The following is a 72,089-nucleotide window of genomic DNA, read 5'->3' as shown; positions in this document are numbered from 1 at the left end:
AGGCCACAAGACAAATACTAATAAGTTTAAAGGAACAAAAAAAGTTTCAAGGGCTGGTATTGTAACTCAGTGGTAGAGCACTTGCCTAGCACATGTGAGGCACTGGGTTCAATCCTCAGCACCACATAAAAAAATAAATAAAATAAAGTTATTTTTTTAAAATGTTTCAATTATGTCCTCTGACCAAAATGGAATAAAATTTTAGGAATCAATTACTAACTGTAGGAAATTTGAGAAACTCACACATTAATGGAAACAAAACATTACAGGATAATCACTGAATCAAAGAAAAATAAAATAAAATAAAATAAAAATTAGAAAACACTTTCAGATTAGTGAAAATGGAGAGACAACACACCAAAACTACAGAGATGCAAATGAAGGAGCACTTAGAGGGAAATGTATAACTGTAATACCTATGTTAAAAAGAAATAAAGAGGGTTGGGGTTGTGGCTCAAGGGCAGAGCACTCACCTAGCACATATAAGGCCCTGGGTTCGATCCTCAGCACCACATAAAAATAAATAAACAAAAATAAAGGTTTTGTGTCCAACTACAACTAAAAAATAAATATTTTTTAAAAAGAAAAAAAATAAAGATCTCAAGTGAATAATCTAATTTTCCATTAAGAAGAAGAAAAAGAATACCATTGATGACCCGCACCTGCAATCCCAGCAGCTTGGGAGGCTGAGGCAGGAGGATTGCAAGTTTAAAGCCAGTCTCAGCAAAAAGTGAGGCACCAAGCAACTCAGTGAGACCTTGTCTCTAAATAAAATACAAAACAGGGCTGGGGATGTGACTTAGTGATCTGAGTGCCCCTGGGTCCAAAAGAAGGAAAAAAGAGCAAAGTAACCAAGCATACTGGTGGTTAATTCAGCAAATTAACAACTTGGAAAGCAGAGATAGGAGGAGGCCAAGTTCAAGGCCAGTCTCAACAATCTAGCCAGACACTATCTCAAAATAAAAAAAATGAAAAGGGCTGGGGGTATAGCTCCTGGGTTCAAGTCAGAAGAAGAGAGAGATGCAAAAAAAGGAAGCAAGCAAACTAAATGAGGAGGGGTGTTGCCGTGAAAGTAAGTGAAATAGAGAATAAAGAAGTGATTCAGAGCATCAATGAAACCCAATGATTCTTCAAAAAGATGAACCAAATGGGCAACTTATCAGAGGATTCATGAAAAAATTACAAAATAAAAAATTTAAAACTCCAATACTAGCATCACAAAATAAAAAGTAGGCATATTATTTACTGTACAATAATAAAGTGTTTAAAATGCATTCATTCACCACATAAAGATGTTTTATGTACCATGGTAGATCCCTCAGATTATAATGAAACTGAAAAATTCCTATGGCCTACTGACAGGAAGCCCTTGTAATGTCAGGCAACATTTTACTTTCAGGTTTGTGGTGATGCTGGTGTAAACAGACCCATAGTATAAGAATATAGCACATGCAGTTATGTACAGTACATGCTACTTGATAATGATAATAAACAACTGTTACTTGTTTATGTACTTACTATAATTTTTAGCCTTACTTTAGGGTATACTCCTTAAGCTTATTTAAAAAAAAAAAAACTATAAAAATACCCTCTGATTGGTCCTTCAGAAAAGATTCCAGAAGAAGGCACTATTATAGGACATGACAGCTTTATGCCCCTGCAGATCTTCCAGTGGGACAAAATGTGGAGGCAGAAGACAACGATATTTATGATCCTCAGTGTTGACCCATGATAAATGTGTATGTTTGTGTCTTAGGTGTTTTTGTTGTTGGTGGTGGGTTTTTTAGTTTGTTTGTTTTGTTTTGTTACTGGGAATTGAACTAAGGGGCACTCAACCACTGAGCTACATCCCCAGCCCTATTTTGTATTTTATTTAGAGACAGGGTCTCACTCACTGAGTTGCTTAGTGCCTCGCTTAGTTGCTGAGGCTGGCTTTGAACTCTCAATACTCCTGTCTCAGCCTCCTGAGCCACTAGGATTACAGGCATGCACCACCATGGCAGGCTATGTCTTAGTTTTAACAACAAAACTTAATAAGTAGGCTGGGGATATAGCTCAGTTGGTAGAGTGCTTGCCTCCCATGCACAAGGCCCTGGGTTCAATCCCTAGCACTAATAAATAAATAAATAAACAAACAAACAAACAAGCTTAATAAGTAAAAAAAATATATATTTAAAATAGAAAAAAATATATTTTTGTATAGTTACAACACAATGTGTGTTTTAAGATAAACAAGCTTTTTTTTTTTTTAAAGTTGGTTCCTTTTTTTTTTTAAAGAGAGAATGAGAGAGGGAGAGACAGAGAGAGAGAGAATTTTTAATATTTATTTTTTTAGCTATCGGCGGACACAACATCTTTGTATGTGGTGCTGAGGATTGAACGTGGGCTGCACGCATGCCAGGCGAGCGCGCTATCACTTGAGCCACATCCCCAGCCCCGATAAACAAGCTTTTATTTCAAGAGGAAAAATTTTTTTTAATTAGAAAGTTTATAGAGAAAAAAGTATGCTAATGTTAATTTATTTTTATTTTTTTTAAAGAGAGAGAGAGAGAGTTTTTTAATGTTTTATTTTTTAGTTTTCGGCGGACACAACATCTTTGTTTGTACGTGGTGCTGAGGATCGAACCCAGGCCGCTGGCATGCCAGGCAAGCGCGCTACCTCTTGAGCCACATCCCCAGCCCCTAATGTTAATTTATAATTGAAGAAAATAATGTAAATGAATTTATTGTACCATAAGCATAGAGTATTCATGAAGTCTGCAGTGGTGTACATAAGGTCCTAGGGCTCCACATTCACTCATTGCTCACTCATTGACTCACTCAGAACAATTTCCAATTTTGTAAGTTCCATTCATCATAAGTACCCTATACAGGAATACCGGTTTTTTATTTTATTTAGATACATTTAGATATACAAATGATTACATTGTGTTACAATTGCCTACAATATTAAGTATAGTCACATGTTGCAAAGGTTTGTAGCCTAGGAGTAGATGGCTATGCCATCCAGCCAGGTATGTGGTAAGCCATACCACCTAGTCCTGCATAAGTACACTCTGTATTCACAGCCTGATGAAAATGCCTAAAAATACCTGTCTCAGAAGGGAAAAATGACTATAAATATATTACAGAAAATAGATGAAGCATAATTTAGAAGATATAAAAAGGAAATGGAAATAGTCACAATTATATTTGGTGATCAATACTTCTCTCTCATTAACAGAACAAGTAAAAATTAATAATAAATAACTATATAGAATATTGAAACCCCACTGTAGGCTGATTGGACTTGACATTTTTTTAAGTAACCACATACAAGATTAGCACAGACATTCTCTTAAGTGTATATGAAGCATTCTCCAAAACCAACCATTTCCTGACTTTAAGACAAGTCTCAGTAAATTTAAAGAAACTGAATTTATAGAGTATATTCTCTAAACACAGTTAAGAATCTATAACATTAAGATAGCTGGAAAATCCTCAAATATTTGGAAATCAATCAGTGTACTTCTAAAACATCCATGAGTTAAAGAAGAAATCACAAGAGAAATCAGAATTTTTAACTTAAAACGTAATCCAAGAGGCTAGGGTTGCAGCTCAGTGGTAGAGCACTTACCTAGCACATGTGAGGCACTGGGTTTAATCCTGAGCATCACATAAAAGTAAATAAATAAATAAGGGCTGGGGATGTGGCTCAAGCAGTAGCACGTTCCCCTGGCATGCGTGCGCCCAGGTTCCATCGGCAGCACCACATACAAACAAAGATGTTGTGTCCGCCGAGAACTAAAAAATAAATATTGAAAAATTATCTCTCTCAAAAAAAATTAAAAATAAATAAATAAAAGTATTGTGTCCAACTATAACTAAAAAATATTTTTTAAAAATGTAATCTAGGACTGGGGATGTGGCTCAAGCGGTAGCATGCTCGCCTGGCATGCTTGCCGCCGGGGTTGGACCCTCAGCACCACATAACAAAGATGTTGTGTCCGCCGAAAACTAAAAAATAAATATTTAAAAAATTCTCTCTCTCTCTCTCTTTAAAAAAAAAAAATGTAACCAAATGTGAGAGATGCAACTGAAGCAGTCTTTCGAGGGAAATTTATACAAATAATAATGAAACTACAATATACAAGTTACGCCAAGAAATCAATTTGATAGTGACACAAAATGAATAAATACTTTTAAAGGCACAACTGGACAAATTGAATCAAGACAAAATAAGAAATGTGAACCCATACATGTAAATTAAACAAATTCATAATTTCAAATATTCCAGGGGGCCAGGCACAATGGTGCACACTTGTAATCCCAGCTACTTGGGAGGCTAAGCCAGGAGGATTGTAAATTCAAGGCCAGCCTCAGCAACTTAGCATGGCCCTAAGTAACTTTGAGAGACCCTGTCTTCAAATAAAAAAAAGAACTGGGGATGTCGCTCAGTGGTTAAGTGGCCCTAGGTTCAATTCCCAGTACCAAATACATATAATATATATGTATATACATGTATATATTTATTTATATGTATATACATAAGGATATCTATAGTGTGTGTGTGTGACACATGCATCCATACCAGGGGCTAGGGACATAGCCCTGAGGTAGAATGCTTGCCTAGCATGTGAAAAGCCCTGAGTTTAGTCTCCAGCACACATACACATACATAAACAAACAACAAACAAAAAAACAAAAAAACATAATGTAAAAATATTCCACAAAGAAAATTCCAGGCTCAGATGGCTCACTGGTAAATTCAATCACTGCTCTAAGAATAAACACCAATCTTACACAAACTCCCCAAAAAAACAGAGGAGGAAAAAATAATTTCCAAATAATTTGATGAGGTTAATATCACCCTGATACAAGACCAGACAAATAGATCAAAAGGAAACTTCATCTGTGACACAAGGGGGCAAAATTGTGATGTATGCAGTCGAGGGGAGAAATAAAGAATGTTCACATGCTTCTGCTCCTTCCAAATTGCTTTATTCACTCAAATTACTCAATACAATTTCACTCTATAGGTTCTTAATCAAGAAAATGACAATCCTTAATGCTAGGCACTGCAATAGACATAATGAATTCACAGCAAACAATTCTAGATTAATTCTAAGCACTGCAAAGCACACTTAATCATGATAGGCTAATGACAGACATTTCCTCTGCATGCTAAGTTCAAAAGTCTTAAGCCTTAGGCTTTAAGTCCAGCAAATGCACTCTCATTCAGACCACGGTGACCAGATCTAGAACCAAGGCAGGCTTTTCCTGACGTGGAATGGATGACCAGTTGAGGAGGTGGTTGTAGGGAGGAGTTGCAACTCTCACCAAAGTCCAGACAAGGCCGCAGAGTTTGAGAGCTGTGAGGATCACACAGAGGCTCAGGAACAAGTGATGGTTGACAGGTCCTCATCAGGCTCTCCAGCTCAAGTGCATCCTTGTTTTGGCTGGCTGAATCTCTGTTCATTTGCTCTATCATTTATACTAAATTTGGCGGCTTTTGACCCCCCTTTCAATCCTTATCAGCTACCACCAGATTTCTCAGTGACATCATTTACCCTGGGGTCAGAAACATCTGGTCTGGTGGTCTCCAACCTGATCTTCTAGCCATTCCATCTTATCATCAGGTGAGCACAGCCTGCCAGAGGCTTCACTCTCTTTATCAAGGTGAGGGGAAGTAACTTGTTTGAGGCCATACTGGAGGGATCTGTGGGTGTTGCCTGGTGAGACTGCAGGTCAAACTGGAGTTTTTAAAATGGAGTTGTTTAGGCTCAGTCCTCAGACCATCCTAAAAGTCTGCCAATCTCTGGTACGAGTACAGATCCTCCAGTCAATATTCTACCAACGAATAAAAAGCTAAACAAACTGGAATCAACAACTCTTCCTAGACAAGAAAGGTCACAGGGGAAATGGTTATCCCCAGAATTAGAAAAACAGACAGGTAGACAGAATCACAACTTAGCAGCACAGAAAACAGAAGGAATCAGTGACAGGTATGGCTACAAAAACCTGAAACATAATTGACAAATAGGCGGAGGCTCCATTTAGAGAAATATGAGATATAAAGGCTACAAGGGAGGACTGGAGATGTAGCTCAGTGGTAGAGCATTTCTCTAAGGTTCATGAGGACCCAGATTCAATCCCCAGCACAGAAAAAATAAATAAAAACAAAAACTCAAGGGAGATCCCTGAAAGTTTTATCAATTTTACCTGCAGGAATTTTATTAGGTTCTCACAGTGAAGATGGGAAGAAAAATATCCTCCATCTTCCTTTTACTAAAGGAGAAAAACTATAGTTTTTTTTTTCCTGAGATATAATATTTGTACATCTTTAAGGCTACAATATAATAGTTTGATACATATGTACAATGTATAATGATTGCTACTGTTTAAATATTAGGTGTCCCCCCCAAAAGCTCATGCCTGAGACAATGCAAGAAAGTTCAGAAGTGAAATGATTGGGTTACGTGAACCTTAATCTAATCAGTAAATTAATCTCCTGACAGGGATTAACTGGGTGATAACTATAGACAAATAGAGTTTGGCTAGAGGAGATGGGTCACTGGGGGTTGAGACTTCGGGTATATATTTTGTATTTAACAAGTGGAGAGCCCTCTCTCTGCTTCCTGTTGCCATGTTCTCAGCTGCTTTCCCCTCCACATACTTCTACCAGGATGTTCTGTCACACTTTGGGCCCAGAGCAACAGAGTTAGCTATTTATGGACCGAGGCCTGTGAAACCACGAGGCCCCAAATAAACTTTTCCCCCTTTAATTGTTTTTGTCAGGATTTTTATCACAGCAGCAAAGAAAAAAAAAAAAAAACCTGACAAAAACAATGATAAAATCAGCACTTTCCTCAAACATTAGTCACTTCTATGTGTTGAGAACTTTTATACTCTTATAGTTATTTTGAAATATACTACAGTCATTATAATCAATAGTTAACCTACAGTACTATAGAAAATCAAGATGAAATCCTTATATTTAACCATGTTTTGGTGCCCCTATGTAAGGTTTTCCACTTTCCTTCCCCTCTGTCCATGGGATTTACATTTTAGTTTGCACAAATAAGTGAGAAAAAAATGAGTATTTTAAAATGTGACAGAATATTCTGTTCGCATTAATAAGGGCTGCTCTCAAGAGATGCCATTTACCAGAGTCTGGTGATGGTAACCAATCTGGAGGAACGATAAATACCCAGCTCCAGCCTGCCATAGCCTTCCATGAGCTAAAAAAATTGTTCAAGAGTAATCACCTTGGAGACCAAAGTGGATTTTAAAAAAAAAGAAGAAGAAAGAAAGAAAGAAAAGAAAAATCAAAGATTTGGTGGATGTCAAAGCCCAGGGGCACAGGCTCAATAAAAACTCAACACAAATCATAGGATTACAGAAGTTTCCCCTTCCCCAACTCTCTGCCATATCATAAAACCACATCACTAAAACCTATTTACCAGAGTTCAGACAAAGCACCAGAACAAGACTGAGATATGGCAAAGAGGATGAAATATCAGACTATAATAAAACAACTGTGACTAATATGCTAAGGCCTCTAATGGAAAATAGAGGCAGCATGCAAAAACAGATAATGTGAGCACAGAGATGGAGATTCTAGAAAATAATTTGTTAAATTCTACAGATAAAACACACTGTAATGGAAAAAAATGTCTTTGACAGGCTCATTACTAGACTAAACACATAGCTGAGGAAAGAATCTGTGAGCTTCTGGATAAGTTAATAGAATTGTCATAATCTGGAAAGAGAAAACTGACTGAAACAATGGAACTGAATATTCAAGAACTATGAGATAATTACAGCAACTGTAACATATCTGTAAGAGCAATACCAGAAAGAGAAGGAAGGGAATGAAGCAGAAGCAATATCTGTAGCAATGATGACTGAGAATACCACCCTCCAATTAATATCCAACCAAACCACAGAACCATGAAGCACACAGAACACCAGCAACATAAAGGCCTCCCAAAACTTATATGTAGGCATATCATATTCAAACTACAGAAAATCAAACATAAAGAAACAAGAGGAAGGGACTGGGATTGTGGCTCAGTGATAGAGCATTCGCCTAGCATGGGTGGGACCCGGGTTCAATCTCAGCACCACGTAAAAATAAAGGCATTGTATTGTGTCCATCTATACCTAAAAAATAAATATTTTTAAAAAAGAAGCAAGGAGGGGCTGGGGATGTGGCTCAAGTGGTAGCGCGCTCGCCTGGCATGCGTGCGGCCCGGGTTCGAGTCTCAGCACCACGTACAAACAAAGATGTTGTGTCCGCCGATAACTAAAAAATAAATATTAAAAAAATTCTTTAAAAAAAAAAAGAAGCAAGGGGAAGAACAAAACCTTGACGATAACAAAGATAAGAATTATAAATGACCCCTCTCTGGCATTATGTTCCAAATATCTTATTTACAAGAAATTATCTTTAAATACAAAGGCACATGTAGTTTAAAAGTATACAGATAGAGAAGGTTATACCACGATGACATTAATCAAAAGAAAGCTGAAATAGCTACGTTACTTTCAGACAGAAAATGCTTCAAAGCAATGAAATTTTCTGGGATTTAAAAAGGGGCAGTGCTTGATGTTAAAGGGATTAACTCTCCAAGAGATATAACAATCCTTGATAGATATGCACGTAAGTGCAGAGTATCTGTAATACACCAGGTAAAAACTGATAACAACCTCAAGGAGAAATCGCTGAAACATTATTGGAGGGTTCTGCAGAGGACAAATCCAGAAGGCAGAAAATCAGAGAGCACACAGTTGTGTTGGTACCATCCAACATGTTGATATAATTGACATGCATAAATTACTTTATGCAACAAGTGCAGAATATACATTCTTCTCAAGTTCCCATGGAACGTTCACCAAGACAGACCGGGGTGGGGGGGCATAAAGCAATTCAAGACTAATCATACATTTTCTCTCAGACCCATGAAATTAAACCAGAAATCAATAGCAGAAAATCAACCACAAAATCTCAAAATACTTTAGAGATTAAACAATGCACTTCTGAACAAAACACGGATCCGGGCTGCAGCAGGCAGGAGCTGAGTGCTCCGCTGCACAGGTGGAGAAGCAGCTGCACCAGTGTGGCAGCAGGAGACTGGAGGCTGTGCTGGACTTCCGCGGCCTCGGTCATCCCTGCAGCTCTCTTTCCTAAGCGACGGCCAGCTTGTGGGGTTGAGTAGCCTGGGCTGAGCTCCCGGAGAGATGAGGCAGCGAGAACCACCGGCTTTGATAGCCGTAGTAACCAGCGTTAGCAGATGCGGGAAGATGAAAAGTAATGGGATGGAGCTAGGGGATTGTACACCACGCCATTTTGAACAGCTGAAGAGATTGAACCAGGTCATCTTTCCAGTTAGCTACAATGACAAGTTCTACAAGGATGAGCTGGAGGTCGAGGAACTAGCAAAACTTGCCTGTTTCAATGATATTGCTGTAGGTGCAGTATGCTGCAGGGTGGATCATTCTCAGAATCAGAAGGGACTTAACATCATAACACTAGAATGTCTTGCACCTTATTAAAGACTGGGAATAGGAACTAAAATATTAAACCATGTCTTAAACATCTGTGGAAAAGAGGCATTTTTGACAACATCTATCTGCACATCCAGATGAGCAATGAGTCAGAAATTGACTTCCAGGGGGAAGTTTGGCTTTGAGATAATTGAGACAGAAGAAATTCTATAAGAGGATAGAACATGCAGATTCTCATGTGCTTCAGAAAAACTTCAAACCTTCTGGTCAGAAATCAGATGCACAAAAAAACTTAACAAATTACAAATGAACTTTTTTGCTGCCAAATAAAAGAGATCCATTGATGCCTTGCCCACACCCCCCTTCCTAAGCTTTCCTTTCTCCTTGTTCTTGTTTTTCCTTTCTTTTCTTTCCAACAGAAGTTTTAATACTTTCAGAGACCTTTAGGACTGAGGATATAGATCAGTTGGTAGAGTGCTTGCCCTGCATGCATAAGTTCCTGGGTTTAATCCCCAGCACCACAAAAGAAAAAAGGAAATAAATGTGTTGTGATTTTTTTCCTCCTATTCTTTTCCTTTGGTAAGCTTAATAATCTAAACTTAAAAATGGAGTTATTGTTCTTTTAAGTCAGTACCCCTAAAACAAACGTATAACAGGTGTTTTCTCTGAGAATATTTAAAAATATCTAAAAGAAAATTTAGATGGACTTATAGCACAATATATGCATTTAATGTCAACTAATGCAGTATGGCCACTGAATATTTCAGTGTACAGGAAAAAATATTTAGATAGTATATTCGAGAATAACATGACTATGTTATTGCTTATCTATTGCAGAACATCCCAAATTTTCTTATACTCTGTGCCTACAATATTAAGTGAGGATTTGGGATAAAAGGAATTTTTTTTAATTGATTTTATTATTTTAAATAAATGACAGCAGAATGTATTACAATTCTTATTACACATATAGAGCACAATTTTTCATATCTCTGTTTGTATATAAAGTAGGGTGACACCCAATTTGAAGGAGGAATGATTACAACAAATTTCTTCTAGGAAAGGTAGAAGCATAAAGTGTTAATTATGCAAATATCATCATGACTTCTACTAATAAGAATGATTTTTGTCTGATCATTTTCCAGCATGTAGGGAGTAGCTTAATAGGTTAAGAGACATCTAAAATACTCCTGTTTTCAAAATCAAGCTTAAAATGGATCAAGGACCTAGGTATTAGACCAGAAACCATGCACATACCAGAAGAAAAGGTAGTCATGACCCTCTAGCATTCCAGCTCAGGAACTGACTTCCTTAATAAGACTCCTAAAGCCCAATCAGAGGCTGGGTTGTAGCTTAGCAGTAGAGTGCTTGATCCTCAGCACCACATAAAAATAAATAAATAAAATAAAGATATTGTGTCCAACTACAACTAAAAAAAAAAGTCAATAAATGGGATGGCATCAAACTAAAAAACATCTTCACAGCAAAGAAAAAAGATCAACAGCATGAAGAAAGAGCCTATTGAACGGGAGAATGTCGGGAGCCATTCTCAAAAAATCACTTGGCTCTCAGAGGAGCCTATATGGATTTCTCAGTGGCCCATCTCAGGGGAAAAGCTTAAAATAATTCATAGGCTAGTTGAGGAACAACTTCAGGCTGGTCATATAGAACCAACACTTAGTCCTTGGAACACACCTATTTTTGTTATTAAGAAAAAGTTAGGAAATTGGAGATTGCTACAGGATTTAAGGGCAATAAATCATGCAATTCAGCCTATGGGATCCTTACAGCCAGGACTTCCCTCCCCCACAGCCATCCCTTTAGATTATAGCTTGATGGTAATAGATTTAAAAGACTGTTTTTTCTCTATAAGGTTACATCCTGGAGATTGTGAGAGATTTGCTTTCACTGTCCCAGCAATTAATTTTAAGGAACCTGTTAAAAGATATTGCTGGAAAGTACTCCCACAGGGAATGCGTAATAGTCCTACCCTGTGCCAAAAATACATTGACCAGGCGATAGATCCCATAAGAAATAGCTTTCCTGATGCATATATTATTCATTTTATGGATGATATATTGTTGGCTCATGCTAATCCAGAGGTACTTTCGGAAATCTTTACTCAGTTAGAGACTTCTCTTACAGCAATGGGTTTATGCATAGCTCCTCAAAAAATTCAAAAAGTGTCTCCTTTTCAATATCTAGGTCAGATAATTCAAGGACGTACAATCCGTCCTCAAAATCTTCAGATAAAAATTAAGGAGTTACATACCCTTAATGATTTTCAAAAGCTATTAGGAGATATTAATTGGCTGAGGCCCTCCTTAAAACTAACTACTTCTGAGTTAAGTCCTTTATTTCAGATATTACAAGGAAATCCCTCTCCAACCTCTCCACGTCAGCTAACTTTAGAAGCAAAACAGCTTTAGAGAAATTTGAAAATGCAATTAAAAATGCACAACTTACTAGAGTTGATCATAAAGAAATGGTGTATTTATTAATATTTCCAACTGAGCATACCCCAACAGGAGCCATATGACAAAGATTAGGAGTTATTGAGTGGATTTATTTATCCCACTCCCCTCAAAAAACATTAATTCCTTTTCATGATTCTATAGCTCAATTAGTAATTAAAGGTAGAACTAGGATATTACAATTAATTGGATCTGAGCCTGATATCATAATTATTCCATTTTCTATTCAACAGATTAATTGGCTTTTTCAAACTTCTAGCCCATGGCAGATAGCTTTTGCTGATTTTCCCGGCCAGATAGATAGTCATTATCCTCGTGATAAGATTATACAATTTACATCATTAACATCACTTATTTTTCCAAAAATTGTACGTGCACATCCTATAGATGAAGCCTTATCGGTGTTCACTGATGGATCAAGCTCAGGTAAAGCAGGTTTTTATAATCGTGTTCACACAGAGGTAATACAAACTTCTTATACTTCTGCCCAAAGAGCAGAGCTTCAAGCTCTGATTTGTGCCTTAAATTACTTTACAAATGAGCCTATTAATATTTATTCTGACAGCTTATTGCAGTCGGAGTTACTAAAAATATTGAAACTTCAGTTATTGGGTATACTTCATAAGAGTTATTTGAATTATTTCATAATTTACAAAAGGCAGTGCTAATGCGGAAATATCCATGTTTCATAGGACATATATGGGCTCATACTAATCTTCCAGGACCCTTAGTTTCAGGTAATGACAAAATTGATAGGTTAGTAGATTTTGTCAACAGATGTCTTCATATGACTGTGCACTAGCTTCCCATTCCTTACATCATCAAAATGCTTCTAGCTTACATAAAAAATTTAATATTACTAGAGAACAAGCTCGTCAGATTGTAAGCCAATGCCCCAAGTGTGTTATTCACACTCCATCTTTACCATCAGGGGTAAATCCCCGTGGATTAAAACCAAATCAAATATGGCAAATGGATGTAACTCATATTCCTCAATTTGGTAAACAATGTTATGTACATGTCATAGTGGATACTTATTCTAGATTTATTTTTGCCACAGCACATACTAAGGAAAATACTCAATATGTAATTTCTCATTGCCTAGCAGCTTTTTCTGTTTTAGGATGCCCTATACAGATTAAAACAGATAATGCTCCAGCTTACTTAAGCTCTTCTTTTCAACAATTTTGCCAAGAGTTTAAAATTAATCATAAAACAGGAATTCCTTATAACCCCCAAGGTCAAGCCATGTAGAACGAGCTCATTTATCTATTAAACTTCAATTACAAAAACTAAAAGGCGGGAATAGGGTTATGACTCCCTTAATCATGCCCTGTTTGTTTTAAATTTTTTAAACTGTGACACAGAAGGTCACACTGCTGCTGAGAGACAAATGTCTCCCTCAGTAACAGGCCCTTTAGGCAGAGTTTTGTGGAAAGATTTACAGACCGGTCAGTGGAAGGGCCCAGACCCGGTGATTATATGGGGCAGAGGGCATGCTTGTATTTTCCCAGAAAATTCTTCTCATCCTATTTGGGTGCCTGAACGTGCTATCAGACATGGAAGAGATAGAACCCAGATTCAAGTGACTGAGGATCGACCCAGAGGAGCCCCTACCCAGAAGGAGGAAATATCGGAAAAGGATGAAGAAAGACCAGATTGACCCAGCCGAAAAGCTAATTTCATGAAAAGACGTGAAGAAGCTAACAACACAGGCTTCCCGAATACTTCGAGACCTAGGAGAGAACAGAACCCCAGTGATGATGGTAGCAACAGTAATTGCCCTACTGGGCTGTCAGGTAAAGGGGGATCAAGTAGACACTTACTGGACATATTTCCCAGATCCACCCCTGGTACACCCAGCTGTGTGGACTGGAGAATCTATTCCAGTATTTACTAATGACTCATTCATGATGGGAGGATTTACAGATACTCATATTACTCCCAATCACGTGACTAGATTTAATTATTCTGGCTATAGTGCCCAATTACCCTTGTGTTGGTCACACGATAAACATGCTGGCTGTCTGAAAGTATCATTTGAAGAAAAGACAGTGATTGATAGACCTAGACTGACAAATAATTCTATTTATGGGAACTTAAAACCTAATACTAGATCAGTAATTAAGATGGGACTTTCCCATAATAAGCCAATCATTTCTGCAAAACCTCCACGGATACACCACTGTCCAAATAGTTCTACAATTGAGATTGGCACCTTTCCTAAATGGATGGATTGTATAAATCCCTTTCCTGTACAACATAAGGTGTCTAAAGATAGTGGGTATATTTTAGACTGGTCTCCAAAAATTGATAAGAGACAATTACGAAGAAATTCTGCTATGACACCTGCAGGATTTGTTAGTAATATTTTAACTTATAGTGAAGGTGGTGTTCAAAAAGATATCTGGCGTTTAATTGCTGCCTCAGAATTCTTACATTTTACAGACAAACCCTTACCAAGATTTATTGGCAAGAACTGTAAAGAGGGATCTTGCTATGGCTTACGAGCTTGTGTCCAATCTCCTTATGTTTTAATTATTGGAAATGTAAAAGTTAAATGGATAGATGACAGATATATTGTTACTTGTAAAAAATGTAACCTAACCAATTGTATTACTAGGTATAATGGAGGAAAAGGAGTGCTGATGCTTCATCAGCCCTCTTTCGTTTTATTACCTGCTAACATTTCAGAGCCATGGTATGCTGATGCTGGTTTACAAGTCTTGCAGCAAATTCATGCCCAACTAGCAAGACCTAAACATGCTATTGGAGTTATAATTGTTGGTGTTTTGGCGCTAGTCTCTTTTATTGCATCAACTGTCTCTGCGTCTCTGACATTGTCTCAGAATATTCAGCATGCAAAATTTCTTAATAATTTAGCTCAAAATACTTCCAAGGCTCTGCGTAATCAAGTAAATATTGATGAAAGGATTGAGACTAAATTAAACGCACTAGAGGCAACTGTTATAGACATAGGTAATGAACTTTCAGCCTTAAAATTTAAAGAAAGGCTTAAATGCCATGCTAATTATAAATATGTGTTTGTTACAGTTGCCAAGTACAATGCTTCTCTCTGGGATTGGGAGAAGGTTAAAAACCATTTGTTAGGTATTTGGCAAAATAGTAATAATAGCTTGGATATTCTGGAACTTCATCACCATATCCAAGACATTCAAAATAATAGACCTGATTTTTCAGATCCTTCTTCTTTGGCTAACCAAATATTAAAGGAGTTAAATGGATTCAACCCTGAAAATATTCGGCCTGGTACATTATTGGATTATTCTCTTTGATGTTAATTCTCTATTGTGTTGTGACCATAGGATGGCGAGTCTTCAGAACAAGAATACAGAAACTCCAGAGAGTGAACCATCGCCTCATTTTTAAGAAAAGAAAGGAGGGATATGTCGGGAGCCATTCTCACACGTGACTGGGTGACTCCCGGTTAGGGTCTGAGATGCTCTGGCTGTGTCGGAGCTTTCCCAGCCCTCTCCTATTGAGAGAACCCGTCCGTGTGGGGGTGTGACTGACCACTGACCCCGGGGGACCAATCACTGACCCTGACCTTGGAGTGCGCCCCCCCTTCAACCTTCATTGGATGGAATTCTCCCCTGAAATTTCTTGTTCCCCAATAAAAGGCTACTCCCTGGCGTGCTCACTCTCTCTCTCTCCTGCTAGCCCTGAGTAATCCTTGCTGCCCTGCCGGGCGGTTAGAGGTGGGAACCAAAGAGGGGAGCCGTCTCGGACCTGGTCATAGAAAAAGGTAACTGAGTCTGTGTGTTTATTTCGATCTCACTAGCTAACTTTTATGCCAAGAACCTCATTAATGAAACCATTGCTCTGGCCGCATGGTGGAGGAGAACATCATTGTCACCTGCATCTCAGATAAGCATTAATTTCCAGGATATATAAAGAAGTCAAAAAACATTAAAAAAAAATTCAATAAACAAATGGGCAAAGGAACTGAACAGACACTTCACAGAAGAAATATGAATGGTCAAAAAATATATGAAAAAAATGTTCAACTTCTCTAGCAATTAGAGAAATGCAAATTAAAATTACACTGAGAATCTACCTCACTCCAGTCAGAATGGCAACTATAAGGAATTCAAGTAATGATAAATGTTGGCAAGGATGTGGGGGGAAAGGTACACTCATGCATTGCTGGTGGGGACTGCAAGTTGATGCAACCACTCTGGAATTTTCTGAGATTCCTCAGAAAATTTGGAATGGAACCACAATTTACCCTGGTTATTCTACTCCTGTATATACCCAAAGGATTTAAAATCAGCATACTACAGTGATACAGCCACATCAATGTTTATAGCACCACTCACAATAACTAAGCTATTTATAGCTCAACTCACAATAGCTAAGCTATGAAGCAAACCTAGGTGGCCTTCAATAGATGAATGGATAATGTATATATACACAATATAGTATTACTCAGCCATAAGAATAATGATCTTATGACATTAGCCGGCAAGTGGATGGAACTGGAGACTCTCATGCTAAGTGAAGTAAGCCAGTCCCAAAAAACCAAAGGTCAAATGTTTTCTCTGATATGTGGAAGCTAACCCACAATAAGGAGGCTGGTGAGGGGAAGGGAAGAACAGACAACAACAACAACAAAAAAAAAAAAATATGGTGGAGCTCTAAACCAATAAGACAGGTGCTTTATAAGAGTAGGAAAAAAAAAGAGATCTTCCTCTCCTCGCTCCCTCCCCTTTATCCTCTCTCTTTCCCCCTCCCCTTCCATTGACACAAGACCAAACAAAAACATAATGAGAAGGTGGCCATCTACTGTTGAGGAAGAAAGCCCTGGCCAGAAAGCAAACCAGCCAGAACCTTGATCTTGGACTTTCCTTCTCCAGAACACTCTCTTTCTCTCTCTCTCTCTCTCTCTCTCTCTCTCTCTCTCTCTCTCAATATATATATATATATATATATATATATATACATTTTTTTTTTTTTTTTTTTTTTTTTTTTTTTAGCTACCCAGTCTGTGGTCTTTTGTTATAGCAGTCTAGGCAAACTAAGATGGATTTTGGAACCAGTGTGGAATGTTATTTTACCACATGCCAAAAATTGTAGATGAGACTTTGGAACTGGGTAGAGGCTGGAAGAATTTGCGGTACATGATTGGCTCGAAGGTGTTGTTGGTAGTAATATAGATGTTTAAGACAGTTCTGGTGAAGGCCCAAAAAGATAAGAGGAAAGCTATAGGCAAAGCCTCTATCATCATATGTAATCATGAGCAAAAGATCGATTTAAAAACGGACATCATAGACCATTGTGATAAGGTCTCAGATGAACATGTGGAATATTTTATTGTAACTGGAGCAGAAGGGATCCTTACAATAAATTCTGCAAGCCAAGAAAAAAGAGTATTACGGAGAAGCAAATCATCCTGCCCCTTGAACTAGGGCCATGAACTTCCAGAAGTGTGATAAAAAATAAAATAAAAATTAAAAAAAAAAAAGAATTTTGTTATCTAAACCATTCATTCTACTGAGTTTTGTTATGGCAACCTGGAGAAGTCAATCGGTTTCGCCACGGCTCCAGGTTACAAAGTCTCTAATGAGGCCATGAAGCCCGGAACCTTCTTCCTGCTGCCCTCGGGGATGCTGTTTCTGACCAGGACCTGGAGAGTTGAGTGCGGAGTCAGGAGGGAAATGATCTCTTCTCAGGAGGAATGAAGGGACCACTCTGCAGAGTAGGACAGAGTCTCAGCCACCTCCGGCCCAGTCCTCTCCTCTACTTCGTCAACTCCTGGTTCTGAGCCCAGCCCCGCCTCCTCTTCTTCAGTCTCAGAGTCTGGCCCTTCTGATCTCATTGCCCCTTTCGGTCTCACGAGCGCCCATGCTTCCTCCTGCTCTTCCATCAACCTGGGACTCGGGGTCCCGCTACCTACAGGAGGACGGAGGACCATCTGGAGGACCCAGGACCATGGTGACGGTCTCAGCCCCTCCCCGCCCCCAAGCTCCCGCCCGCTGAGGTATTTCTGCACTGCCATGACCCCACCTGGTCGCAGGGAGCCCGGTTTCAGGGCTTTTCGCTACTTGGATGACCCACAATGATTCGCGAGTCCCAGAGAGGTGCCCGCGGACCGAGCGGAAGGGCCAGAATATTGGGACCGGCAGATCCAATGCACAAATTTTGTGAGTGAATTTGCGGGCCTTTCTGAGCTACTGCGATCGGAATGAGGCCGGTGAGTGATCCCGGACCCAGATCATAAGTCACAACCTGTCCCCATCCTCCGTTAACTGGCCTGGACCTCCCCAATCTTAGGAACGACCCAAGTCTGTGAGATTTGTTCGGATTTCCAGTCGGTTTGGCGCGAAAGGCCCTAACCAGTCATGGCCCAGCTTTCTTCCAGGGGGCGGGGCTAAGTGTGAGGGACCCCCTAGACCAGTGCAGCTGATTGCTAGATCCTGGCTAGGGTTCCACATCATCCGGTCTATGCTTGGCTGCTACACCCCAGCGGTACTTACAAGACTGCCTACAATGGCACAGATTATATCTCCCTGAACAAGGACCTGCGCTTCTGGACTGCAGCAAACAATATGGCTCTGATCACCCAGCACAAAGATAAAGGGCCTATCTAGAAGTTACAGGCATGGAGGGTCTCTATCTGAACCACAGGAAGAAGATGCTATGTGTACAGGTACTAGGGGCAGCAGGTCACCTCCTGGATCTCTTTGCTGACCTCTCACAAGGAGTGGAAAAATGGAACCTATGCTACTATACCGCCCACCCTCTGGTTCACACTAGATGAGTTCGCCTGAGTTTCCGAATGCTGTATCAGAGAGCTACTCTGAGGGCCCAACTTTCTCTGAGAATTAACGGAGGCAGTCTCCCTTTTCAGGGTTGGAGGGGAAGACAATCCCTGAGATAACTGATCAGTAGTTCCCTTTAACTCTGGCAGCAAACGTGATCATGGGGTGGAGGCAATCCCAAATGCTTTTGTTTTGTTTTGTACTAGGGATTGAACTCAGGGGCACTCAACCACTGAGCCACATTCCCAGCCCTATTTTGTATTTTAATTAGAGACAGGGTCTCCACTGAGTTGCTTGGCGCCTCATAGTTGCTAAGGCTGGCTTTGAACTCCCAATCCTTCTGCCTCAGCCTCCCAAACCACTGGGATTACAGGTGTGTACCACCTCGCCCACTAACCCTGAATGTTTTTGGAACTCTGACTCCAGCTTTTCTGAGTCACTCCACCTTTATCCAAGTCACCAAAAGTCCCTCTCAAAGACCTAAAGCCTTTTTCCTTGGGTTGTCCCAACTCAAATGTTGAACTTTCCATGGAATAAAACATCCAAAATCCTTAAGTACAAACTGGTGACTGTTTTGTACTCCTTCTCCCACCCCAGGGTGGTCAGGCGAGTGCTGCTTCAGTAATCAATGGGAAGAAATGCAAAATGTCTGAATTTCTGGATTCTTCTCAGACCTCCCCTCAAAAGCATATATGACCCATCACTCAATTTCTGACCATGATGTCACCCTGAGATGCTGGGCTCTGACCTTCTACCCTATGGAAATTACCCTCACCTGGCTGAATAGGGAGAAGCAGACCAAGGACATGAAGATTGCAGAGACTGACCTGCAGGGGGATAGAAGTGGGTAGCTGGGGTGATGCCTTTTGGAGAGGAGCAGAGATACACCTGCCATGTGCAGCATGAGGGACTGCCCTAACTCCCACCCTGAGATGGAATTAGGAAGGGAACAGAATCTGTTGTCAGTGAAAGCAGGATCCATTCAGGGTCCTTCACCTTCCTTCTCTTCCATTCTCTTCCCAAAGACACCGCCTCAGTCCATCATCTCTATCATGGGAATTTTGTTGGCCTGGTTCGCCTAGAACCTGTGGTCACTGGAGCTGTGATTCCTGTTTTGATGTGGAGGAAGTTAACAGGTCAGAATGGGGTACAAGTAGTTGTCTAAATTTTTTTTGTCCCACTGGGGGATTCTAATCCCCAGATGGAAGTTTACCTTGCCTCATTAATGGGAAGAACCATCCACACACACATGCTTACCAGGCTTGGCGTTCTGTTTGCAGAACACTCTTTGTGAAAAATCAAGGACCAATTTATCACCGTGGTGACTGTGACCAAGGGAACCTGATGCCCAGCAGTTACAGATCAGAGGTGAAGGGCCTATAAGACAGACTTCCAAGAGTGCAGTTGGTCCTCCTTCTTTCATGTTTTTTTATCTAACCCTGCATCTGCAGACACAGTTCTACAAACTTCCCTGGGCCCAGAATTAGAGGGTTCCTCTGTGGCCTCATGGCCTTGCCTCTTCCTGGCCTCTCCCAGGATGTCTTCTCACAAGTAGAAGGAAAGGAAGCTACACACAACTGCCTTTAATTATGCAGGTGAGTGATCCCTGAGACCCTGTGACAGTATAGACAGGAATCCATGGAGGAGCTTACCCACCCCATAATTACTCCTTGAGTCATGTGTCCTGTGGGCTGTCAGTCATGTGTCACTGTCTCTGAAAGGGACAATGCTTAGGATTCTGATATATTTCTTAAGGTTTCTAATAGTGAAACACCAGAGGGCCTGAAATTGAAGAGAGGGTAGGCCAGAGGGAACAGTACTATGTATGGAACTCTGGATTTGAACATATTATGTATGGTGGGCAGTTCAGAATGTCATCAAGTACAGTGACTGATCTGAATTTGTTCATTATTTTCTTATACAGTATGAGACAGCTGCCTTGTGTGGGACTCAGGGATCCAAGATTGGTTCAACACATATATACCAATGTGACTTCAAGTGCTCCCGACTTCTTCTTCTGCAACTGGCATGTGCCTATGTCTATGGGGTCTTTGTTCTTATCAGCAAAATGTGAGAAAATAAGAAGACCCAAACCCTTTCCCCACACTGACTTGTGTTGTCTTTCCTGACCAACTTTTCTATTTCAGCAGAGAGAAGGCAAGATGTCCCATCCTGTCTTAATGTTTTGTAGCACTGAACTGCAATTTCTTACTTCCCTACTGAAAATAAGAATCTGGACATAAAATATGTCTTCAAAAACTTGGGGAAGGGAATAAAACCTGAAAACCTTCCAGAATCCACATTTATTGTACTAAGTATATTGCAGATAGATTTTAAAAAAAAAAAAAAAGCTGTGAGCAGCCCAGTATGGATGGGGCTGGTGCCCAGTTTGTGCTCAGCCCACAGTGGGTTTGGGTGTATTCACTTTTCAGCTGAGTCATCTTCACTTCTCGGTTGCCCTTGTCCATTCAGTAGAACTTGGTCACACAAGGATCTGATCACAGGTACAGTCCAGGTATTATCCTATATCTAAGACAACAGGTAGTGAGGGTTTTGTGTGGCCAGGTCAACTTAGGCTCAGATCTGAGTCTCTTAGGCCCAAACTTTTTTATGGTGCTTGTTTCTTAGTTTCTATAGATTATTCTTATTCTTGTGTACAAGTCCTGGCCTCATTTCCCCTGGGTGCCCCCAACCTTGACAGTACAAGGTGTTTTGTCTGTCACTATACACAGAAGTCTCTACAGTCTTAGGAAACCAATTTTCGGGCCTGTCCAGCTCTTCGCCCTCTTTCCAAGGCTGTTTTCCCCAATCTTTTTTAAAGAACCAGATTCTGGAACTACCAGAGATAGTTTCTTGTTAGATTCCTCTTGTAATTCTTCTGCTCTATTCTCCCATCCCTCTCCCTGCCCTTTGCTCTAATAATCCTAATGCTGGGCTGGGGATGTGGCTCAAACGGTAGCGCGCTCACCTGGCATGCATGAGGCCCGGGTTCGATCCTCAGCACCACATACAAACAAAGATGTTGTGTCCGCAGAAAACTAGAAAATAAATATTTAAAAAGTCTCTCTCTCTCTCTCTCTTTAAAAAAAAAAAAAAAAAAAGTCCTAATGCTGGCTCAAATACCAATACATGGATTTATAAAGCAGAATCTAATTTTGATTGGAAAACAGACCCATTAAGTCAAGGATTATCTTTTCTTAGAGAAATATACTTGTGTGCTGTAGAATGCAGAAGGTATGGTATGGGAGAAAGGGTGGGCAGCCCTGATGTCACTGAGAACATCATTATGAGAGAATGTTGTACTGCAGCTGTCATAGGATAACACTGGGTCTGAGGGGCAATTAATAAAGTTACTAGAAAATGGAGGTACTGTACAGTAATCACCAATACAATGTCTCACTTTATTGTGCTTTGCTCTGCCCTCTGCAAATATTGAGTATTTACAAACTGAAGGCTTGTCATAACCCTGTGTATAACAAGTCTACTGGGGACATTTTTTTAACAGTATGTGCTCATTTCATGTCTGTCACATTTTGGTAATTTGGCAATATTTCAACCTTTTTTTTATCCTATCTCTTCTTACAGTGACCTGTGATCAGTGATCATTGCTGTTATTATTTTGTTTGGGGGTACCACAAACCAGTACCACAAGATGGCAAACTTAATACATGTTTGTGTTCTGACTGCTCCACTGGCTCATCATTCCCCCCGTCTTCCTCTCTCAGGGCCTTCCCATTCCCTGGGATACAACAATATTGAAATTAAGCAAATTAATAATCCCTACAATACTTTCTAAGTGTTCAAGTGAAAGGAAGAGCTGCTAGGCCTCTCACTTTAAATCTAAAGCTAGAAATCATAAAACTTAATGAGGAACACACATGGAACAATGAGTGAAGCCAAAATCTGGGTTTTAGCTATGTTGTGAGTAAAAAAGAAAAGTTCTTGAAGGAAATTAAAAGTGCTACTCCACTGAACACAAACGGTAAGAGAAGTGAAACAGCCTTACTGCTGAGATGGAGAAAGTTTTCATGGTCCAGACAGAAGATCAAAATTAGCCAATACATTCCCTTGAGCCAAAGCCTAATGCAGAGCAAGGCCCTAATTCTCTTCAATTCTGAGTCTGAAGCAGGGCGTGGTGGCCTATGCCTGTAATCCCAGTGGTTCTGGAGACTGAAACAGAAAGAAAGATCTCAAATTTAAAGACAGCCTCAGCAACTCAGTGAGGCCCTAAGCAACTTAGAGACCCTGTCTTAAAAAATAAAATGGGCTGGTGATGTGGCCCAGAAGTTAAACACAACATGGGTTCAACCCCTGCTTTCTTTTTTTTAGAGAGAGAATTTTTTAATTTATTTTTTTAGTTTTCGGCAGACACAACATCTTTGTTTGTATGTGGTGCTGAGAATCCAACCCGGGCTGCACGCATGCCAGGCGAGCGTGCTACCGCTTGAGCCACATCCCCAGCCCTCAATCCCTGCTTTCAAAAAAAAAAAATCTGATGGCTGAGAGAGAACTGCAGAAATTTGAAGTTATCCAGAAGATCTAAGAGGATTAATGAAGGCAGCTACATTACAACAGATTTTCAGTGTAGACAAAACAGCCCTGAAAGATGCCATCTAGAACTTTTGATAGCTACAGAAGTCAATTCTAGCTTCAAAGAATAGGACAATTCTCTTGTTAAGGGCTAAAGCAGCTGGGGACTTTGAAGGCAATGTTTATTTGCCATTCTGGATATTGTAGGGCCCTTAAGAATTACACTAGTCTATTTTGCCTGTACTTTATAAATGGAAATAAGCCTGTTTACAACATGGTTTACTTAATATTTTGAGCTCACTGTTCAGACTTATTTGTTCAGGAAAGATTCCTTTCAAAATATTACTGCTCATTAGCAATGTACCTGGTCACCTTAGAACTCTGGTGGGAATGTACAGTGAGACTTGTTTTCAGGCCTACTAGCTCAATATCCATTCTGTAGCCCATGGATCAAGGACTCATTTTGTCTTTCAGTTGTATTATTTATTAAGAACATTTAATAAGGATATAGCTGCCAAAGACAGCAATTCCTCTGATGTATCTGAAAATTGAAAATTTTCTGGAAAGGATTCGCCATAACAGATGTCATTAAGAACAATGGTGAGTTATAGGGGAAGGTAGCAACAGGAGTTTGGAAGGGGTTTGGAAGAAGCTGATTCTGACCCTACTGGAAGATTTTGTGGGGTTAAAGACCTAAATGGAGGAAGTAACTGCAGATGTGGTAGAAATGGCAAGAATTAGAATTAGAAGCAGGGCCTGGAGATATTATTGAACTACTGAAATTTCATGATAAAATCTGAATAGATTAGGAGTTCCTTCTTCCCACCACACTCCTCCCCGAATACTGGAGAATGAACCCAGGGGTGCTCTGCCACTGAGCTATATCCCCAGCCCATTTTATTTCTTATTTCGAGACAGGGTCCCACTAAGTTGCTGAAGCTGACCTCAAACTTACAATTCTTCTGCCTCAGTCTCCCCACTCACTGGAATTATAGACATGTGCCACTGTGCCCAGATTATTTTTTGAGAGTATCACTAAGTTGTTGAGGCTTCTGTCCCAGTCCACTGTGTAGCTGGATTATAGGTGTGCATCACCACACTCAACTAGTTCTTTCTTTCTCATGAATAAGCAAAGAATGATTGCTAGATCTAGTCCCAATGAAGATATTGTGAATATTGTTGAAATGTCACAAAGAATTTAGAATACTGCAAAAACTGAGTTGATAAAGCAATGGCAAGGTTTGAGAGAACAGACTTCAATTTTGAAAGAAATTCTACTATAGGTAAATGCCATCAAACGGCATCACATGCTACAGGAAAATGTTTTATAAAAGAATCAACTGATACAGAAAACTTCATTGATTTTTTTAATGGCCCAAGATATCCCAATCTTTAGCAACCACCAACTCAGTCAGCAGCCATCAATATCAAGGCAAGACCCTCCACCAGGAAAAGATTACAACTCAACAAGGGCTCAGGTGATTGTTAGCCATTTTTAGTGTTGAAGTATTTTAAAAGTACATACCTTGTTTTTTTCAGATATAATGGTATTGCACACTTACTAGATCATAATGTAAACACAACTTTTAAATGTACTAAGAAACCAAAAAAAAATTGCTTTATTACAATATTCTCCTTACCACAATGGTCTGGAACAGAACCCACAGTATCTCCAAAGTATGACTATATTTGAGCATTGGCTACATGATACACTGTTTGCATCTAATGTATATCAGTGAATGAAAAATAGGCTAAAACTCCCACCTGATAAAATATATCTTCTAATAGGAAGAGGTAGCTGATACCCTCCAGGCAGAGCAATGAAGTACAATGTTCATATAGGAGGTGGTAAGTACTACAGGAAAGTGATCCAGAGTGTGGGTATGTAGGGACAGATACAATGACCATTTTACCAGATCAGTCGGTGTGGGCCTTATGGAAAAGAACTTTGGAAGATTTAAAAGATACGAAAGAATTTGTGATGAGGATGTCCAGAGTAAGTTTTTTAGGGATACTTTTAATGCAAATGTACTAGGGTAGGATCCTCTCTGTCTTGTGGGGATAGCAAGGAATCTGGGACATTCTGAGGAAAGTCATTGAGAGGGCAGAGATATGGCCAGATGCTACAGATCTGAGGGATGTCAGAATTCCTACTTTTGAATGAGGCAGTTTTGAGTAAAGATGAACAGGGTGCATCTTCTCTTTTCAAAAATTCACTCTGGAAGCTAAGCTGAGTATAGAATTGAAACAAATGCTAGCAAGGCTATAGGGAAAAATGTAGGAACTGGTGCTATGCTCCAGGATGGATATATGGGTCCCTTTACCTGGAGTGTGAACAATGGGAATAGTGACTGGATTCTGGATCCACCCTGGAGATGGACTTTACAGAATTTCCTAATGGATTAAATCTGGAGTAAGAGAAAAAGGGAGTCAAGGAGAATACCCACAATATCAGACTATATAAAGAGATGGAGCTGCCAATGATAAGAAGAGAAAGACTCTGGAAGTGACATATAAGAATAGGGGACATGGCAGACACTTAGTGCAGGGGATGTGACCTGAGATGTGCACAAGAAATCCAAGTGAGAGCCAGGCACAGTGGTGCATACCTGTAACTCCTGCTAAGGCAGTAAGATCCCAAGTTCAAAGCCAGCCTGGGCAATTTAGAAAGACCTTGTCTCAAAATAAAAATTAAAAGGACTTGAGATGTAGCTTATTGGCAAAGCACCCCTGGATTCAGTTTCCAGTACCATTAAAAAAAAAAAAAATACAGGTTGATAATGGGACAAATGAGTCTAGACACATTTAGGAGAACTGTATGGGCAGAAGAAATAGATTGGGAGATGATATCATAGAAATTATATGATGAGGTCACCAAGGGAATGATGGTTACTTGAGAGAAAGGGCACAAGGACTGAGACCTTGAGACCCAGTGTAAGTGATCTGATCAAACCACATTTCAAGAGCACAATGCAGTTCTGGCTCTGCATCTACAAGACACATAGACCAGGGAGTCCCAGATCTTCCTGTGCACAAGAATGACCTGGATGTTACCATAACCTGCAGAGAGTTTTAAGTCAAGCCTAAGATTCTATATGACAAGGCTGGTGCTGATGCTGCTGATCTGTTGATCACACTTTTAATAATAAGATCAGAGATGAGGCCAGGCACGGTGATGCATGCCTGTAACCCAGTGGCTCAGGAGGCTGAGGCAGGAGGATCACGAGTTCAAAGCCAGCCTCAGCAAAAAACTAGGTGCTAAGCAACTCAGTGAGACCCTGTCTCTAAATAAAATACAAATAGGGCTGGGGATGTGCCTCAGTGGTTGAATGCCCCTCTACCAAAAAAAAAAAAAATGGAGACAAGGATTCCCAGGATGTTTGTGAGCATCTCTGGTAAGACTTGCTAAATAAGCAATTCTTGGATTGAAATGCCTAACACGTATGAGTGCAGGTCTATGGAGATGCCTGAGTGTTTTTTAACCCACCAGCAATTCTGATGTTTTGATCACTGATCAGAACCACTAAGATCAGTAATCAAATAATGTCCAGGATGGGCAGGGTCTTAATCCACCTTTAAATGTATTTTCTGCCCCCTTAGAAACCCAAGCCAGGGTTCCATTTCACAAGCCCACTCTAATTAACAGTGATTGCTTAGAACACAGTATAATGAAAAAAATCTAAGGGTGAATCTGGATTCAACAGGAATGAATATAATGTGGTAATATTGGGCCTTCACCATGGCAAAGGAAGCAGCATCTCTTAAACTAAATGATGAAGGACCTTGATTTAAGCAGCAATTACAGAGTCTTATTTCTGAGTTAGTACTTTTTAAGCAATACAGAAGATGGAATAAGGGCTGGCAAGACTAAGGTAGGAAAATCAATTAGAATACAAAAAGCTAGTAATTAGTAAATGGGACAGTATACCTCCCTGATGACTCCCACATCCTGGAATCATTCATTGGCTAAAACAGGAAAGATACAAACTAAGTTGTCAAGGATAAATTAATCATATAAAGGACTGCAAATATTGAAGGCAGCTAATCATCAAACCCCTGATTTAACTGGGACCAATTTTGAGAACTGGGAACTGAGGCTTTTTTTTTTTTTTTGGTAAGTATGCTAAACCAGGTACAACCCATCTCTATTTTTTCCCACAACTATCTCACTGCCTCTGTCCCAGATCTCTGGCTCTGCAGTGCCTCTTCTCTCTAGAATAGTTTAAAGTACTGCCAATATTGCCCCAACCCACCACTGATTCTCGCCAAGGAATTCTTAGTGAATTCAACATAAAAACTCATGTTTCAAACATGATACCATAATCCCAGGGCTACTAAAAACTAAACCATACAACTTCTCAGCAATTTAGAGATCATACCACAACACTGATGTGGTAGAAAGAAAAGACTAGCTTGGAAATGTGTCTCAGTTGACTCTTTGGGATTACAAAACAAAATTTAGAGACAAGATGTCATTACAATGGTATAAGTAGCAACAGGCAGGCACATCTCTACCCAAGGTTTGGGAAAAGTTGGCAAACCATATCTGAAAATCCCTTCATCTGGAGACTGTCTAGTTCAGTTCAGCCACATGACTATTTAGGAATAAGAATTATCTAGCCAAAGACTACAGAATTTAGCAGTGAAAATGAGGCAAAGATCTTGCAAGAAATCTTAAAAGAACTGCCTGATCCAAGCAATATATGACTCATGAATAAAGTTTCAGGGTACATAAATAAAACTCATAATACATATCAGTCAAGAAAGCTGGCAGCACTGGGCACAGTGGCCCACACCTGTAATCCCGGCTACTCAGGAGGCTGAGCCAGAAGAATTGCACAATTGAGGCCAGCCTCAGCAACTTAGCAAGACCCTGTCTCAAAAAAATAAAAGGGATGGCAGTGTAGCTCAGTGGAACAGTGCCCCTGGGTTCAATCCAGGTACTACAAGGAATAATAAAAAAGAAGGCTGGTAGCATTATTAAAGAACTCTACACTGATACCATGTCTTGAATGTGAAGACACTTATCAAGCTCAGGAAATACCCATTTCTATGAAATTTAAGCCCTGTACTGAGAAACATCACAACTATCTATGATAGGACACCAAAACAAATTGGTTTTCATTTCTGGCTTCCACTGCAGATGTAGAAAGCTGGTAACACTGCTAACTGTCCTGATGACAATAAAAAGCCAAACAATTGAAAAAAATAATAATAATAATTTTTCTTAAAATCTCAGAAAGCTACCCAAGTAGCCTCAAATCTAAAAGAGACAGGATGTGAGTATCTACTCACAGGAGGCAGAGCACAATGGAAAATGGGGCCACCATACAAGTGGATCAGAAGTATTTAGGTAAAATTCTTTATGAACTACTAAAGGACAACATGAAAAAAAGAACTCCTAAGAGCAACAGGTAAAACGGTAGTTCATACCCACTTGCAGGTTTTCCTCCACAAACCTCCACAGGGTACTCAGGAGAAAGATGGGAGACATGAAAGGAGGTCACAGAAGATACAGAACTGAAGGAGGGGAAATGCTGTCGGAGCAAAAAAGGGAAAGTACCACATAGCTATTTCTCATCTAAGAAACAAAAGATAAAAGGCTTTCCAAGAATTCTAACATTTAAACAAAAAATAATACCAATTCTACACAATCTCTTCCAGAAAACAGAATGGGGATGAGGGCAAGGGAATATTTCCCAACTAATTTCATGAGGTCAGCATTATTCTGATGTAAGACATCACAAAAAAAATTAAAAATAAAAAAATAAACCACAGAAGCCAAGGATTCTCAACAAAAATCTATCGAGCAAAGCCCAGCAATTATGAAAACAATTCCTCATACTTCAGTAGGATTTATCCTCCAAAATCAAAGCAGTTCAATCAATATAATTCACAATTAATAAATCATAAGAAAAATTATCATATCAATTGATGCATTATAAACATTTGATGAAATTCAATATTTACTCATGATAAAACTCTCAGCAAACTAGAAACAGAAAAAAACTTCCTAAAATTGATAGAAAGGCATCTACAAAAAATCAATAGCTTATATCACACTTAACACTACAAGTCTAAAGTTTCCTCCCAAGGTCAGGAATAAAGCAAGGGTGCCTGCTCGTACCATTTATGTTGTATTGAAGGAAAAGTTAGTGCAAAAAGGCAAGGAAAAAAAAAAAACAGCATCCAGATAAGAAAAGAAAAAATAAGACTGGTTCCTATTTGTAGGAAACATGAGTACCTACCTAGCAATCTCAAAGAACCTATTGAAAAAGCTACTGGAATAAGCAAGATTACAGAACTAAGGTCAATCTACAAAATGCAACTGCATTTCTACATCCTGGCAATGAACAATTTAAAATATTTAAAGAACGATTTACGGGCTGGGGATGTGGCTCAAGCGGTAGTGCGCTCGCCTGGCATGTGTGCGGCCCGGGTTTGATCCTCAGCACCACATACAAACAAAGATGTTGTGTCTGCTGAGAACTAAAAAAATAAATATTAAAAAATTCTCTCTCTTTCTCTCTCTCTCTCTCTCTCTCTCTCTCTCTCTTTAAAAAAAAATGTTAAAAAAAGAACAATTTACAATAACATCAAAAATATACCAGTTTTTCACAAAATACTTATAAATAAATAAAATATGGGTAGCATCCATAGACTGACAATATTAAAAAAAATCATGGGAAAAATTTCAAGGAAAGCCTACATAAATGATGAGGTATATTATGTTCATACATTGGAAGGCTTAATTGTTTAGCTGACAATTCTCTCTAAATTGATTTACAGGTTCCCAGCATTTTTTATAGATACTCATAAGTCCCTTAGGATTTCTTTTAGAAACTAATAAGCAGATTCCACAATTTCTATGGAAAGGTAAAGGGATTAAAATAGGAGAAAAGGGCTGGGTTGTAGCTCAGCCATAGGGCGCTCACCTAGCATGTGTGAGGCCCTGGGTTTGATCCTCAGCACCACATAAAAATATATAAATAAAATGAAGGCATTCTGTCCAACTACACCTAAAAAAAGATAAATATTTTTTAAAAAATAAAATAGGGGAAACATCATTGAAAATATAAAAAGTTGGGGGACACATATTAATTTAAACATTTATTTTAAATCTGCAGTATTCTAGACATTGTGCTAGTAGCAAAAGCATTGATGGAACAGGGATTTTTTTTTTTAACCCACATATGGAGAAAGGATAGTCTTTATCACATGGTGCTAAAGCAACTGTAGATATGCAAAAACTAAAAATAAAATGAACCTCAACAGAGCCCTTCTGCAATATGTTGGGTAAACAGATAGCTCAGAATGCATTATAGACCTAAATGTAAACCTAAAACTACAAAATTCATAGGAGAAATTGTTTATAATTCAGGATTAAAGATTTGTTAAATACTAGAAGGAAAAAATAAGCTGTAGTTCATCACAATTAAAAATGTCTGCCTCTTCAAAAGATACTATAAAAAGAATAAAGCTGGGCACACAACTATAATCCCAGCAGCCCTGTAGGCTGAGACGGACGATCACAAGAGATCACAAGTTCAAAGCCAGCTTCAGTAATGGCGAGGCACTAAGCAACTTAGTGAGATTGTGTCTCTAAATTAATACAAAACAGAGCTGCAGATGGGGCTCAGTAGCAGCGTGCCCTTGGGTTCAATCCCTGGTACCAAAAAAATAAAATAAAATAAAAAAGCATACTACACCTTGGACAAAGTATCTGCAAAACATCTGTCCAATAAAGGACTCATAACTAGAATGTATAAAGCACTCTCAAAACTCAAAAACAAAAACAAAAAAAATTTAAAGACAAAATACCTCAGCATTCATCAAAAAAGATATATGAATGGTAAATAATCACGTATTAAAGCAGAAAAAAAAGCGAGAAAATGACTATCCCAACTATGGCACAGATATACTATTATATGTTGCTGGTAGGAATGCAAAACATTACAGGCACAGTGACAGTATAGCAATTTCTTATGAAGCTTATCAAACTCAGTAATCCCACACCTAGGCATCTAAGATAACTTTTTAAAAATTAACATTCACCCAAAAACCTAAGTCAGTATTAATAATGGCTTTATTCAAAACATCCCTGTATTAGTCAGCCTTTCAACACTATACTGAAATACCTAATACAAGTTACTTGTGAAGAAAGGTTTATTTAGTTCACAATTACAGAGGATTAATGTCCAAATTAAAAAAAAAAAAAAAAAAAAAACCCTTTGGCTATGCCACATTGTGGCAAAGAGCAACAACAGAAGCACCAGCAGGAGCAAGGCTATATCTTGAGCCAGGAAGCAGAAGGTGGGAGAGCCAAGTTCAGGCTTTTCCAATCCTCTCAAAGTCCCACAAGAACTACCTATCCAGCCACCTCCTGGCTATAACCTAAGGCCTGCCCACTAGGCTCTACCTCCCAAAGGTTGTATCACTTCCCAAAAACACCACCCCAGGGACCAAGGTTTCAATCACGATATACCCTGAAGGACACTCATACCATACCCAAACCAAAGCAAGTCCCAAACTGGAAGCCACTCAAATGCCCTTCAACTGGTAAATGGATAAACACCATACTAGCAAAAAGAAGGAATGAACTAATGATGCATGCCACAATATGGATTAACCTCAGATGTATTATACTAAGGAAGTATGACCAAGGTATCTCCAAAAAAATTCCACATGTGAATATGTGGAAAGTAAGCAAAACATGGCAACAAGATTATTCTGTAAAATACAGTTATCATGACCCATGTTTATTAGCTGCTACATAGGTTCAGTTGTTATAACTTAATTTCAAATAACAGGCTACTCTCTGACCTATGATGGTTTTATAATAGGAAGGTCTGGGCTGGTATGCTGTCAGCAATATTGACTTTAATGTTCTTGCTCTAGAACTCCAAAGGCAGCTGTTTTCAACTTTGCTGCATCTAGGAATCACATGGAGATTTTTTAAAGTGAGAATGTCTGGTCCAATCCTTCTCATTTGATTGATAGAAGGTGTGACCTCAACATTGGATAAGTTATTTTTGTATTTTTTTTGTTTGGGAGTACCAGGGATTGAATTCAGGGGCACTCAACCACTGAGCCACATCCCTAGCCCTATTTTATATTTTATTAGAGACAAGGTCTCACTGAGTTGCTTAGCACCTCCCTAAATTGCTGAGAATGGCTTCGAACTCAAAATCCTGCCTCCGCCTCTCGAGCCACTGGGATTACAGGCATGAGCCACCGCACCCGACAACATTGGTTAAGTTATTGATTGGTTGGCTATTTATTTTTGAGACAGGGTCTCACTATGTTTCCCAAGATGGTCTCAAAATCTGGACTCAAGCGATCCTCCTGCCTCAAGCCTCCTGCCACCACATCCAGCAAAGGATTTTTTAAGACCCCATAGGTAATTTTAATGGGCAGCAAAGTTTGGGAATTGCTGCCTTCAGGATTGCTCACATCTATCTGGTCCAAAATGGCCTACCACACCTGCATCCCAAACAGTGGGAAGAGGAAGGAAGCATCACCTGAATCTAAATACTTGATTCTGTTCACTCACTAGCCAATCACAGGGCCACTCTTGGTTGCATGAGATACAGATAATAGTAAATTTTATTTCAGTTAGCCATACATCCAGATAAAAATTATTTTATTAGGGAAGAAGAGGAAAAAAGGTATTGAGAGATAACCAGCAATCTTTCCTACCACCACCCTTTTCTTTTTCAAACAGAAGCAATCACTCTTGGCAAAAGTACTAATGCTTGGATTTGGAGACAAAACTCATCAACAGGCTATTCTGACTTTGCCAGATATCTTATCCACATGAAGATGAAATTAAAGATTTTACAAATCACCAGACCGAGGAAGAGCCAAGCTTGACAACATGTGTCAGAATATCCACCCCTGGAATTACATGAATTTTCACCTGAAGATGGTGTTGGTAGGAATAAGTTGGACAAAGGCAGGCAAGACTATCAAAATTCCATGTTCAATTTCAGTTTGACTAACTACATGAAACATTCACAATATATAAAAACTTCAGAAAGTTTGCAGGGTTTGTTTTGTTTGTTTGTTGTGTCAACTCCTTATACTTGCTTGGAAAGCACTAGGCCACTGAGTCACATCTCCAGCCCCAAGATAGAAAAACTTCAAAGGAAGGGGTCTTCCTCTAAATTCCCCCAAACCCTGGACCTGAAAGCATTTTAATAAAATTAAACAACTTTTTCTGGATTTTTTCATTGCAGATATCTTTGATACTGATTCTGCATGCAAGCACTGTTTTCCAGAAGAAATTCAATTATAATTTCATCATCATGCATCTTGGGTGCAGCTAGCCTACATGAAATAAAATTTACAGAAACTTATGAAATGATAGGTTACCTTAGAATGTGATAGCAAACTATAAGTAATTCAAGTTCCACACAATAAATCTGGTATTAATTGAACCATTTCTTTATAGAAAATCACATCTATGTTCACAGATTTAAAAAAAAAAAAAAAGTGAAGTTTGGAAAAATTAAGTAATTTGTTTACAGTCAGAAAATTAGGAAATAGACTTTCTAGATTTGAACTACTGGTGGTCAGACTTCAAGTTTTATATCTTTCATTACACCATAAAGCATCATATATATTATATAGCTGTTATTACTTGGTAGGTTTTTGTCTCTCTTATTTTCTCCTCCTGTTCCAGTTTTATCTTTCCACTTACACTGCTTTTCTCCTACTTCTCTCTGCCAAATACCAATCCTATGTACATAAAATCTCACAGAAGGGAAAAAAGGCAAGCAAAGCAGAAAGGGCCTCCTGGACCACCACCTTCCAACATTCCTCTGCAGAGCCACACCAATCTTCTGTGACTGCTCCCCCACACATAGGCCTGGCTTCTCTGGTAGTAATTTTGACTTTGAGTCTAATTCAGGCATTCCATCATTTCACATTGTGTATCTCTGCCTCTGGTCTCTTCTTTCTACTAACCATTTGGCTAGCCATTTCTAAGAAATTTAGAAAACACTCTAAATCCCATTTTCATCATCTCACTCCCAGTCAAGATCACCAAAAGCTCCCTAATACCAATTCACTTTGAAAAATCTCCAGTATTATTATGAGGAGAGCATTCAATATTTTCTTTAATACTACTAAACAGCACTGAGTTTACTTGCTGTCTACACTAAAGGATAGGGTGTAAACAGTAAAACTTGTAATGGCTTCTGAGGCAATCAGCTGTTTATTACAGTAGTTTTGTGCTAAGAGGAGGTGTTTTTTTTAAATCTTCCAAGGAATTTTTCAGAAACCTGTATATTTAAGTACATGTAGGAAAGTGCAGAAATCATAATACATGTTCACAAAGCAAAACATGAGAGGGAAAGGGAGAGAAAAAGGAAATTGCATGGAAATGGAGGGAGACCCTCAATGTTATACAATAATTACATATAAGAGGTTGTGAGGGGAAGGGGAAAATAAACAAGGAGGGAAATGAATTACAGTAGATGGGGTAGAGAGAGAAGATGGGAGGGGAGGGGAGGGGAGGGAGGATAGTAGAGAATAGGAAAGGTAGCAGAATACTAATAGGGCATTATGTAAAAATGTGGATGTGTAACCGATGTGATTCTGCAATCTGTATTTGGGGTAAAAATGGGAGTTCATAATCCACTTGAATCTAATGTATGAAATACGATACGTCAAGAGCTTTATGTTTTGAATAACCAATTAAAAAAAAAAAGCAAAACATGAGCTACCACAGTCCAAATTCATAGATTAAGAAGTAACCGTCACAAAACTGACAGAAAGAGAACAGCCATATTATATTTCACCTGTCTTTTTACTTTGTAAATATATTTCACTTTTATTTTCCTTTGTGTACCATAGAAGACACTTACAATAAAGACTTGGAACTCAAGACAAATTTTCTTTGGAGAAATTGATAGCACTGCTCCTTACATCATATTTTTTTTAAATGAAGGCAAAATATAAAAAATAAAAAATATCATTTAAAAAACTCTTAAAAATAGATTTCTCGATGGACACAATATCTATTTTGTTTATTTAGTTTTTTTTTGTTTGTTTGTTTGTTTGTTTTTAATGTGGTGCCAAGGATTGAACTCAGTGCTAGGCAAGCGCTCTACCACTGAGCCACAAGTCCAGCCCCAAGAAATACATTTCTTAATGGGGACACACATGTATGTAGAAGTGATAAGAAAAACAACAACCCAAACCAACTCTCCTCTAAGAAAGGACAAAACTGGAAATGCAGAAAAAAACAAGTGTAAGTGACAAAATCAAAAATTACTAAAGAGGGGCTGGGGTTCTGGCTCAGTGGCTGTCTCAACAGGCAAAATGTGCAACTTATGCAGTCCAGGGGGGAAAATACAGAATGTTCCTGCGCTTCTGCCCTTTTCAATGCTTTCTTCACTCAAATCACTCAATACAATTTCACTCTATAGGTTCTTAATCAAGAAAACGACAATCCTTAATGCTAGGCACTGCAACAGACATAATCAATTCATAGCAAACAATTCTAGATTAATTAATTCACAGCAAACAATTCTAGATTAATTAATTTTAAGCACTGCAAACACACTTAATCATGACAGGCTAATGACAGACTTTCCCTCTGCATGCTAAGTTCAAGTGTCAGATCAAAAGTCTTAAGCCTTAGGCTTTAAGTCCAGAAGACACACACTCACTTAGACCATGGTGATTAGATCAGGAATTAAGGTAGGCTTCTCCTGGGGTGGAGCTGACAGCCTCTGGAGAAGAGAGAGTAATAGGAAGAAGTTGCAGCTCTCACCAGGGTCAAGATGTGGCTGTAGAGTTTGAGAGCGGTGAGGAAAATGCAGAGGATCAGCAAATGATGAAAAGTGTTGGGATGTCAGTCCAGGTCCTAGTCAGGCTCTCAGCATGAGGGCATCATTATCAGCTGGCTGAATGTCTGTTCATTTGCTCTATTATTTACACCAAATTTGGGGGCATTTGACCCGCCCCCCTTTCAATCCTTTATCAGATGCCATGGGATTTCTCAGTGATATCATTTACCCTGGGGTTAAAACATCTGGTCTTATCATCCCCACCCAGATCTTTTCACATTTCTCTCTTAGAGAGCCTATGGAGGCTTCACTATTGAGTTTATCAGGGTGAAAAGTGACTTGTTTGTGCCTGAAGGCCACACTGGAGGACTCCATTAGGCATGCCTAGTAAGACTAGAGGTTTCAAACTGGAGTTTTTAAAAATAAATTTTAGAATGGAGTTGCTTAGGCTCAGGCCTAAGGCCATCCTCACAGTGGTAGAGCTCTTGCCTGGCATGTGTGGGGCACTGGGTTCGATCCGCAGCACCACATAAATAAATAAAAGTATTGTTGTGTCCATCTACAACTAAAAAATAAAATTTTTAATTACTAAAGAGAAAATGCAATTCAAGCAACTAAGACTTCTCTTTACTAGCTGTAGAAAAAATAAAAACATAGACATCAATATCAAGCAAGCAAACAACAACAAAATACAGATAATACCTATCTTGGCTGGGGAGGTGGGAATGGGCCAGGCTCATACACTACTGTCAAGAAATGTAAAAGTGAACAGCCTTCTGAAAAAGCAATATGGCAACATGTATTACAACTAGAAATATGTAATACACTCCAACAAGAATCTTTCTCACAGAAATAAATCCAACACACATTAAGGACATATGTTCAGGGGAATCTTTATTGTAACACTGCTGTAGCAACAAAAAGAAAATAGAAAAAAAAAAAACTGAAGCAGAAATGAAAATGAAGTAACAATCAATAGGAAACTAAGTAAATTCCTATCTACCAACAAAAGTTTGAAAAAATAACAAATGAATACATTTTAATATGAAAATATCATCACTAGCTCCCCTGCAGGTGAACAGATGACAGATGCCCTCTCCTTATTAGGGGCCGGTATATGTTCCATATGCTCCAAGATCCCCAGTGGATAAAACCCCATGATATCACTCCTTTCAGGGGATCCCCTTGCTCAAGTGTTCATATAAGATCAGTGCTCTGACTGAACACATTGCCTTTAATCACGTTTCCCATTCATGTCTTCCATCACAAATCTAATGCCTTTTCCACCTTAATTAAGCACTTAACACACACTGTGGCTGAAATTTTGCAGATTGGGATGCAAAAGTAAAACTAGCAGGAATTTTGCTTCTTCAAAAGTTCAGGAGGGGCTGGGGTTGTGGCTCCATGGTAAAGCGCTTGCCTGGCAACTGTGAAGCACTGGGTTCAATCCTCAACACCACATAAATGTAAAATAAAGATATCGTGTCCACTTAAAACTAAAAAAATAAATATTAAAAAAAAGTTCAGGAGGGGCTGGGGTTATGGCTCAGTGGTAAAGCGCTTGCCTGGCAACTGTGAAGCACTGGGTTCAATCCTCAACACCACGTAAAAATAAATAAATAAAGCAAAGGTATTGTGTCCATCTCCAACAACAACAAAAAAAATTTATAAAAAAAAAATTTCAGAGGATTCCATCTTACTATGAATGTTAGCAACCTAAGCATTGGATCTTGCTCCTTTTGTTTCTTAGTAAGTTGAGAACTTCCATTTTCATTTAAATGAAGCACTTTGTGGCCATTATTAAGTAAAGCAAGGATTACTTACATATATAACTTTTACAATGTCACACTCCTCTGTTAATCCAATAACTGAGGTGACCACTAAGTGACTAATGGGGTGGGTAGTCCATGAGGTATACATGTCATATGGATAATTCACATTCCCTGGGAACAAGACAACATGAAATTTCATCAACTATTCAGAATGGTACACAATTTGAAACATTATTTCTAGAATTGTCCATGTAATAATTTCAGACCACATTTGCCCACAGATAAATGAAAAACAGAAAGTGAAACCACAGACAAGAGGGGATTAATCTGTCTCATAATATACTGGTTTATGTATAAATAGATGCATACACAAAACTGAATGATGTGCTAGATGGGAAACGAAACTGAAAGGATGTACTAGAATTTTAAGATTCCACATCTCCTGAACCAGCAGTCCAACTTCCAAAAATTTATCCTAATATAATGGCATGACAATACAGACTTGAAAAACAATGATGTGGTTCTGTCACTGACCTGAAAAGATAGCGTTTGAAGTAAGTATAAAAATCAAACTGAAGATGGCTTTTATGTACATTTTTTTTGTAACATTTCATAATAAAAGAACTGAAAAACCAGCCTCTGCCTCAGAGCAAAGCCTGTCCACGGAAGGGGGCGTGACCCTTGTCCTTGGAAAGATCCACAGAGCACTCCTAGGCACATACCCACCCTGCTGAGTTGTTATCTACAAATAACAGGAGAGATCTGCCTGTGGCAGGTATCCCTGACTCAGGCTAGGTGGGGACCCATAGCAACCTCCTAGCAGCCACCAATCAACATGAAACAGGGAAAACACCTGGGATGCCTGAAGACCCTCCCAGTAGATTATGGTGGTTGATTACATGTTGGGAAACCCTGTAGTTCAGCAGTACTCCCCTCGTGGCTTAAACCAATCAGTTCAAAGGAATCCCCCTCTTGTACTAACCAATCACCCTTACCCAACTTGTTCCTGCCAGTGAATGTACTGATCATGTTTTAGAGTTGTTTTATGGTTTTCCCGCAGTGTGTGATTATTTCCTAAGAGATGCTATGATGCATGTTGAGTCCCTGCTTTCCCCCAAAGAGTGTATAAAACTGCTGCAAACCCTGGGCTGGGGCCTCTCAGCGTCACCAGTTGCTGTGTGCCCCCGGAGGACGGAGCTAGTTCGCAATAAACACCTCTTTGCTGCTTACATCGATCTTGGTCTCTGGTGGTCTTTTGGGGGTCCCGAATTCCAGCATAACAGAACAAAATGGTAGGGGGACATGAGATGCTTTGCCTTTTCCTGAATAAGAATCTCAAAGTCTGGATAGTTAAGCCCTACCCAACTCCATCTCACCTTTTCCACCTTAGCCAGTTATTTACCCTCACAGCTCATGTATCTTTCTATAAAAAATCCAATGGCTTCATCTCTTCTGTTTTCCTTTCCTGATATAAAAACAATATTACACCATATATTTAATTTTTAAAAGTTACCTTTCATCTCATTAGTATAGTTTATTTTTGTCTATTCCTGTGTTAAAAATCTCTTGGTATAAATCAGCATTAAGACTCAGTGTGGGGCTGGGGCTATAGCTCAGTTGGTAGAGTGCTTGTCTCCTATGCACAAGACCTTGGGTTCAATCCCCAGCATCACAAAAAAAAAAAAAAAAAAAAAAAAAGAGTGTGTTATTCCAGTTTTCCTGAACTAAAATCCCTTTTTTTAATTTTAAAGGAATACCCTTCTTTATTTAAAGAATATACTTGTATCTTGGTACAGTTACAAATCCAGGTGATCAAGTTCCAAAGGAGAAAACAAATTTGTGTTAGAATCTTAAGAGACAGATGGAAATAACAGATCACAGCACCATGTTTACCCTCTTTCCCAATTATTCTCTCTTGAAAAATATGGAATACTTCACTATTATTCAGTGGATCACTATGGTCCACTATCTGCCTTTGTATGTCCTGGAAGCTAAAAATCATTTTTATATTTTCAAGGAGTGAAAAAGAAAATGTCTTGTGACACATGAAAATTATATGAAATTCAAATTTCAGCATCTACAAAGTTTTATTGAAACACAGCCAAGCTCATTCATTTCATCATATTATATTTTATTCATATTATCTAATGATGTTTTTACATTATAAAGACAGTTGAGTATGGGATGAAAGGACAAAAACACATTCTCTTTATAGGAAAAATTTGCCAACCTCTGTTCTATATCATACTACATAATCTTCATAATTTTTTTAATTTTACCAAAACATTCTCCCCTTTTTCCTTCCATATTCAGTATGGAATTCCCTTAATAATCTGTCTCCAGACAAGCCCATTCTTAACAGTCTTTAGGAATGCACAACCTCTGGTAATTTCCTTAAACCCATTCCTAGTCCCCTATGAACAGGAAGCCAGAAAGAAGGGCTTACAAATTTAAATGTTACAAATTAACATATCAAAACCAGAACTCAAATCTCAGCTGCCTCACAATCCCTCCAAGTCAAACCTAAGTCAAGACTGACTGCCCAATTCATGTCTTTCAAACTACCTTACCTATGAATTCAGGTGTTTATGTACTGCTGTTATAATCCCTAGTAGCCAAACTAGCAACGCAGAAAAAAAGTTAATAAATGTATTTTTCTCGAGTTTAATCTTCAAATTGTTAGCTACCAGAGACAGACACAGAGACAGAAGCCAAGGGAGAGCAAGAATAAGAAAAGGAAGGTCAGAAAAAAATAGGCCTGTTGTAATTAGCATGTGTGATGCTAAAATCTTTACACCTTGGAAATGTGATGTTGTTTTCTGCAATAATAGTTTCTGACAGGAGGTTAAATACAATACGGTGTTTGAAAGCAGAATCACAAAACTTACACAGGAACAAATAGAACCACTTTTTCCCTAAACACTGACATTTGCTTATCTCTTTCAAACATTCTGCTTGCTACTATGGAAGGCAGAAGAGGCAAACTACCTTTGCTACCAGCATTGTCACACCCCTCCCAGCATTAACTCCTCCCCAACTCCACCTACCTCAACCAGCAGACTTCCCCTTGCCTCACTTCTTCCAAAATCAGATATTCGAAGATCCAGCCGCGAGAGAGCAAAGCAGAGAAACCATGATGCAAAAGTCTTGTGTCTCCCTCGCAAGTATCGTCTGCTATTATGGAAGAACTTAAGTCGGCCCGAAAATTGGAAAGAATGGGCCTTGGCGCTCATCGGGATAAGTTTTACTGAGCGCCTGGGGCGGTTGGACACCGTGCGAGAAGCTAAGGATATAAAGGTGAGCAGCAGAGTCGCGATAACCGCTCTAGTAGCTTCCATCCCAGAAGAGGCAGTCAATTTCGATAAAGCTCGCCAAGAAGGGGCAACAAGGGGCATCTGAAGCCTGCCGTGGGAAGAGCCTACCTGCTCCTTAAACATTAAAAGGCTAAATCTCAACTAGTCGGAAGTGACGTGCCAGCTGAGACCGCAGGTCCGCCACGCAATTGGCCACCGCCTAAAGTAACCATCCTTTCCCCAGACTGACCCGAAGACAGAAAAAGTGTGGCCGAAAGCCCAGAATCTGGGCTTCGACGACTTCCAGCCTCACCAGGATCAGCATCGCCTGGCCAGAGTCCAGGCCCGCAACCGGGACAGAACAGCTCCGCCAACCTGGGCGGTACGGCGCCCAGCGAGCAATGGGCTTCAGTTTTCCATCACGCGCATGCGCGGTCCTCTATCTCCGGAGGAGTCCTCAGGTCATCTGGACGCCGGCATTTCAGCTACCTGCAGCTCCGGGTACCTTCTCACCCTTGACGACTCCTGCTGGTCCTCAACTCCGGCCCCGCTCCTTCCTCTTCCGCAGGCACCGCTAGGCCCTCGCGCGTTAGCCCGCCGATACCCCAGCTTCCACTGACACGAGTCTCCGCGCAGCGCCGCTTCCGCTTCCGGCGAGTATTGTGTGTCGCGCCGCGGGGCGGGGGCGAGGGGAGGAGGAAGGAGGGAGGCAGCTCTCCGCCGGCTCCGCGCCCCGTACTCCCGGACCCGAAGCCGGGAAGGTAGGTGCTGTCCCGTTGCCGCGCTTAGGCCGGGTGCCTGCCCACACCGGCCGGCTCCGCACGCCGCGTCCCAGCGCCCGGCAACTGCGTCACCGGCCCCCCGCACGTAACCACAGCTGCCTCCGCCCGCCTAGGGCCCGGGCGGACGTTTTGCCGCCCCGGCGACGTCAGCGCGTCCGGCGTTGCTTGGCTACCCCGCTGTTCCCCCGTCCCGTTGCCGCTCGTCTCCCCGGGTGAAACTGACGCCGTCACCGCGGGTCTCGGCTGCGTCAGAGCGGCTGGCATCCCACCTTCACGTCACACCTCTTTCTCACCTGGACACGCATCCCTCCCTCCCCGACAACCACGACGTTTCCTCTTTCACCTCTCCAATTTCCCCGCCCCAGATATGGCCGGAGACCACGGAGATGGGGGTGGGACAGAGTTGTGGACCACCCTCATGAGAGGGTCACAAGGTGGAACCTGAACAGTAATAGAAACAAAATGAGGACGTCCCTGAAGTTTGCCCTTCTCCTAAGACATGAGGAATAGGAAAGACCAACCCAGAGGCACTCAGGGCCTAACTCTCGCTGTCCTCTCCACTCTATTCCCCCAGTTCCAAGTCGTCTATTCTTCCCTAATGCATTCCTTATTTCTCTTTCCCACCACTTTGTCAGTCTGGATCCATCCTGGTCTCTAAATGTGCATACAATCAACTCATCCAGGTCAGGAGGCCACCTAATGTCAAGAAGACTGGGGAAGGAGCAGACTAGTCAAAGTTGGATTCTAATGAGTGGAGAAAAATCATCCAGCCGAACTTCTCTCTTGATATTGAGAGAAGAAATTATGGCCCAAATAATTTACCAGCTCCAACTCCAAATTAAACACTTCCCACGTCATTATACAGAAACAATAATTGTCAATCCAACTCATTACCTAGTCACTTCTCTGTCTGTGCATAAACCTACCAAATTTCCTTCCTTTGGTGGGTCTCTTGGGTGTGGTGTGGAGGGCAGAGGGGTTACAGGACTAGAGAAATCAGCTTACTCCGTGTATAAAAGTGTTGATGTTTTAGAGATGGAGTGGGGGACCAGTTTTCTGTTTTATAAATCATCGGGATGCATTTCCAACACTGAGACTTCACCTGAAGGAGATTTGATTGTCTCGTTACTTTTCTTCTTTTAATTCCAACGCTCCAAAGGCTATTAGTTGCAGATACAGTATGTCCAAGGAATTAGTTATCAGTAACTATTTTGAAGTTGGCACTGAATATTTTGAATAGACTCCAAAGTTCTTTCTTCAAAGAAGTTATTGCCCTAGGCTCAGTGGTGTGTTCTTTAATAGAGTTGCTATACATTTATCACTTTTCAGCAGTTCCAGATATTCAAATACACACAAGTAGAAATGAAAGATTTCATTCCAAGAAGAGGACAAACTTCTTCCTCTAGGCTAGTCCTGGTAAAAGGAAGAATAATTTCAAACATTCCTTAAAAGAGGAGATTGTTACCTTTGCCTAACTCAGTTTATTACCCTTTGAAACAGGAATGACAGGGAATCAAGCTAAAGCTCCAATGAACTCTTAATTCTTATGTGACACTTAACTTTAGAATATACCTAATTTAGGAAATCTTAATATCTCGACTTATGTGGCACTTTTTCATTCCTATGCTCCTTTTCTGTTTGTTAGGATAAGATCTCAAACTAAGATGCAATGATCTGGAACTACTGTTTCTAAGACACAAGTAGGGTGAGACTGGACCAGAAGTATGCTGGGCTAGAGTTCAAGGAAACTCGTGTTTCTAACAAGAGGAAACAGAAATAAAAGAGAAGAGAGATGGGAGTTGTGTGTCAGTTTGCTGAAGAGGGGGGAAAAAATAAAACTTAGGTCAAAGACTGAGAGTCATCAAATTGAGAAATGGAGAAAAAGAGATTGTATCTAGTGGAAGAGAAGACGGAAAATACCAAGATGGGGTTAAATCTAGAGTTAAGGTTTAACCTGGGGATAAATATCAATCCAGAGATGAAAAAAAAAATTCATCCTCCAACTAATATTTTTCCTTTCTCTGTCTCCGTACCCATCCCCAAGTTAAATAATGGCAGAGACAAGCCTGTTAGAGGCCGGGGCCTCTGCAGCCTCCACAGCTGCAGCTCTGGAGAACTTACAAGTTGAGGCAAGCTGCTCTGTGTGCCTGGAGTATCTGAAGGAGCCTGTCATCATTGAATGTGGGCATAACTTCTGCAAAGCTTGCATCACCCGCTGGTGGGAGGACCTAGAGAGGGACTTCCCTTGTCCTGTCTGCCGGAAGACATCCCGTTACCGCAGTCTTCGGCCTAATCGCCAACTAGGCAGTATGGTGGAAATTGCCAAGCAGCTCCAAGCTGTCAAGCGGAAGATCCGGGATGAGAGCCTCTGCCCCCAGCACCACGAGGCCCTCAGCCTCTTCTGCTATGAGGACCAGGAGGCCGTATGTTTGATATGTGCAATTTCCCATACCCACCGGGCCCACACTGTCGTGCCATTGGACGATGCTACACAGGAATATAAGGTGGGCCACCAGACACCTGATACCAATGTGGGAAAGAAGGGAGGAGCAGCAGAGAATGGCATACTCTTTGGGTAGAGGAACTTAAGTTCCTGAGGACAAGACTATATCTGGTCCTCATTTATGTAGTTCCCCTCGTAGCTACATAAATGGGGGTACACAGTACATCTGATCAGTTGTCCTCTGCATGAAGAGTCATGGATGAATATTTGGTATGTGTGTCCTTGGAGTATATCATATTTTTCATAAGTGAGTGAAACCTGTGGCAAAGATCAGATTTGGGAAGAACTGAAAAGTATTCTGGTTTCTTCATTCTGCCTCGCTGCTCGGGATACTTCTTGGTTTCCCATCGGTATTGGGAATAGGTAACATTACTTTAGACTGATACTAAGTTGAACTCTAGTCTGTTGTTTGCATCTTCCCCAGATAATGGGTAACATGGCGCCTTGTCTGACTTACTGCTGGGACACAGGGTAAATGTTTGAGTAATAGAAACTAAAGATTTTAGTGTCTTCATTACATACTTAATTATATTAATGAAATCTGGAAGCAAAAGATTTAAGGTAATTTATAATATATTACTATATATGTATATGTATAATAATCAAGTTGTTTTTAAGTGGGTAGATTTAGATAGGAGGATAGATTTAAAGAAGGGTATCAGGGTACAAAAGATGGGGTGGAAAAGGACATCCCAGGAACAAACCTACATTTTCTACCTTACTTGAGTTATTAGAATTTGTCCTGATGTCACCAGGCAGTTATAGGAGTTGTTAGTCAGCTCCTTTTACTCTCCTCCCCTGTGAACCTTCCAAATTCTCTCCTCAAAGAAACTCCTATCCCTTCATTCTCAGGAATCTGGAGATTGCTTGGGGCTGGGGATGTAGTTCAGTGGTAGAGTGTGTGTTTAATATGCACAAGGCCCTACTTTTGATCCCCAGCACCACCAAAAAAAAAATATTTGGCAATAATAGGCAGTTAGTTGTCCATAAAAAAATGGATAGGGAAGGACACAGAATTGATGAGAGCTAGACAACTATATCGGATTCAGTGGGAGGAAGTTGAGTAAGCAGGGTGAATTAGGGCTAAGCTGTAGCAGGAGGAGGGATATCCAAGAAGTTGACATCTCAAATTGTTGTCTACAAAGAGAGTTGGATCAAGAGATGTTAAAACGGATAGAAAGCAAACAAATGTGTTGGAGCTGGGTATATGACCCAGTGGTAGAGCACTTACCTAGTGTGTGCAAGAACTTGAGTTTGATCCCCAGCACACACACAAAAAAAAAGAAGAAGAAGAAATTTTTTTAAAAATGGGTTAACCTCTTGAGCAGTGAATATACCAACCAACCCAAAAGTTATCTCTCCCACTTCCTCCCTCAGGAAAAACTGCAGAAGTGCCTAGAGCCCCTGGAGCAGAAGCTACAGGAGATCACTCGATGCAAGTCCTCTGAGGAGAAGAAGCCTGGAGAACTCAAGGTAAAGACAGGCAATCCCATTCATGTTGTTTTACAAAGTATTTGTAAATGAAGGAATTAACTACACATTGTTTAATCCACTGGTTCCAGTATATTAGAAAAATGCTGTTCTCTCAAAAATGATGATGATTTATTACACTTTATTGTCACTAAATAATGTACTTAATGGGGCTGGGTTTGTGGCTCAAGTGGTAGCGTGCTTGCCTAGCATGCATGAGGCACTGGGTTCGATTCTCAGCACCACATAAAAATAAAATAAAGGTATTGTGTCCACCTAAAACTAAAAAAAATAAATAAATATTTTTAAAAAATGTACTTAAATTACTTGTCATGAATTAAGAATTGAGGAGAAGGATGTAAGCAATGAAGGATAAAACAAGATAATCTAATCTGGTAAGTTGAGGGAGTTCTTGTCTGTTTGTCTCCTTTTTTCATTAAGCAAAAGAGATTGCTAAGAATGTAGGGATAGGACTTTCTTTGAGGAGAGAAGAATTTGGAAGATTCACAAGGGAGAAGGTTAAAAGGAGCTGACTAACAGCTCCTAAAACTGCCTGGTGACATCTGGACCACATTCTAATAACTCAAGTAAGGTAGAAAATGCAGGTTTATTCCTGGAATGTCCTTCCCCTCCCCATCCTTCATCTATAGAAGAATCCTGTCCATCCTTCAGTTAGAATAAAAGCTACTTCCTATGAGGACTTTCATGGCTCTTCAGAAATTAGTTTTATTAAATTTTATACAATTTTGCATCTTTTTCATAGCATTATCTTATTTGTAGAATGGCATTTTGATGTCTAAGTTATTTCTTCTATTGGATGGTAAATAATGAGTAGTAACAAATGTAACTAATATTTAGTTCTGTGCATTAATTCATTGGAAGTCCATGGCTTTCCAAATTTATAAGGTCATACTAAATCTTAGGGTTCTGGGCTGGGGTTATGGCTCAACGATAAAGTGCTTGCCTAGCACATGCAAGGCCCTGGGTTCAATCCTCAGCACTACATGAAAATACATAAAAGGTATTGTGTCCAACTACAACTAAGAAATAAATACTTTTTTAAAAAAATCTTAGGGTTCTTCCCAAGTTGGAGGTCTAAGAGTTCAGGCCACACTTGAGACATTGGGATGTAGAAAAGTTAGATGACAAATAGAAGAAGATCCTAAGGCCATTTTTAACATGGGTAATTTTAGATACTCTGTAAGGTAAAGATTATTACCCCCAGTTTACACTAGAGAAAAAAAAAAAAGAGGCTTTTTCTAGTCCAACATCATGTATCCAGTAAGTGGCAAAACCAGGGACACTAGTTCCTTGTAAATCAGTAAGTATTTATTTAGCTCCTGGTATAGGCCAAGGCCTATATTTGACATTATAAAATACTGATAAACAAAAACACAGTCCCTGTCCTCCTGAGCTTAAAGTCAGGTGGAGAAAATGAATAATGACATAGCACAAAAAGCACAGCTGCAAGTTCATAAGACAATAATATAGGTAAGGCACAGTGGCACACACCTATAATCTCAGCTACTAGAGAGGCTAAGGCAGAAGGATCACAAGTTCAAGGCCAGCCTAGGCCTTATGACCCTGTCTCAAAATAAAAGGGGCTGGAATGTAACTCAGTTGTAGAGCACCCTTGAGCTCAATCAACCTCAGTACCAGAACATGGGTGGGGAGGGGAGGAAGACAGCATAGAAATCTGACCTTGTTAAAGGTTTCCTGAAGAAGTAATAAGTATTTAGAGTTGAAATTCAGGGATCACCAGAAATTAAACACGGGTTTTCAAGTAAAAACACTAATTATTTAATAATGAATGATAATATTTCAACAGAAAGCAATTATTATTATTTTAGTGCTTCATATATTTTACCAAAGCAAACATTCAGGTTTTTAAAAACTTGAACAAATTTTTATCACAAAAATAAAACTCTTTTTAAGTCACTGATTACTCACAAAGTATTTTCACACCATTCGTGACTTCATACATGTGCTTAGAGTAATGCTGTCTAGCTCATTTCACCATTATTCCTACCCTCATGTCCCCTCCCTTCCCCTCCCTCCCCTTTGCCCTATCTAAAGTTCCTCCATTCCTCTCATGCTCTCTCCCACCAATCACCATTATGAGTCAGCATCCTCATATCAAAGAAAACATTTGGCCTTTTTTAGGGGGGACTGGCTTATTTCACTTAGCATTATATTCTCCAACTTCATCCATTTATCTGCAAATGCCATAATTTTATTCTCTTTTAATGCTGAGTAATGTTCCATTGTGTATATATATAGATATATAGATATATCAAAGTTTCCCATCCATTCATCTACTGAAGGGCATCTGGGTTGGTTCCACAATTTAGTTATTGTGAATTGTGCCACTATAAACATTGATATGGCTGGGTCCCTTTAGTATGTATTTTAAGTCCTTTGGGTTTAGAACAAGGAATGGGATAGCTGGGTCAAATGGTGGTTCCATTCCAAGTTTTCCAAGAAATCTCCATAGTGCCTTTCAGATTGGCTGCACCAATTTGCAGTTCCACCAGCAATGTATGAGTGTGCCTTTTTCCCCACATCCTCGTCAACACTTAAACTACCACAGAAAATATTCTTTTTATGACCATTTGAATTCATGTTCTTCCCTTTCCCTCATCTCCACCTCCAGAATCAGACTCAGTGTCCCTTTTAAAAATAGTTGGTAGGGGCTGGGGCTGTAGCTCAGTGGCAAAGCGCTCACCTGGCACGTGCAAAGCCCTGGGTTCGATCCTCAGCACCACATATAAATAAATAAAGAAAGATAGTCTAGTCCTAATGAGTTTGTTTAGTTATTGCTCTAAGAAAATAAGATCTAGTCCTAATGAGTTTTTTTTAGTTATTCCAGGAAATTCTGGTATATTTAAACCATGTAAGAATTCCTCTGTGTGTTTACACAAAATGACATTCAAGTCCATACCTATATGTTTAATATCCAGCAGAACATAGAAAATGATGAAGGAAGCTGGGTGTGGTGTCACACACCTATAATCCCATTGATTTGGAAGGCTAAATCAGGAGGATTGCAAGTTCAAGGCCAGCCTCAGCAACTTAGTGAGGCCCTTAGCAACTTAGCAAGACCCTATCTCAGAATAATAAGGGTTGGGGATGTGGCTCAGTGATTAAGTGGCCTTGGGTTCAATCCCCAGTACCAAGAAGAAAAATGATGCAAGACAGTTTACCATGTAGCATTGTCTCTCACACATTGGAGGAATAATGTCCTTAGAGGGACATGGCACCCTTGTTAAGAACCACTGTCCTACAAATACAGAGTGAGAAAAGAGAAGGGATAGTGGGTTTTAAAGAGGGGAAATCTGGGACTGGGGCTGAGGCTCAGTGGTAGAGTGTTAGCCTAGCATGTATGAGACACTGGGTTCGATACTCAGCACCACATATAAATAAACAAATAAAATAAAGGCATTCTGTCCATCTATAACTACAAAAAAAAAAATTTTTTTTTAAAGGGGGGGCGGATCTTTTCTTTCTTCCTATTTACCACTGTTAGGAATTCTAAACTTTTGCCTATATACCACCCCTAAGCATGCTGGCACACAGGCTATATCTTACTTCATGGCAAACATGAGAATATATTCTGTTCTAGTGTGCACTTGAGAATGCAGCAGTAGAGAGTGAAGCGGCAAGTGGCCCTGGAACTAGAACTAGTCAGCCTCCATTGGGAACTAGCTTGCAGTGCAGAAATGCCAGGCTTGTAAAGCCAGCCTAGGCTTTACATTCTCACCCTCTCTTTACCCTTAGTCCTGCCATTCAGTCCTTATCCACTGCCTTACTTCCACTTTTCCCTCTTGGGTTGATGCCTCCTCATCAGTCACATGAATCCTCCATTGGGGAGATCATTTCTTATTTCAGGGAGGAACAAGAGAGAGGATGCACTGAAATCCTTAGTGATAAGGCTGATGTTGGAGTCTTACATTATCAAATCTAAGAGTGTTAGAGGTTTAAATGTATGTGGTGGCATACAGAAGGCATATTCCAAATTTCAAGCAACTGATTTACTAAAAAACATCCATAACCTGTTTCTGGAATGAAAACTACCAATTCTCAGAAATAACTTGAAACTGTTTAACAGGTTCAGTTCTAAAATCTGCATATATGCTTTGTAACAACCCACTAAACTCTTACAGTTTGTGATAGTTTTCCAGTTCTCTGTTTGTTATCAAGTAGATATCTTACCATATACAAATGATGACAGTCTTATCTTAATTTTCTAGTATTTTTACTTTCTCTTTGTTAACAGATTATATAAACTTCAGAGTTGGGAATAAGCAGAAATATCTCTAGTATTCATAAATAGTAGATGTTATATTATTGATTTCTTATATCTTCAATATATTTTATTAAAACATGAAAATTAACTTTTGAGAAGTTTATTTACTGACTAACTTAATTTTCTTAGATAATGGGAAGGAGAGTTAGTAATCTCTCAATAGGCTGGGTATGGAAATGGCATGCCTGTAATCCCAGTGACTAAGGAGGCTGAGGCAAGAGGATTGGCAAATTCAAGGCCAGCCTAGACAACTAGCAAGACTTGTCCAAAAATAAAAAAGCTCAGTAGCAAAGTGCCCTGGGCTCAGTTTCAGTTCTGCAAAAATAATTAAATCAGTTTCCCAGTGGTCTCCACTGTCAAGTCATCAGTGGGTGATGGCACCATTCTTTATAGATTTTAGTAGAGAGAAAATGTGTCCTGTTAACTTATTTTAATGACACTGGAACTCTTTGTTAATTCATGTACCTGGTGGGTCATGGAGAAGCTACCCCCAAGCCCACTGATCCTGCTGATAAAATATCCTCTTTCCTCAGAGACTAGTGGAGAGTCGTCGACAGCAGATCTTAAAGGAGTTTGAAGAGCTTCATAGGCGGCTGGATGAAGAACAGCAGGTATTGCTTTCAAGACTAGAGGAGGAGGAACAGGACATTCTACAAAGACTGCGAGAAAATGCTGCTCACCTTGGGGACATGCGCCGGGACCTGGCCCATTTGGCTGCCGAGGTGGAGGGCAAATGCTTACAGTCAGGCTTCGAGATGCTTAAGGTTCGACCTTTGCCCCTGCATAGCCCCTCAGGTGGAACACAGTATAGCTTTGCACAGGCCAGTCTGTCAGTCAAGGGTGCTCACTCCCTTGCTGTACTTCCCCAAGTCCAATTCTTTCTTCCAGACTTACATAGAGGATCTTTTTCTACAGCGAGCTTCTCTGATTTTTCTCATCCCCTTCTAATCATTTTTGTGTTCTTATGTCTCATCAACAATTATGTGCTTAATTTGTTATGGGGTTTTTGTTTTTTTTTTTTTTTTGGTTTTTGGTTTTTGGGGTTTTTGTTTTTTGGTTTTTTTTTTTTTTTTTTGATTTTGTGGTGGTGCTGGGCATTAAACCTAGGGCCTTGTGCGTGAGAGGCAAGCACTCTACCAACTGAGCTATATCCTCAGCCCTTGTGTTTAATTTGTCCCAGAGGAAAAAAAAAATCACCCTTGAGAGAAGTCTAGTCTACGTAGTAAAAAACTATGCATTAAAAATTTTGTAAATATAGTTTCCATTACTTTTTTCATCCTAATACTTGATTTACCTAGTGCTAAAAAGAATTGAAAGTTAGTTTAAAGGATACTTGAAATTATGTATAAATAATAACATTGCTTTTGATATGTTAATGATACCTCTAAAATGTTTGAAATAGTTTTGTTCTCTTCAAAAGATGCATAATGTTAGTAAGGCTATAGGGTACATATTTCTTAGAGACCAGAATACCAGCATTTGAATCAGTGAAGCTTCATTGTATGTTGTTTATCTACATGTTATGTATTGCTTGGTATTGATTGCCGTCCTTTCATGTATGTATGTTCTGCATTAAACTGGGAAATCCTTGTAGGGCAGAAATTTGTCTTCTTTGTCTTCTGGACCCCAAGTATTCTCAAATCAGGGTTGGCACACACTTACTGTTTATTAACCCGTGCCAGATAGGGAATACCAAACCACAATGGGAAAGTGTGATTTGTTCTATGCCACCAATCTGGAACTATCTGTACTGATTCTCGAGGAGACTGAGGTATGTGATTGGTACTTGGGGAACAGAGTAAAGAGAGACACAATATGTATACCTTGCAGGGAGCTCCCAGTGTCCTTGAGGAGCAAAGACAAACATACAAGAAACCATTTGGAAGTGATATAAATTACCAAGCTTCCGGATGACCAACAGTTGAAAGTGGAGATTATTTTAAGAGAGATGTATTCAGATCCCTCTGGAACTCTAACCCTTGCATTGTAACTATCAGTTTGCACTGTGCCTATTCTATAGATCTAGAACTTTTGGGATGGGGTGGGGGGGACCTTTTGCCTTCAGGATGCTTGAATGCCAGGACCAATCTTGCTTTCTTTTCTCATTCCCTCTAGGATGTCAAAAGTACCCTGGAAAAGTAAGTGATTCTTATATCTTTCTGAGTAAGTTAGATCTTGGCGTAGAGACTAAAGGTATTATAATGATTTGGGGTAGTAAGGATGGGAAAAATCATGCAGTATCTGGATAGGACATGGGAGAGGTTCATTGCAGCCATGAAGCCAGGTAGAGAACAAATCATTAAAAATAATAATTCCTTACTTTTTCCCCTTTAAACATCAGGATTTGGTAAGGACAATGATAATGTAGAACCATATTCTGCTTGTACCTGTGGATGGAATTGTGTCGAAACAAGAGGGCAGGAGAAAGGGGATGAGAAAGCAAGAAGGATGATTATCATTTGCATGAAGTATAAGAATACCCCATGCTGGGCACCATGAGGCATGCCTATTAATCCCAGCTACTTGAAGCAGGAGGATTTTAAATTCAAGGCCAACCTGAGTAACTTTAGTCTCAAAATAAAATACAAAAAGGGCTGGGGATGTTAAATAGTGGTAGAGTGCATAAGGCCCTGGGTTGGATCCCAAGTACAGAGAGAGAGAGAGAGAGAGAGAGAAAGTAAGTTTGGAGGTTTATTCTCAAGATAAGTACCAGTGTAGGAGAGCAGATAGCGCTCCACCGATAACACAAGAAAGCAATTGTCTTCAGGAAGAAGATAGAAAGTGAGAAGATGGAGAATTTTAGTTTCTCCCTAAAGATTACAACATCTGAATATGCACTTGACTGGTATCCCCTGACCCTGCCCTTTCTCCCCCTATCTTTCTATCTGTCTTAGATGTGAGAAGGTGAAGACCATGGAGGTGACTTCAGTATCCATAGAGCTGGAAAAGAACTTCAGCAATTTCCCCCGACAATACTTTGCCCTAAGGAAAATCCTTAAACAGCTAATTGGTGAGTTGTTCCCAATCTTTTTTTTTTTTTTTTTTTAAGAGAGAGAGAGAATTTTTTAATATTTATTTTTTTAGTTTTCGGCAGACACAACATCTTTGTTTGTATGTGGTGCTGAGAATCGAACCCAGGCTGCACGCATGCCAGGCAAGCGCGCTACCGCTTGAGCCACATCCCCAGCCCAAGAGAAAAGTCTTTAAATCCTACCTTATATGGGCTTCAATTATTTCGTGCCCACTCCTACCTCCACCCCTTTAGTTGGCTTTCGGTCTCACCCTGAGTCACAGAACTCTGAGTGAAAGGAAGCCATAGATGTCGTCTACTTCTAAATCTACATTTTTCTAAATAGGGACCCAGAAAGGTTAAATAACTTACCCAAGACATCAGATGAAGTGGCCATAGAATTTACCGTCTCGGCTGGGGCAATGCTGAGCATGAACAGGAATATCATAATATTTATGCAGGAAAAATAGTCATAAAGCAGAACCATTCCAAGAAAACAGACACATGCTAACCTTGTCCCTAGACCATACTGCTGACTTGCTCTGGATTCTTCTTCCACTTTCTATTCTGGCCCTCATACCACACCTTGCACTTTTCCATATAGTGAGATAAATGAAGAAATCAGATGAGGAAAAGACAAGGACAGGAACCTATCCCCACAGAGACTTTTCTTTCAGAGTCAAGAGATCATTATCTGTTTATTTTAGGATCAGGGTGAGAAGTGAAGCCTTTGTTGCCTCCTTTTCCTTTGGTGACACTATGGATTGAGAATGTTAACCAACTCATGGTGTTCTGAGGACCTTTAAGGGACCAGGCTCTGTATATACAGGCAGGCTGAAAAAGTGAGGCAGGGGTGTTTAGCTATTCCCATCCTCATCTAGCTCCCCACTCTGGCTTCTCCCGCCAGCGGATGTGACCCTGGACCCTGAGACTGCTCATCCTAACCTAGTCCTGTCAGAAGATCGTAAAAGCGTCAAGTTTGTGGAGACAAGACTCCGAGATCTCCCTGACACGCCACAGCGTTTCACCTTCTACCCTTGCGTCCTGGCTACTGAAGGTTTCACCTCAGGTCGACACTACTGGGAGGTGGAGGTGGGGGACAAGACCCACTGGGCAGTGGGTGTGTGCCGGGACTCTGTGAGCCGAAAGGGCGAGCTGACTCCACTCCCTGAGACTGGCTACTGGCGTGTGCGGCTGTGGAATGGGGACAAGTATGCAGCCACCACCACACCTTTTACCCCTTTGCACATCAAGGTAAAACCCAAGCGGGTAGGCATATTCCTAGACTACGAGGCTGGCACGCTATCATTTTACAACGTCACAGACCGCTCTCATATCTACACCTTTACTGATACTTTTACTGAGAAACTTTGGCCCCTCTTCTACCCAGGCATCCGGGCTGGTCGGAAGAATGCTGCACCACTTACCATCAGGCCCCCAACAGATTGGGAGTGACAGGTTGAGATGTGGGATTAACTGGGGTGAGGCAGAGTCAAAAGCTATGGGCCTTCCTTCTTGTGTCCTGCTGGAACGTCTTGGTGTCTGCCTGGTTCCAGTCCTGAGTCATCTTGGAGAAACATTCTGGCCTCCGGGATGGTTTGTGTGGAGGAGTAGGTAGGACTGGGCTGCATGATGGAGCACGGGTATGTCTCCCTCCTCACCGTGGGGAGCTGGTTGCCAGGAGAATGTCTCCCTGACATCCATCAGGTTTTCTATTGCACAAGGAAAGGTTGGGAAGGAAGGAGAGACTTCCAGAAACAAAAAGTCTATGGGAGAGTCTAACTTGCTTAAGTAGGAGGAGAAAACAGAAACCCTTTCCTAATATTTGACCCAGAATAGACTTGTTTTTTGAGGAAAATCACAGGGATCGGTGTACCTCTAGATTGAAAAAAGATGAATGACCATTGTTGTCATGGGTCTAGAAGTTGAATTTTTCTGAAGGCAGAGTTTGGACATCAAAGTAGATTACAAAGAAGATCAGGTAAGAGGTCTAAAGCAACAGATTCCTAGAAACCAATGAAGGAGAGGGAAGTTTCTTCGGTGTTCTATTCCCAGGGTAAGGTTGCCATTGTGAGTAGGATTGGCCAGAGGTAGGAATGTGGAGAAAAGGAAAGGATGGGAATAAAGGAGAACCTGTGTCCCTACCTTGGCCTTCCGCTGGCTATTTGCCTGCCTCCTCACAGTCGGTGGTCTCCAAGAAGTTGCACGACCTGTTCCTCTTCAGAGGCAAGGGGAAGAGATTGTGCAAGACACAGCTACACTTACACTTTTCCCAAAAGAACTTGGAGAGCAGAGAGTCAGGTATTAGAGAAAAGAGAAAAGTATATCTATCCAAAGCCCTGGCCTTAAAGAATGTTACTGAATAACTATTCCCAAGTCGTTAGCCTTGTCACCTGGCTCAGGTGTCCAAGCCAGAAAGGAAGAAAGATAAGGGAGTCTTTCTCACCCTAAAGACAGGGTACATTTAGGAAAGGGCTGGATAGGCAGCTTCCTTTTGCCTGTGCATTGGCCTGGAACTAGTGTTCACAACAGCCTTTTGCTCGTTTGTTGCCATCCTTCACCCTTTGCCATTCCCCTTTTTGAATGTAAATCATTTTAATGTTAGGCCAAAATAAACAACCTATAGGGTATATATGTTGTCAAAAAAAGGTAAAGAGATGCATGCCAAACCAAACTAAAACATCTTGGATATCTGCTGCTTGGGTAATCTTCACAGAAGACTGACACAAGAAGCTGCAGTTTACTGAGGGCATTTCAGTTCCTCTTACCACCTCAACAGGACTCTGTCCACTTTCCTCCTCTTACCTTTGTGCCTTGACTGTGGTTCTTTGTGGCAAGATACTTTGGTTGGTAAAAATAATATGGAACAAAGGATCCACTGAAGTGATCTCTGTGTTGAGTGCTAATTTGGGCATGGCCTTATGTTTATTGTAAAATCACTGGGTGTCAACAATGCATGTTCCTGGGTCTTGCCTGCAGTGTTTGATCAATGTCTGGTTGGACCTGGGGATCTCAACATTTTAAATACATTCCTCATTCAAATCTGAGGACCCTTGCTAAACTTCACCTAGAGGAGGTTTTAGCTAATTTCCTTCTTCTGAGATGGGAGCAGAATATCACCCTCTCCTGACTTACACTGCCCTCTCTTAGTGTTCAATCAGGTTTTGTACCTCCAGTTTTAATTCCTCTGCTTTTGACCTCAGAAACTGGTTGTCATTAACTGGGTATCAGTGATAAACACAGGATGCCAGACAACAAATGGGAGGCAGAAAGAGGTCAGAGGAGTGTGAAGTTGATGTCTCTGTGGAGTAAGTAGGCTGCAGTCTGGGCAGAGGATACTGTTGGCAGTTTGCTGTACATACAACAAGGAATTTAAAACTATTCACTGAGCAAGTAGGGATCACCTGCTACATGTCCAGCACTGTAACAAGTGTTTCATTGGTAAGTGTAAAAGTGGAACCAGGCTGTGCTGAGGGCCAGGAGCCCTCCTTCCTTATCCTGCCACCCTCATGACCCTTTCCACTTTGACCTCAGAGGACACCAATTTTTTGTTGTTTTTAATGTAAGCCTCTATTCCTTCAGTCTGTAGATTTTCCAGGAAACTGCCTTTAACTTAGTAGAGCAGAAGGTATAAGTTGCACATAACCATTTCCCCAATCTGTCTGCGTGAGGAAACCAGACTTATCTCCTGAAAATATTTCCCACTTTTAAGAACCTCTCCTGGGCTAGGGTTGTAGCTCAATGGTCGAGCACTTGCATAGCCCGTGTGAGGCACTGGGATCTATCATCAGCACCACATAAAAATAAAGGTATTGTGTCCTTCTACAACTAAAATAATAAAAAGATCCTCTCCTGCCCATTTGCCGCTCCAGTCTCTGCTAAGTACATGATCATAGTTTTAAGGAAGAGTGAAAGGAACTCAAAAGTCATAAAGGGATCCTGTGCTGGATTGGCAGAGAACAGGTTCCCAAACCTAAGGCTGCGGGCCTGGGCACTACACCTCCCAGAAGGCCTTGCGCGGGCGCAAGAGGCGGGGCCTGCGAGCGGGTGCGCTTGTTGCTGGGGCGCCCGGATGGCGGGACCAGTGAAGGACCGCGAGGCCTTCCAGAGACTCAGCTTCTTGTACCAGGTGAGTGAGCAAGTGCCGCGTAGGGAAGGGATTCTGGTGCGCCGGGCCCTGGAGTGACCGCTGCCTTCCCCCCAGGCCGCCCACTGTGTCCTTGCGCAGGACCCCGAGAACCAGGCGCTGGCGAGGTTTTACTGCCACACGGAAAAGACCATTGCGAAGCGACTAGTCCTGCGACAGTGAGGCATCGCGGGTCTGGGCGGTGGGCGGGACCGAGAAGGAAAGGTGAGGAAGCGCGGGCATTCAGACGACCTTTCCCCTCCGCCCCCAGGGACCCCTCGGTGAAAAGGACCCTATGTCGCGGCTGCTCCTCCCTCCTCATCCCTGGCCTCACCAGCACCCAGCGCCAGAGACGTGAGTGCTCCTGGCAAAATGGGGTGGTTGCGGAGCTCCGGAAGAGGGGAGGGCGGGGCCAAACCGCTCCATCCTCACCTTAGATTGGTAGGGCTTTGGAATATGCTGGAGCCAGCTTTCTCTAGGTCTGAATTAAAGGTTTTTTTCTTTGATTTTTGTACCGAGGATTGACCTCGGGGACACTCGGTCACTGAGTCACATCCCCAGCCCTATTTTTGTATTTTATTTAGAGACAAGGTCTCACTGAGTTGCTTAGCGCCTCTCTAAATTGCTGAGGCTGGCTTTGAACTCGCTATCCTGCAGCCTCTGCCTCCGCCTCTGGAGCCGCTGGGATTACAGCTGTGCACCACTGCTCCCCGTATAAATTAAATTTCTAATGTCCCTGGGACAAACTAAAGACTGGGCTTGGCTTTTATTCCTATTTGGGTGGAAGAAAAATTATGCCTTAAGAGGCAATCTCACCGAGACACAATAACAGATACTGTGTGGTAGCACCTTTCATTCGTTCACTCAAGAAATATTTCTTTTCTGCCAGTCGCAGTGGCTCAGGCCTGTAATCCCCGCTGCTGGGGGAGGCTGAGGCAGGAGGATCGCAAATTCAAAGTTGTCTCAGCAACTTAGAAGCCCTAAGCAATTCAAGGATACCCTGTCTCTAAATAAAATACTAAAAGAGCTGGAGACGTGATTCAATGGTTGAGTGCCCCTGGATTCAACCCCTGGTACTACCCCCCCCCCCCCAAAAAAAAAAGACCTTATTAGCTAAAATATGTCAAGTACTATATTCAAATTACACCCTGGAGAGAGAGACTAAAATAGAAACAAAAGAATGTAGGGGAGAAAAATGCTTTAATTGAGAGGAGGGTAAAGTAGAATGCTGAATTATTTATGCCAGTGGTGATGCGGTACATGATAAATAAAGGTAGCTAGACAGAGAAATTCTAAGCATGGATGAGAATTTCCAGACATGAGAATTTGTGGTACTGTCAAGGAAATCAGAGTTGGGGAGGCTGGAATTTGAGTTGTGCAGGAGCAAGAGTTGAGGGAAACAATCCATATCTTTATCCTGTTAAGGAATTTAGTTTTTGTCTTAAGATTCCAAGAAATTGATGGGATTGGTGCTGAGGCCTGATGCCATGAAATTTACATTCAAAGTGGGAGTAGGGAATAGGATTCCTACTGGAAAAACTTGGAGGCAAAAGGACCTTTTTTAGGAACCTGGGCACTTTTCCTTTTTCCCACCTTTACCCCAGGCCGCAGGGGACAACGCTGGACAATACAGACCTGCCTGACATGCCAGCGCAGCCAGAGGTTCCTCAATGACCCCAAGCATCTGCTCTGGGGAGACCGGCCTGAGGCTCAGCTGGGGAACCAGGCAGGTGAGAGGTGGTAGACAAAAATAGGGGCTATGGGGCTAGGGATATAGCTTAGTTGGTAGAGTACTTGCCTCGCAAGCACAAGGCCCTGGATTCAATCCCCAGCACCACCGGGGGAAAAAAAAAATGGAGGATATAGAGGACACATAGGTGGTACTGGTTGATGTAAGGGGTGCCAGTCTTAGAAAACTAATTCTGCTTCTCTAATTCTGCTGATCTCCCCAGATTCTAGACCACCACAGCCCTTGCCAAATACAGCTCATCCCATTCCAACCCTTCCTAAAGAGCAAGCGCAACCTCAGGTTCCAATAACCAGTGACGGATTCATCCCACCTTCCAAATAAATAAAGTTTAATTCTTTTTCACTTTGAATGATTCTGTTCTGTGGATATTTTAATTCCCAGTTCCATTTTCCTCTATTTCTGTCTGTATTTCTTGATCACCATCTGACCTCTTCTTTATCCTTCCAATGTTTGTACTCCCAGTATACTGTAGGGAGATCCCAAATTCTATAGATCACTTAGTCCCATTAAGCAGTTCTCCTTTCCAGAGCCTTGACTCCAGTGCCCCATCACTCCTTGCTCAGGGCAATACTGTGTTTGGGACTTGTGTTTCACAGTTTCCTGCAAGAATCTGAATTCCTTGGAGCATTCCATATTTAGATAGCCCTGACTATTGACTAAAGAGGTAGACAGAATATCTATGTTGCTGCTGCTGTTGTTATTTAAGCAAGGGTGAAAAGATAGCATTGAGGGAGTATTCATGTCTTTCTTGCCTACTCAGGGTTGGTCTTTTCCTTATCTCTGAGTAATCTACAAAATTCTGATCAGGGAAATGGTACAAACTTGAAATAATAAGGCCAAGGGTACTAACAGAAGGATACTGGCAGATAGTACACAAGTATAGCCACAGGTAAACTCTCAAATTTTTCTTGAGAATTGGTAAAAAACTAAAATGCTTTCTAAGAGAACCCTAGAGAGCCTACTTAAGACAGAATTCCCAGACTAACCTCTTTAATAGCTTCCAGGTAGTCATGTTACCCCCAAAATACACAAATTTACTATTCCTAGAATGCAGTTTTGTTTCTTCCCTTTCTCTTATAAACCCTTTTTGCACCTCTCTATTGTTGCATGAAAAATCATTTCAGGGGCTGGAGTTGTGGCTCAGCAGTAGAGTGCTCACCTAGCATGTGCGAGGCGCTGGATTCAGTCTTCACCACATAAAAATAAAGGTATTGTGTCCAATTACAACTAAAAAATATTTTTAAAAAAAATCACTTCATAATATCATGGCCTAATACAGCAATGAATCTTCATTAGGAATTCTGAAAGATCTTAACAGTAATTCTGTTCCATATGGATGGAATCAGCTAGAGTCATGGCTGCATTTAGCTAGTGGCTGGTAGGTAACCTGGAAGACCCAATAATCTAATATCCCCTTGGCCAAAGCAAGCCATGTGGCCAATTCAACATGGAAGGGGTTATGTCAGAATATGAATACTGGGAGGTTCATTCATTCCCTGGGGACCACAGATATAATCTACCACTTGCTTGTTTTGCCTTTGCCCCTGACTTTGTTTCTCCACTGACCATGTGTCTGAGAATTATTTACATACAATATTCTAAACCGTATACAAGTAATGAAATGTTTCTGAGTTATTATTTGACAGTTCATTTCTGGAATTGTGACTACTTGAATCAATTATGACAGCCAACAAAAACATGTAGCCTGAAAGTATATGATATGCATATCTGGACCCTTGGCATCTTTGTCTCACCTTCCCTGGCTCCCCAAGTGAGTCTCATTTCAGTGCTGAGCTCAAGATTGCTCTGAGTGTTTTCTGATGTCAGTTGATGAAACATATCCAGAGTAGGTAAGCAGGGAGAACTTTGAGAAGCTTTTCATTTTGTTTGTTTCATTTTGAGGATTGAATCCAATGGGGCTCTACCACTGAGCTACATCTTATTTTTTTAATTTTGAATCAGGGCCTCACTAAATTACAGAGGCTGGCCTCAAATTTGTAATCCTTCCTAAGCCTCCCCCCAAGTAGCTAGGGATACAGGTATACACCATCATGCCTGGCCTGAAAGCCCTTCTTGGGGCTAAAAGTGGGGAGTAAGAATGTAGCTCAGTGGTAAAGCACTCCTGGTTTCAATACCCAATACCACTAAAAAAAAACAAAACAAGTTCAGTGAACTCTTTCTGAACCAGACTTTGGTGATATAGAAGTTCCTTCACTTTGACATATGGACGGCACTCTGAAAACTGTCCCCACTGTTTTTTTCCTTTTATTTTCATTTTTGTTTAGGCACTGGGGATTAAACCTAGGGACACTCTATCACTGAGTTACATCCTCAGCCCTTTTTATTTTTTGTTTTGAGACAGGGTCTCACTAAGTTGCCCAGACCGGCCTAGAACTTGTGATCCTTCTGCTTCATCCTCCCTAGTGATGGATTATAGGCATGCACCTCAGTGCCTGGCTCCCGTCTGTTTTTGTTTTTGTTTTTGTTTTTGTTTTTTTAAAGAGAGAGTGTGAGAGAGAGAGAGAATTTTTTTAATATTTATTTTTTAGTTATCGGCAGGCACAACATCTTTGTTTGTATGTGGTGCTGAGAATCGAACCCGGGCCACACGCATGCCAGGCGAGCGCGCTACCCCTTGAGCCACATCCTCAGCCCCCGTCTGTTTTTTGTTTTTGTTTTTGTTTTTGTTTTATCAAATAAATATTTTTATACCCCTATTGAGTCCAAAAATTCTAGAACTTTTTGGCACATTTATGTATTAATGGCTAGGAAAAGAGAGGTACTTTATAATCTTACTTGATGACTTAATGGACTTTGCAAAAGAAACTAAATTTCAATTGAATGCATAAGCCATAATGACAGATTTGGAATGAGAGGCAATCAAGGCTTCTGAAAGCAAATTTTAAAGTAGTATAGATAAAGTTTGTTTATTTTTCAATCAACCCAACCCATTTGTTGGAAAATTGGAATATGTAGATTGGTCATGAGATATGGGCAATGACAAAAATTCAATTTAAATGTGTAGCTAATAAAAATATTCAATTTAAAAATGTATCACAGGGGCTGGGGATATAGCTCAGTCAGTAGAGTACTTTTCTTTTCTTTTTTTTTTTTTTTTTTTTTTTTTTAAAGATAGAGAGAAGAGTACTTTTCTTACATGCACAGGCCCTGGCTTCAATCCCCAGCACCACCAAAAACAGAAAAAGTATCACGGGCTAGAGATATAGCTCAGTTGGTAGAATGCTCGCCTCACATGCACAAGGCCCTGGGTTCAATTCCGAGCCACACACACAAATGGATCCTTTGTCTGCTGGTGTTCCTTCCAGCTGATGAAATTCCAGAAGATTCTAATGAACTAAAATTGTATTTCCCCTAAGAAGTCTGTGAACTTAATGACTGGTTTGAAAATGATTATGTATAAGGAAGAATAAGAAGACATTTGATACAGTGGTTCTGCTGTTTGATCACCATGATTGTTTCCTCCAAATTAATGATCTGTGAGTGAATGGGGTATGAATTATCATGTACCCAAAACAATGTAGAAGCATGGCACTGCAGATGGGAACATTTAATAAAGAACACTCATGTTGATGTAATTGAATCATGAAAGAATTCCAAAAAGAGTAATGCCATGTAGGAAATGAATGTGAGCCTTGTCTAAGGTGAGTCATGCCCTACAAGTAAAAAGTGGGGTGATGGGGAAGCAGAGCTGGGAATGTAACTCAGAGTAGAGCATGTGTGTTACTTAGCCTATACAAGGCCCTGGGAATTTAACCCAGAACTGCAAAACAAATTTGAAAAGAAAAAGCAGCTATCTATCACTATATAAGACTTTAAAATATAGTTAATAATGATCATGAAAGTTAGCTAACTTTTACAGATTACTTGTATGCAGTTGCTCATAATTTCTCCCTGTAATATACTTTTTTCATATGCTGAATTTTCTTTTAAATTTAGTTCTAGAGTCTTTTATTTGTGTGTTTGTTTTGGTGTTTTCCAACTATTTTCCTTTTAGCTTAGTTTGGGGAATTTGTTAGGTGTTTTCTCTTTTTTTTTAATTGTCAGCATTATATTATAATTTGTAATATTATATATTTCATCATAACATGATTTCAAATACTGGAGGTATAAATTGTAGTAAGATTTTTAGGGGAAAAAAAAGACTTTAGAGAATTCTAATTTGCCTTATGAAGTTTTTGCAAATTTGATGCCAGGAAAATGCAGTATCAATATATTGGCTTTTAAATGTTTTGTGTGTACTACAAACTTTGAAACTTCCTCAGTACCTCAGTAAATGAAGAGTTGTCTTTTTTTTTTTTTTTTACAACTGCATTTGTGAAAGATAAAATTTCTCAAGATCTCAGTTCTGTGTGATTGCATGTGTTATGGTGTTGACTCAGCAGGTTTTGATTTATTTCCTCAGAAGACTTAGGTCGTCCATCACCCATTGTATTTCAGATGACCACAGCTATAAAGCTGATTTCACATGCTTACCAATGATAATGATACATATTTATATCTCACTTTTTGATCTATTTGTTTATGAGTACAGTTTTGGGCTAATAAATGTTACATCCATATAACTATTTTTTCTCTGAGTATTTATGTATGATATTGCTTATTTTAATATGAAAAGTAGTCTTAAAGGAATCTATTGTTTTTGTTTCTCAAATGTTCTTTCAAAGTATAAAAAAAGTCAAATTTTTTATTATTTTTTCAGAATTATATTTTTGAGATTTTGATCTTTCTGGATTTTAGACAAGAATTTTTATCCTTCAGGATTTCAACATTGGGATTAGGGTGTTCAGAACCCAATATGCATATGGTAACTATAATTTCCCTGTATGGTATTCATGCCTCAAATAGTGCTGGGTGTTCCCAATTCATGGACTTTTTTTTTTTTCTTAACAACTTCAGATTTGATTCCTTGTGCTGTAGGGAAGAAAGGACTGTTACCCACCCATTAGCTTAGAGTAGGAATAGGGACTAATAATCAAGCTGTTTATTAAATCTTCCAAACAATCTTTTTATTATGGTGACTTTTTTTCTTCTGAAAGTACCTGACACTGTCCATTCTGAGCCTTTTGGAGACTTGTGGTGTAAATCAGAAGGAAATCTTTCTGTTTTAAAGGAACCAGGGCAATAATTCATCATATTAGCAACCTAACATGGAAAAGACATGTAATAATCTCAATAAAGGTGGAAAAAAATATTTGATAAAATCTAACATCCATTCTTGACAAAAATCTCTTAGCAGATGAGGAATAAATGACAACTTTCTCAACCTCAGAAAGGCCTATATGACAAATGGCCAACAAATATATGAATATATTGTTAGGACTTATGGAAAATGCAAACCAAAACTACACTGAGATTTCATTTCACTCTAATTGGAATGGCAGTCATCAAGAATAAAATTATAGGCTGGGGTGGTGGCTCAGTGGTAGACTGCTCACCTAGCGCCTAGTGTGTGTAAGGCACTGGATTCAAACATCAGCCAGCCCCACATGAAAATAAATAAAATAAAGGTATGTGGTATTGTGTCTATCTACAACTAGAAATAAAAATTTTTAAAAAAAGAATATGAACAACAATAACTGCTGGAGAGAATATAGAGAAAAAGGAACACTTTTATACTGTTGGTAGGGTTGTAAATTAGTACAACCACTATAGAAATCAGTATGGAAGTTCCTCCAAAGACAAGGAATGGAACTATCATATAACCCAGCTGTACCACTCCTCAGTATTTATCCTAAAAATTAAAATAATCTTACTACAGTCATACACGCATACCCATGTTTAATAGCAGAGTTCACAGTAGCCCAACTATGGAATCAGCCTGAGTATCTGTCAATGGATGAATGGATAAAGAAAATGTGGTATGTATACACAATGGATTTTTGTTCAGCCATAAAGAAGAGTGAAATTATGTCATTTGCATGGAAATAGATGGAACTTGAGAACAATGTTAAACAAAATAAAGCAAACTCCAAGCATTAACATAGGTTTTTCTCTCATATGTAGAAGTTGGAGAGGAAAAAGGAAAATAAAGGTGAGACAGGAGAATTTCATGAAAATGGAAGGGAGATCAATAGAATAGAGGAAAGGGACCAGGGAGAGGGAGCAGAGGGAAAGGGGAAATAGGAGGAATGATATTGAACTAATTATGTTGTTAATATTACATGCATGTATGAATAAGTGACAACAAATCCCACCATTATATATAATTATAATGCACTAATAAAAACTGTGGGGAGGGCTGGGGATGTAACTCATTTGGTAGAGTGCTTGCCACGCATGCACAAGGCCCTGGGTTCAATCCCCAGCATGAGGGTGGGGGTGGGGGGAAGGTGGGCACACAGAACTGTTGGGGGAGGGGAGAAAGGCCTGTATGAAAAACTTGATTAATATCACATTTAATGCTCTGGGGTTGTAGCTCAGTGATAGAATGCTTGCCTCGCATGCAGAGGGTACTAGGTTCCATCCTCAGCACTACAGAAAAATAAAATAAAGGTATTGTGTCCATCTACAACTAAAATATATATTTTTAAAAAAAAATCACATTTAATGTTGAAAAGCTGAATACTTTCCCCCTGCGGGGTCTCAGCCACTGCCGATCCCTCAGCTCCCACTCCATAAGTTATTTCAAAATCTTGGCGTCCTGGTGGTCCCGCCAGGATGCCCAGTATAATAGGAGCAGGAGGATTGGGTCAGAAACACACCACACTTCAAGAGCCACACAGAAGAGGGAACCTGCGGACTCCCACAACCAGAAAGCTCGGCCAACGAGGGGGATAGGCACATCTACCCATGCCCCCACCAACTGGTAGGACTCTCTGGGGAGTCACCCACAAGACACCTCACACCTGGGATGAGCCTGCAGGATTTTTATTTTATTCGGTGGGTTTTATTTCCAATCCCAGTTGTAACTGGCATCGCCTTTGGCCAATCACAGGCTGTCTTGGGCAGGAGGGTAAATAGGGTTGACCTGGGACTACCAGGTTCTCACCCTCTTCAGGTGATTTCAGGCGGAGAATTGGGACCTGAATGGCGCCTTCAACTTCGAAAGCTAGGACCTGTGCTACAGACAGATCCTAGCTCAAGCGCAGTAGCAGGAAGCCGGTGAATGATGTGATGGAACACCAAAAGGCCTATCTGGAAAGGGAGTTGGCCTTGACCTCAGCATGGCCTTGAAAACCAGGCTGTGCAGAGAAGACTATTTCTCCTTCCCCATTCTCTGGCTCCACCTCACAACCTTTTAGGAGCCTGACTCTGGGTCAGAATGAGAAGCTGCCTTTCCTCCTCTCAGACCTGGAGCTGGAGTAGATTATCCCAGATCCCTGCATCCAACCCGGTGTCTAGGTTTTGTGCTCCATCCCTGCTACCAAATTCTCCTATCCAGTCCCAGGGTGGTCACATGATTCCTGCACAAATGGTCCACAGGAAGGAAACCAAACTCCCTAAATTTTCTCTTACCCTTTTCAGACCCCCTTAAGATGCATGATCCACCACCTCTCTGATCTCCACCTTGCAGAGATTACCCTGACCTGTCAGTGACTTGGGGAGAACCAGTCATAGGACATGGAGCTTGTGGAGATCAGGCCTGCAGGAGATGGAACCTTCCAGTAATGGGCGGTTGTGGTGGTACAGATATACATGTGCTATGTGCAGCACATATATCTGAGCCCCTCACCCTAATGGGGAAAAGAGAGGATGAGGGCACAGAGCCTATTGTAAGGGAAAGAAAGAGGCATTCTGGAGACCATCAGCAGGGTCAGAGTTTGGAGGGGGTTCAAGCCCCTTCATTGACCTTCCCAGAGCTGTCTCCTTAGCTCACCATCCCCACCATAGCAATCATCATTGATGTGATTCTCCTTGAACATTTGGTCCCTGCAGTTGTGCTCTGAAACATAAACTACATGAATCCAGAAGTATCTTCCTCAGACACACACCTCCCATATCTGCATAAGAATAGATATTGGTCCTGCCCATTCCCACCTAACCCCACTGCTCATACCCCAAGCTTATACAAACATTCCTTGTCCGTGGGAGAAGGAGCTGGGAAGTCTACCTTCTGCCATTGCTCTGCACTGCATTGACTTTAAAGTTGCAATTTATTTCCTGAAATAATAAATAAATGTATACTTAAAAGTAGTATTTTTCCTAAATCTTTGTAGTTGATGTTACTGACTTACAGGATGGAGAAAATTTCCTTAATATTTGAAAGGTGAGCGCAGCTGGAAACCTGGGTAGAGGTAGAGGGGCAGTTTAAAAGGTGCTTGGCAGCCAGTACTCAAAAATATTGATTTGGGCTTGGCCATTACCCAGCCATGTCATCTCTACAACTTCATTGTGCTTACCCCTGCAGAAGGACCTTGTCCCATGAGGATACATGATCAGAGGCTGATTTGGGGTTGATCCTGTCTCTAGAACCTCAGCACTGAGGGTGGGACCAGGTATAGCCAGTCCTGACTCAGGCCTAGATTAATTTTCTAAGGTAGTTCTTTCCATCTTTTTCCATACATTTTATAAATAGCCATATTTTTGCAATCAGCATAAAGATTAGATTTATTGTTTCTTGGGAATAATATTGCATTGCATGGATGCTTCTTGGTTTATTTCACCTGATCCCAACTGACTTTCACTTGGGCTGTTGGCAATATTTTGCTATGACAAGCAGAACTAGGATGGCTAACCTTGCTCTAGACCCAACTCCATTACTTATTAACTTTGTGACACTGGACTATTTCATCTCTTTGACAATGTTTTTAGGATCTACCTGTAAACTGAAAAACCAGCCTCTATCTCAGAGCAAAGCTGTCCAAGGAAGGGACATGGCCTTTGTCTTTGGAAAAACCCACAGAGCACTCCTAGGCACATTCCCACCCTGCTAAGTTGTTTATCTACAGGAGAGATCTGCTGCGCCAGGTGTCCTTGACTCAGTCAGGCTAGGTGGGGACCATAGCAGCCCCCTAGCAGCCACCAATCAGCATGAGACAGGGAAATATCTGGGATGCCAGATATCCCTCCCAGTAGTTTATGGTAGTTGATAACCTGTTGGGAAACCATGTAGTTCAGCACGTACACCCCTCTTGGCTTAAACCAATCAGTTTAAATATATACCCATCTTAGTGCTGACCAATCACCCCCACCCAACCTGTTCCCGCCAGTGAATGTGCTAATCATGTTTTAGAGTTGTTATTTGATTTTCCCGTGGTGTGTGATGATTTGCTAAAGGATGCTATGATGTACGTAAAGTCCCTGCCCCCTCCAAAGAATGTATATAAGCTCTGCTCAAGTTGTTCCCGGGGCTCTTTGTTCTTTGCTCCTCTGAAGTGAGCTCTGAGCCCCAGCATGCTGGACCCCCAATAAACCCTTTGCTGTTGCATGAGACAGTCTCTTGGTGGTCTTTTCCTCCGACATTCGCCCGACCTTTACAAAACTATGTGTAAGTCTAATTCAGGGCTTCAGATTGCCATAGATTATGCTCATAAAACATTTTATTTACCATTTTCTTATTTATCATCATCTAGTGTTACCGCTGTTTACCGGTGATGAGTCCTTGCTTCCCCAATGTTGAAATATAACACCAGAGAAGCATGTCAAGGCAAGGTCAGAGTGGAAAGTAGAAGTTTATTAAAGGACAGCAGAAAAGACTTCTCCCAGAGAAGAAGGGGACCCAAGAGATGGAATCCGTGGGAAGGCGGTTTGCTCCCCCTTTTTATAGCTAAGGCCTTCTTTAGCCTTCCCACATTCCTGTCACATACCTGTCCTTTGTTCTGTCAAGGGTGGGGCACAGGTGGGCCAAAGGAATAATCTGGGCAGGAAGGACTTTTGGGTCAGCATATTCAAGTTTGCTGGGAGCTGTTTCATTAACACTTCTTTGGGATGGGCTCTGGGCCTTGGGGACATTAACATGAGTTGTCCTGCTTTTCCCCCTCATTCTCAACATGGCCTCCATTTTGGATCTTACTCCATATTAGACCGGATTTACCTAACTACACTGACTACCTATTTTTAAATCTGGCTTCACTAGTTTGTTTCTACAATATATCACCGTGTATATCTGTGTTAATCATCTTTCCATCACTATAACAAATACTCACGATTATTAATCTATAAAAAGAGAATGTAAAGAGAGAGAGGTTTATTTTGACTCTGTTTTGTAGGTTCTAGTCCATGATCATTGGGCCCCATTGCCTTTGGTCCTGTGGTGAGGCAGTATATAATGAATGGTAGGAACACATGACATAGCAAAACTACTCACTTTCCTCATGACCAGGGAGCAAAGAGAGATGCAGAGGAGGGGACATGTTCCCCAGTGAGCTAAAGATTTTCCACTAGGCCCCATACCCTAAAAGTTTACCACCTACCAATAACCCTGCCTGAGGGACCTTTAATATATGAGCCTTGCAGGGGATACTTTTCCAACTGTAATACTCTGGGATTTTTGTTTGTTATATATTTATTTGGGGCTTTTGTTTTGTTATGCTCCAATTCAGGACACCCAAAAGACCACCAGAGACCAAGATCAATGTAAGCAGCAAAGAGTGTTTATTTCGAGCTAGCTCGGTCCTCTGAGCACACAGCAACTGGTGATGTTATGCTCGAATTCGGGACCCCAAAAAGACCACCAGAGACCAAGATCCATGTAAACAGCAAAGAGGTGTTTATTTCGAGCTTGCTCCATCCTCCACGTGCACACAACAACTGGTGACGCTGAGAGCCCCCGATCCCAGGGTTTGCAGCAGTTTTATACATTCTTTGGAGAAGGCAGGGACTTCACATACATCATAGCATCTCTTAGCAAATCATCACACACCGCGGGAAAATCAAATAACAACTCTAAAACATGATTAGCACATTCACTGGCGGGAACAAGTTGGGTAGGGGTGATTAGTTACTACAAGAGGGGGATTCCTTTGAACTGATTGGTTTAAGCCATGAGGGCAATAGTGCTGAACTACATGGTTTCCCAACATGTTATCAACCACGGTAAACTACTGGGAGGGTCATCTGGCATCTCAGGTATTTCCCTGTCTCATGCTGATTGGTGGCTGCTAGGGGATTGCTATGGGTCCTCACCTAGCCTGACTGAGTCAGGGACACCTGGCCCAGCAAATCTCTCCAGTTATTTGTAGATAAACAACTTAGCAGGGTGGGAATTTGCCTAGGAGTGCTCTTTGGGTCTTTCCAAGGACAAAGGTCACGTCCCCTTTCTTGGACAGGCTTTACTCTGAGGTAGAGGCTGGTTTTTCACCAGTTGTTTAATTTTTGACAAGATCTTTCAACTGTCAATTGTTTCCCTTGGCTGTGTTAACTTGTATTTCTCTGATTACCCGTGATGCTATGCGACAATTCAGATAATCTAGCATTCATTTTCTTCCTCGTTCACTTGCTTGTTCAGATGCTTTCCTAGTTTTCCACTGATTTCATGTATTATTTTTTATTTATTTGTAGGGTGTATAGACTGGATGTTTATGTTCTCCCAAAATTCATATGCTACAATACACACAAGACAGGCATTGAAATGTTCACATTTGTGGGAAATCATAAGCCTTCATGAAATCTGAATACTTTTTAAGAAAATGGGTTAAAAACCCACTAAGAGTTCATTAATTGTTCAGATTTTGTCCCTGCCTTGGGCCAGATCATCTATGGTGTGCCAGTTACGGCAGTTAGTCGAACAACTGCTGACTCTACACACCTTAGTTTAGAGCAGAGCCTGTCCCCAAAGTCAAAAAGAAGGCAAATAAAGCACTCAGGTTACTCTTTTAATTGACTATTTTTAACATAATGATTAATCAAATTGGAAGCAAAGACATCGCTGCTGCTTCTCAATCTAAGGAGTAAAATGACCACACAGAACCTTTCTGCAGAGTGCAAGTTCTTTTACTTCACAGTTAGGAAGGAAGGACACTCTTACCCAGGTTTCACACAAAATATTTGGTTTGAGATTTAAGACAGAAGGCACTTTTAACATTCTGATATAGGATGTTAGCCACAGAGGCGTACTGTCACGATTTTATTTGGGTTTATTTAAATCACCTTGAAAGATTTTTATTGCATTGTGTCGTTATGAGAAAGAGCAGTGATGACATGACTGCATTCTCCCTTTAAATATTTCCACTTGTAATGCTTCTCCCAGTTCAGCAAACTGACCAGTGTCAGTTTTACCCTTTTATAGACCCAGGCTCTCATTTACAACAGTGACCAGCAGTCCTCAATGTAGAAGGAAACAGGGAACATGCAGCTATAGAAGCAATCCTGCCAGGACAGTGGGGCTCACACTGGTGACTCCAAAGTCACAATACTGTTTGGCTGACTGGCACCAATATTAAGGGAAACATCTGCACTGAAAATGCAACTCTTTTAGGGCTTTACCTAAAAACGCCACATTGGTACTTTTAGTTTTTTTCCCATTAGTGTTCTGAAGGCCTTGACATGAAGGTCTGGTCACATGACACATTTTGTAAGGTTACACTGATCCAGTTTTATACTAGACATGAATGTGACCTGAACATTAGTTTTACTGAAGGGCTGTTCTCACAAATTAGGATTCATAAGTGCTGCCTAAAATGTCTAAATGGAGATGTTTTGCCAAGGCCTGTGTGTTGGACGAAACCCAGAGGACCAGGGCTGCTGAGCAGGCGTATCACCCCAAGTAAATTTCAGGAAGAACTGGGCTTCTTCACTAGCATCTGTCTAATGCTGATCTAAGACAAGACTGCCTGTCATTTATTGGCATCAAGCGCTGGTGCCTGCCAAAGTCATGAAGTAACTGCTACAGATTTCTTTGCACTTCCAAAATCTCTTGAAAATAAAGCAAGCAAACAAAAGCCAGCAAATACTTTTAATTTTACTGTGGTTTTGGTCCTAAATCCTACCTAAGAGGTTTAAAGATCCTTTGTACCAAATGAAGAATCTTTGTTTCTTGGTATGAAAATAGTGTAATTTTTTAAATTATTTTTATATCTTTTTACATTAGAAAAACTTGTTCACATA

General features: G+C 40.4%; 2 protein-coding genes and 1 pseudogene across 3 annotated transcripts; all 3 read left to right on the top strand.

The window, feature by feature from the left end:
* Positions 1 to 9,285: 9,285 nt before the first annotated feature.
* Positions 9,286 to 9,799, top strand: LOC143402048 (N-alpha-acetyltransferase 50 pseudogene; annotated as a pseudogene).
* Positions 9,800 to 40,921: 31,122 nt separating this feature from the next.
* On the top strand, positions 40,922 to 56,157 carry Trim39 (tripartite motif containing 39). 2 transcript variants are annotated; one of them, XM_076859057.1, is made up of 7 exons: positions 40,923 to 41,898; positions 43,964 to 44,423; positions 45,800 to 45,895; positions 50,732 to 50,962; positions 52,314 to 52,336; positions 53,093 to 53,208; positions 54,116 to 56,157. In XM_076859057.1, the coding sequence occupies exons 2-7, from the start codon at positions 43,971 to 43,973 to the stop codon at positions 54,661 to 54,663; spliced, it is 1,467 nt and encodes a 488-aa protein (XP_076715172.1). In that variant the 5' UTR covers positions 40,923 to 41,898; positions 43,964 to 43,970; the 3' UTR covers positions 54,664 to 56,157. The 2 variants fall into 2 exon arrangements, with proteins under 2 accessions (XP_076715173.1, XP_076715172.1); XM_076859058.1 differs by having other exon boundaries at positions 40,922 to 44,423; positions 54,090 to 54,166.
* Positions 56,158 to 57,252: 1,095 nt separating this feature from the next.
* On the top strand, positions 57,253 to 59,426 carry Rpp21 (ribonuclease P subunit p21). The gene is made up of 5 exons (XM_076859059.1): positions 57,253 to 57,337; positions 57,413 to 57,513; positions 57,606 to 57,688; positions 58,939 to 59,064; positions 59,287 to 59,426. The coding sequence occupies exons 1-5, from the start codon at positions 57,281 to 57,283 to the stop codon at positions 59,403 to 59,405; spliced, it is 486 nt and encodes a 161-aa protein (XP_076715174.1). The 5' UTR covers positions 57,253 to 57,280; the 3' UTR covers positions 59,406 to 59,426.
* The last annotated feature ends 12,663 nt before the right edge of the window (positions 59,427 to 72,089 follow it).

The sequence above is a fragment of the Callospermophilus lateralis genome, chromosome 6, assembly GCF_048772815.1.
Source record: "Callospermophilus lateralis isolate mCalLat2 chromosome 6, mCalLat2.hap1, whole genome shotgun sequence".
Classification (NCBI taxonomy): Eukaryota; Metazoa; Chordata; class Mammalia; order Rodentia; family Sciuridae; genus Callospermophilus; species Callospermophilus lateralis.
The sequence above is the reverse complement of the archived record's forward strand: the minus strand, read 5'-3'. Positions and strand labels throughout refer to the sequence as shown.

Bases quoted from the DNA above. Each gene is read 5' to 3' on its own strand.
- Rpp21 (XM_076859059.1), top strand. From the start codon at position 57,281: ATGGCGGGACCAGTGAAGGACCGCGAGGCCTTCCAGAGACTCAGCTTC. The intron at 57,514-57,605 runs GTGAGGCATCGC...CTCCGCCCCCAG, and splicing joins AAGCGACTAGTCCTGCGACA to GGACCCCTCGGTGAAAAGGA. The intron at 59,065-59,286 runs GTGAGAGGTGGT...TGATCTCCCCAG, and splicing joins TCAGCTGGGGAACCAGGCAG to ATTCTAGACCACCACAGCCC.
- Trim39 (XM_076859057.1), top strand. From the start codon at position 43,971: ATGGCAGAGACAAGCCTGTTAGAGGCCGGGGCCTCTGCAGCCTCCACA. The intron at 44,424-45,799 runs GTGGGCCACCAG...TTCCTCCCTCAG, and splicing joins ATGCTACACAGGAATATAAG to GAAAAACTGCAGAAGTGCCT. The intron at 52,337-53,092 runs GTAAGTGATTCT...TATCTGTCTTAG, and splicing joins GTCAAAAGTACCCTGGAAAA to ATGTGAGAAGGTGAAGACCA.